At 34.0% G+C, this 60,948-nt stretch overlaps 2 protein-coding genes, 1 long non-coding RNA gene and 1 pseudogene across 12 annotated transcripts in view; 1 reads left to right on the forward strand and 3 right to left on the reverse strand.

Annotated features, from left to right (window-relative positions):
• The window catches only part of LOC147405026 (phox domain-containing protein), a 13,987-nt gene extending 9,743 nt beyond the window's left edge, over window positions 1-4,244 (reverse strand). Inside the window, exons 1-4 of the mRNA XM_086441151.1 lie at window positions 3,720-4,244; window positions 2,142-2,544; window positions 1,072-1,249; window positions 836-975 (exon numbers count right to left, since the gene is read on the reverse strand). Of these exons, the coding sequence (XP_086297277.1) occupies window positions 836-975; window positions 1,072-1,249; window positions 2,142-2,544; window positions 3,720-3,822 (824 nt within the window). The 5' untranslated portion in view covers window positions 3,823-4,244. The remainder of the gene's footprint in view (window positions 1-835; window positions 976-1,071; window positions 1,250-2,141; window positions 2,545-3,719) is intronic.
• A 15,233-nt stretch (window positions 4,245-19,477) lies between these two features.
• Window positions 19,478-21,904, forward strand: LOC147405027 (pollen-specific leucine-rich repeat extensin-like protein 4 pseudogene; annotated as a pseudogene).
• A 13,302-nt stretch (window positions 21,905-35,206) lies between these two features.
• LOC147405028 (lysine histidine transporter-like 8) lies at window positions 35,207-42,279 on the reverse strand. Its single transcript, XM_086441153.1, is given in 7 exon segments — window positions 35,207-35,821; window positions 36,380-36,511; window positions 37,682-38,109; window positions 39,135-39,215; window positions 39,218-39,267; window positions 41,863-42,181; window positions 42,184-42,279. Coding segments are annotated over 7 exon segments (1,566 nt in total). The 5' UTR covers window positions 42,251-42,279; the 3' UTR covers window positions 35,207-35,332.
• A 7,007-nt stretch (window positions 42,280-49,286) lies between these two features.
• LOC147405029 (uncharacterized) lies at window positions 49,287-58,858 on the reverse strand. 10 transcript variants are annotated; one of them, XR_015178046.1, is made up of 8 exons: window positions 56,872-58,858; window positions 55,239-55,399; window positions 55,116-55,153; window positions 52,922-52,994; window positions 52,716-52,837; window positions 50,476-50,626; window positions 49,717-49,785; window positions 49,287-49,556 (listed from the first exon to the last, which is right to left on the reverse strand). It is a non-coding gene; the product is annotated as an uncharacterized LOC147405029 (long non-coding RNA). The 10 variants fall into 10 exon arrangements; XR_015178052.1 differs by having other exon boundaries at window positions 52,922-55,399; window positions 56,872-57,785; window positions 58,606-58,858; XR_015178051.1 differs by having other exon boundaries at window positions 52,922-55,399; window positions 56,872-57,781; window positions 58,601-58,858.
• Between the last annotated feature and the right edge of the window lie 2,090 nt (window positions 58,859-60,948).

Genomic DNA, 60,948 nt, shown 5'->3' on the forward strand with positions numbered 1-60,948 from the left:
ACCACCTCTCAGTTGAGTTGTTTGTTTTGTAGCTTGGTGGCCCTGTTTCCTCGTATCTTTAGCGATCATCTTGACCACACTTTTTAAATAAAATTTGTGATCTTTATTGATGGAACATCAAAGTTTGAAGAGTAGATTTTAGTTTTCTGTTTTAGAGTTTTATTTTTATGTTTTTCGGGCTTTTTTCATGTTTTATTAGCCCATGGTCTTAGTATAATGTTTAGGGGTAGTTTGGTAAATTTAGTTTGTCTTTTATTTAAGTTTATAAGAGTTGAAAATTTATAAGAGAAAAATATACGAAAATTAGGTTATTTATTTGGTATTTTAGTTTATTAGGATTCTTAAATTTATTTTCTTTATATATAAGATTGAATTAGGATTTTTTTTAACGAAGAATTTGATGGATAAAGAATGAGTTTCTTTCATGAAGAAAAGTGAGTTCACCATTCTTAGTGTGATTATAAGGTTCTATCCTTCTACCGTTTCTCTTTTTCTTCTAATCTTTATTTTTATTATTTTCTCTAAACTTTCTTGAGTTATTGGATTCTTAATTCTTGAAACCTACATACCTCAACCCTTAATCATTTCCCCTTTCCTTTAACTTTTATCCAACCCCCCATATTGGTTCTTTTCCGCCCTCATCACCGAGCATCATTTATCCATCTATTAGGAGAAAAATGGCCCCTAGAAATGTAATCCTCTTTATTAGGAAAAATGTTCACATTCAAGATCAATCAATGGGGAAGCATACTAGTACACTGCAGCATATTACTAAAAACAATGATTGATGTGAAACAAAGTGTATGAAAATTCTGATGAACACCAAAGAGCTTACCCAGGACAGGCGAAATTCATGATAGGTTGCATAACCAAGCAAGTTAAAAGCTCTCGGCCAATGGATCGAACAAGAGGGCATTGAGCCTCTCGTGGTTTTAGCACTACAGCCAATACTCCTCCCATAAGCCGTTGAAGAACCTGAACAAATCACGAAAGGTATAATCATCGACAAAAACATTAACGCAAACCATCAAAAGCATAAAGAATCGTCAGAACACTACACTACACTCAGACCTTGTACTCACACTCGGGAGATAACAATGCAGGGTGAAGCTCCTTAGAAGCTATAAGATTGTGTTTCAGCCTCTCATCCCGTTCTTCAAAAGATAGTGTTCCCATAACTTCCACCCCGATGGCAGACTGATTTCTTCTGTATAGATCTAAGTGGTTCCCTATTAGGTCAACCATATCCCTATAACATGAATAACAATTTAGTTTTGATAGTACAAAAACATGGCTATCACTAACATGGTTTCAAATCGCATCCGAGACTGAGATGACTCAGGCCATGAACCAGACGGATAGACATAGCATCTCATTTGTGCCATATCTCGCAAGATATATGAGATGAAAATCTCGTCCAGTCAGTAAAACTCGACCGAGTCAACTGGGATTTTGTATATTTTATTTTTTAGTATTTAAATTCATATTATCTAATTACAATATGATTTTCGACCAAACATCTTCTTATCTAACTTACTTTATAAAACAATTATACTTATTTTCATATATATATATATATGGGGCGGTTCAGCAGCCCTAAAGTTTGCCAAGTTTTGTGCCAAACATTTTTCAAAATATGGGTTAAAAGCTTTGGAATGAGCTGATTTTTTGTGAGGATAGTCTCTATGATGAGGAGATCATCCTCACCAAATATCAGCCTATTCCAAAACTTCTAACCCCATCAAAAGTGATTTACAAAAATTAGACAGTCCATGGTTCTTCAACTTGTAAACTAGGGTTAGAAGTTTCAAAATGAGCTGATTTTTTGTGAAGATGATCTCTTCACCGTAGAGATCATCCTCACAAAAAATCAACCTATTCCAAAACTTCTAACCCCATCAAAAGTGATTTACAAAAAATGTTTGGCACAAAACTTGGCAAACTTTAGGGCTGCCGAACCGCTCTCATATATATATATATGTAAAATAATTGTAAATCAAGTTAAATGGTTTATCTCATTCGAGACGAGTTGACTCATCAGAGATGACTCGGTCTCGTCCATGAACGAAACGAGTTTTAAAACCATGATCACTAAACTTAAGAAAGCTAGTTGATGACTTACAAAAGTAATACATAAGCACCTTGTTAACAAGTCGACAAGGTTGATCTCCTTAACCCTTCCTGATATTTCACCAAGAACGTCATTAATTAATAAGCGCATCTGCTCAGGAGCCTCCCTGTCTGGAGTAATTACCGAATACCACAAATCTACCACAAAGTCTTGCAAAATTTTATTGATGAATTCATCAATCGCAGCCTCCACGACAGGAGACCCTATTTTTCTTTTCCATTTCGACGATGGTCGTGGATTTGAAAGACGTGGATCATCCAAAGACAATTGTTTCTTCTCCAAATGAGACAAATATGTTCGACGACGAACTGGATGAACCTTCCAACGAAACTCCACCTCGTGAGAGAGAATCCGAAACGCAGAAAGCAAAAGGATTGAGATGGGGATATTTGTCCACATAGACTTACTTGTATCTGCAATCAGAATGAAGTGATGTAGAACCAAAAATGGAATAAGTAAATAAAAATTCCAAATATCTTAAATTTGATCCTACATTTCTCTTATATTTTACATAAATTAACCAATGTTTCGGCATAAAAATCCTAATCATGAAATATTTTTTATCAATAACTTGAAACCAATTCATTTTCCATGCATTGTAAACAAATTCGACAATTTCTAGAACTGCCGAATGATTCCCATTACTAATTAAAAAGTCTAACAAAAATCCCATATTTTTCAAATTCCGTTTTGACGTTTTTCCAAAGTTGGGATTACTCCTTGTTTTCTTAAAGGAAGAGAATACTATGGAATCTATTCCCGTTCGCTGTTTGTTCGAGGATTTGGATGGAGAGAAATAGAAGAATATTCCAAGGAGAAGAGATCCCATTTTAGGACATGTCAATCTCTATTTAGGGGCTGTTTTTTCTTCGGAACAAACTTTTCTTTGAGTTCAAAGGTGCATTTTGAAGAGTCTGTATTTAGGTGGGAATCTTTGTCTTCTACCTGAGTTGCCCTTGTTTTTATACTTCCAGATAGCTCATCTTGACTACCTTTGTAAATATCGTTTTAATCAGTAAAATTTAACTTATCAAATATATATATATATATATATATATTCACCAATTCACTTTCCATGCATTGTAAACAAATTCAACAATTTCTTGAACCGTCCAACGATTCCCATTACTAATAATAATAATAAAATCTCACCAAAATCCTATATTCCTCTGGGATGAATTTCAGCTCCGTAACATAGTTGTCACTAGCAATAATGCCCAAAATAATCCAAATTTTCCATGAACATCAATCATGGTTACAAGTAAAACCAATTAAGTTTACCATGCATTCTAAACACATGCAATGATTTCTATAATCCATTAAATATCCTAACTGTGGTTTTCAAACATAAAACCGAATAATTTACCGAAAGTTCTTACAAGAATAAATAATCGTTGATTTCTTAGATCCACTAAATGATTCTCAATGCAATCCAACATCTTCTCTTTGCAGAATTTCGGCTTAATTAAATTCATACATTCTGAACAAATTCAACTATCTCTACGATCCAGATAATAATCGAATTCCCCCAAAACAAAAACAAAAAAAATCAATAATTTTCCAATTAAAATCGAATAAAGAAACTTACGCGACAAGAAGTAAGATATAGCGAAGATGCATATCGCCCAGCCCACCGTTCGAATCTTAGCTTCCTCGATCAGATCTTGCAAGGTCTCGATCGCCTTCTTCATGATCTCAAACCCTAGAACCTTTTTCTTTCGAATTTTCTTCAATTAAATATAAAAAAACGAGAATTCGATTGAAATCAAGATTTGATTGAGGCCAAGAACATAGAAAAGCCCTAGCAGATCAAAAGTTTTTCTTTAATTTTCTCCTCAAATTCTGGAAACAGTAGAGTTTCTCGTAAACGAAATTTGGAGGAAAAATTGGGCCAAAGCATCTGAGAAGACTTCGCTCATCTCAGCTTTCTCTCTCAGTCGGTCGACAGAGGATAAGAAAACACACGTGGGACTGTGGGAGAGGGAGAGAGAGAGAGAGATGAAGCTCGTCGTCTCGTTTCATGTGCGTGTTTCTGTAGAATTTAGAAGACTCAATGATGGCAAGACGCGCGACATTGAACTCGGTTGACGTGGCAACTGCATAGAATCATAAATCATTTTCCATGTGTGCCTTCGAGAAACAACTTTGTGGTCATAAGTTCAGCTTAACCACCATATATATATATTGGCTAAATGATCCTTAATAAAATTTAAGGTCTCATGTGCTAATGAAATACACTTTACTTTATTAATAAGAATAGTAATAATAATATTGAAAAATACTTTTCTTATTAAATTGGTAAAAAAACTTTTTGACCACATCATCTTATAGTATCCAAAAACAAGATCAAAAGAAAATCATTTTTCACCATTGAACTTATTTTATGATTGTGTGATTTTATTTTTTTGTAAAGATATTTTATTTTTTATGGTGGAAATTGAACTTATTTTTTTCATTAAATATTAGAATTTTATTTAATATGTTATATATGGGTTGGGTCAGGTATACCTATTTATAAATAGGTTGGGTTTGGGTTTAAGTTTTTGACACGACTATCAAATGGGTTGGGTTTGGATTTGGTAAATTTCCATAATACTCTTACCTTAACACGACACGAACACGACCCAATCCATTACCACTCCTACCCCCACAAACTATATATACCAGGTAAGCAGAGATAAATCTCTATGGGTGGCCAACAAGAAGACTTGAACTTATGACTTCTCCCTTTTTGAAGGGTTGTCTTGGCCATTGTGCCCAATGCTCGTTAGTTCATGAACAAAATGCCCTTATCTTCACCTTTCTCAACAACAACAACACACAAAAAAATCATCTTCCACCTTTCATATTTTTATGTTTCAAGTTAGTAATCTTCAACCTTAAGATTTCATTTACCTCAACTTCTAAAGGTCAAGACAAGATAATATATATAAGGTGGCGTTCAGAGGCCTTAAATAGAGCCAAACATTTTTTCAAAGTACGGGTTAGAAGTTTCAGAATGGTTTGATTTTTTGTGAGGATGATCTCTATGATGAGGAGATCATCCTCACCAAAAATCAGCTCATTCCAAAACTTCTAACCCCATCAAAAGTGGTTTACAAAATTCAGACGGTCTATAACTCTTCAACTTGTGAACTAGGGTTAGAAGTTTTGTAATGAGTTGATTTTTTATGAGGATGATCTCTTCACCATAGAAATCATCCTCACAAAACATCAGCCCATTCGAATGAGAGTCAAACATTTTTCAATATATGGGTTAGAAGTTTCGGAATGGGCTGATTTTTTGTGAGGATGGTGAGGAGATCAACCTTACAAAAATTAACCCATTCCAAAACTTATAACTCCAATTTAAAAGTTGTTCATTGTGGACCGTCAATTATTTGTAATTGTTTTTATGGGGTTAAAAGTTTTAGAATGGGTTGATTTTTTTTTATTTTTAGGATGATCTCCTCACTATGGAGATCATTCTTACTAAAAATCAGCTCATTCCAAAACTTCTAGCCCATTTATTTAAATATGTTTGGCTCTCTTTAAGGTCTCCAAACATTTCCCCATATATATGAGATGGGGTTATATGGACCAAAGGACCATCCATCTCTATGGACTAAATGCCAACGTGGCACTCAAAACCCCCATCAAGTGTTATGTGTATATATAGAACATGAAATTTTATGAACTTACAAAAAAATAAAATTGAAAAACATGATATTTTCACAGTTGGATTTAAATTTTAAATCTAGGAGTTCATTGGCCGTCCATTTTCAAACTCAAGATCTATCCTAAGAAAATGTTTTTTTTTTTTCAAACCAAAAAATCAAGAGAAGTTGGGTGTCATTTGAACCAACGTGATAGTCCATATAACTGAAATGTAGACCTTGGTCCATGCCCTACATGGTCCCTCAGTCCATGCAACCTTTTCCCTATATATATAGGGTCCTATTAAATGGCAAACGTGTTTTGTCCTGCATGGGTTAGAGATCATCCTCACAAAAAAATCAGCCTAATTTGAAACTTCTAACCCCATCAAAAGTGGTTTCAAAATCCAATTACCAGGACTTAAACATATCTTAAGAATGCCCTACCCAAGTTCGAAAGAGGCATCCACCCAAACCATTCACAAATAGGCTTAAACAAGTTCGCTCATCACATCCTCAATTGTCATTTGTGTGGGTTAGTGTTTTAAAGAGCCGTAAAAATAACAAGACTCATTTGAGAAGACTAAATTGGGCTAAATCAAAGGATTAGCCCAAATGCCGAAACGACACTGATGAAGGGAAAGGCTACAAGTAGGAACCTCCTTGTGTCCACTTAAAGAGAGATGCAAAAGGCAGCATGTCTGATGTATTAGCTTGCATGTTCTGGAGTATCTAACACTTACTGCCTCCAATCGTTGGTACAACAACTGTATCAACGTCCCCATGGTCCAGACAATTGGGATACTCCTCAAGATGCTAATACTTTATATGTTATACAAATAGTTTTAAATTCAGTAATAATATGAGTAATTCTAAGATTATTATTTAATTGTTTTGGTGAGAAAAATCACTATTTATTAATAATGCTTCCAGATTATATCAATAACTTATCTTTTTTAAATTTGTATTTTCAATTGAGCCAAACAGAAAATAATTTAATCGTTTTTTCCTTCTAATGTTACACAAGCACTAAGTGGTGTGACTTAAAATGTCTAGAAAGGACTACTTAGATTTTCAAAATTGGAGGGAATAAGGGAACAAAATTTTAACATCTCTTCACAACAGCAATGGCAAGCAAGGATGGTGCCTGAACTCAAATGAAACCTTGAGGGATGAGTCATTGGCTCCTGCTTGGGGAATGACATTGGGGGCAACCTGATTGTGGTCAACAATCTGCTCTATCTGTCGTAGCTCGGCCAGTCTATCCGGATCATTGGGAAAACTACTCCTGAATTCTTTTGCAATTCTTTGAGCATCTCTAAGAAGACGATAAAATATAAAATTGGTGAGAATAATGCCAATGTTGTCAAACTCCACACAACTATGCAAAAAATGGCTTGGTTTAATCCTGAACATTATGTCAAATGTTTATTACATTAAGAAACACTTTAAAATTTTGCTTCACTTAGCTAATTAAGTCACGAATCATGTAATAGTTTTCCAACTATAAACACAAACTTGAATATTGAAAAGCAAATAAATAAGTGGAGAAGAAGCGTTTAGCATAATAGCATGTATACCTTTTCCTCGGTATTAAAAGGGCTCGATCTTTTGAATGCATTGTTTTCGTTCCTCAAAGCAGCAAGCATCTCAAGGAGTTCAAATCAATTGAGTTCATACGGTGAAGGAAAAATACTCGTATCAATACACAATAGACATTATAATTATAAAGTTGTTCAAGATACGAACTTCTTTCTCCCACTAGTTTTTATTTCTTCAGTATTGCTACGTTTATCTCTATGTTGAATCTACACTATTGTTGCCGAAGTATTAGAGTGGTGTTGCTTTTTTTCCTTTTTTCTTTTTTAATAGTGGTTGTTACACTAAAAGTGTTGGTTTTTGTTACAACGTAATCTAATGGTGAACATGGATAAACAAGATGAGGGCAGTTGGGGGCAAACTAGGAAGTGCCATACATCATAGATAAAGTGGGGGTAGCTGGGGTCTACTACTTAAAAACCCCAAGTGGTGATGTACTTCAACGTCTACGGAACGTGTCAACTTTACAAAAGTATTATCAATGACATGTAACCACTTATCAAATTATGGAAATTATTTACCAAGTTTACTAGAACAAAATCCCATGTAAAACCCTGAGTTTTTTATTCGTATCTCGAGAAAAAATAAATAGTTGAATTTTAAAAAAATCCTGAAAGTGGGACTAAGGGTAAAACTGTAAGATTTTGTTTTGATCATTTTTAATGAAATCTAAGTTCAATATTGGATTCAAAATGATCGAAAAATATATTTTTCAAAAAAGTTACAAAATCCTCGATTATCGAGTCAGACCAAGTTAAAATAATAACTTTTTGCTAGAGTAAGAATTTTTAAAATTCAATCATATCATTGGATTCGAACGAAAAATTATTGAACATGGACTATTTATTTGTCATTTTTGGAGATCAAAAAGTCAAATTATCGTCAAAAATGAAAATGCGTCAATTTTAGGGTCCCATTGGGCCAAAAATGTAAATTTTGGTTAGAGATAGAATTTGTAGAAATTGATCATATCATTAGATTCGGAACAAAAAATTAGACGAAATAGAATATTCATTCGTTATTTTTGAAACCCGGATGGTCAAGTTATTGTCGAATGAAACAATAGACAAAATACCATATTGTTCCAAAATTTTATATAAATAAATTTTAAATTTTTTTTTTTACAATTCATCCAAAAACCAACCAACATTTTTTTTTAAAAATTTTGATTTTTCCCTCGACTTTCCAATTCAGATTCACCGCGAACGATCCGTCGTTGACTTTCGTCGCAGAAGGAAAAAGAGTCCGCAGCCTCGACATCTACAAAAAGGCTATGATAGCAATTCATAGTAACGTAAGAACGGTTTTAGCCTTATTCTAATAAGTACCTTGTTACGGATAAACATAAGCGAAAGGAGTGGACAGGGCAAAAACCGAAACGTAACAGAGATGAGACAGATTCTAGATCAGACCACTGACCCGATCGCACAACTAATGTCATTCATGGGACAGATGGTTGAGTCTCATGTCAAGTTTAGAAAGGAAATATGAATCATACAACCACCACCATCTCAAAGCCAAATGGAAGGAAGGCAATTAGTATCTAATAAAAGATAAACAATTACAAAACTAGCAAATTCATAAGAAAAATAACCATACACGAGGAGTGAAATTATAGACATACCAACTTAATGGATGGAAGACTTTTATAAAAAAACAACATATACTACTAAATCAATCGGAAGAAAGAGTTGTGATATATTACGAATGTGACAAATTGGGACATAAAGGAGAGTAATGTTCGGGTCGACGTCAACCAATTAAGGATGTGTGGCTCAAAAAGATGTAAACAAACCAATTCAGGGAACAATAAGGCCACTAGATTTCAATAAAACGGATAATGTACTCGTGCCACCACGAACAAACAAGACTAGTGATCAGAAACTAGAAATGGTACAAAACTTACCATAATTGTAAGGTGCATCACTAAATCTAAGAAATGAGGAAGTGATGGACTTCTTTGCAAAATGCTTATACTATTCCACCTCAGGGACCACTACCACAGGTCGTGTCTTTGAATAATAAGAGAATTTTCCAGCCCAAAGGATAGGTAAATCCAGGGATGTGATTGTAGAATTTCCAACGATTAAGTCCACTGAGATTTGAGGGTTTTTCCAATCCGATTGAGGTCAATGAGTGGGTTTTGAAGACCTAAGAGATTTTGAGTACCTTGTAGTACTTGAGAGATCAATTGGTGATGGTGACTACATTCCAATTGGACGGGGATGCTAGTCATTAGTAACGTTTTAAAATTAATGTAGTGGGAGATGGATCGTTTGAGTGGATAGACTTCGAGAAGATGTTTTTTGATAGATTTATATCTGAGACTGCTCGAGAAATCAAGCACTAGAAGTTTTTGAAATTAGTACAAGGTAATTTATCGATTACAGACTATGGTATAATGTTCATTATGTTATCACGATATGCGCCCGAGCTTATCCTGATAGATTTGTAAAAGGCCTATAGATTCTTTAGAGGACTATTACCCTACCTAAGGGCCAGGAGGTCGATGATTGAGACTACCAATTATAGAGATACGATGAGTCGAGCTTTAAGGGTAGAGCGATGGGAGATGGAGTTACAGACTTCTAGGGGATAAATTAGTTGACTTTAGACTTCTTTTCCTCCCAAATCAAATCTAGTCAAGAGATGGATGTATTCAAGGCTAATCTTCCCCGGATCAGTGTATCCACAATATAGAACTCCTCCACCACCGAGTTGTAAAGTTCTTTCATCACTGAGTTATAGAGCAGCTGGAGCTCTAATGATGCCAATAGGGCCAAAGGAATCAATAAGATAGGTTCAGAGCATGCAGGTTCCAGTTTATCAACTGCCTACTCCATAGAAACCTACGAAAACAAGATCGTTGACATGTTACGCGTGTGGTCAGGTAGGACATATTAGGAAAGAGTGTCCTCTATTACAATCACCAGCAAGAGTTGTGACCCAAGAGAAAGTACTTGTCTCCGATGAAGTTTTGAAAGGTACAATTTCCAATTATAATGTTAGAACGTGGAGTTTTATTTAATACTGGTTTCTCTAGATCATATAATTCTACTGAGATTTTGCGTTTAAAGAATATGCAAATAGTAGTGGTGTGTTTGCGATAAATCTATGCATTGAAGAGTAATATTCATGGCAATTATGAGTAAAACACAATAGACAGTATAATTGGTGAGAGAATAACGATAAATAATAGAAAATATGTGAAAGAATTGTTGTTGATAGATATTGGTAGGAAAGTGATATAATGTGAGTTGATTGTTGTCTAAAGGTTATACAAATTAATGAATTAATAGGAGTATAAGTTTAAATTGAAGTGATTAATAAATGAATGTATTGGGTTGACGCAATATACGTGACATAAGGTTATGAGTTATAAATGAGATTGACTTGAGACTAAGAATAGATGATAATCAAAAATAGGTGTTGTTTATTATACATGTCGTGCTAGTAAAACGGCAACAAAGCTTGATAAGGTATGATTTCAATTTCGAGAAAAAAAATTTTTATTAAGGGGGGAGAATGTAAAATCCCGAGTTTTTTATTCGTATATCGAGAAAAAATAAATAATTGAATTTTGAAAAAATCTTGAAAGCAAGACTTAGGGTAAAACTGTAGGATTTTGTTTTAGTCATTTTTAATGAAATCTGACCTCATCATTGGATTTAAAATAATCGAAAAATATATTTTAGCCTGTAACCAAGTTCAAATGTGAGTTCGAACAAAAAAGTTACAAAATCCTCGATTATCGAGTCGGACCAAATTAAAATAATGACTTTTTGTTAGAGTAATAATTTTTAAAATTTGATCATATCATTGGGTTCATAACAAAAAATTATTGAACATGGACTATTTATTTGTCATTTTTGGAGATCAAAAAGTTAAATTATCATCAAAAACAAAAACGACATCAATTTTAGGGTCCCGTTGAGCCAAAAATGTAAATTTTTGTTAGAGATAGAATTTATAGAAATTGACTACACTATTAGATTCAAAACGAAAAATTAGATGAAATAGAGTATTCATTCGTTACTTTTGGAGTTCGAACGGTCAAGTTATTGTCGAACAAAACAATAGACAAAATATAGAAATTGTCCCAAAATTTTATATAAATAAATTTTTTTTACTATTCATCTTCCAAATTCGTCCAAAAACCAACCAACATTTTTTTTAAAAAAATTTGATATTTCCCTCGACTTTCCAGCTTAGATTCGCCGCGAACGGTCTGTCGTTGACTTCCGTCGCAGAAGGGAAAAAGGTCTGCAACTTCGACATTTATAAAACTCATCCAAGTTCCTTCCATTTTCTCGTCTTTTTTACCCCGTATCATAAAAAATCAACCGTATATATATACCGGGATTTCGTAACTTCGACATCAGATTTCATCTGTTTCAGGGTCAAACCGTCCTCCGCCGTAGAAGGAAAAAAGAACGATGGCATCGAGATCTACGAAATCACTCGGTTAAATTCAAAAATCAACCACCTCATCTCAATTTCTACGCACGCATTTCGATCATCTCACACAGAAATTGTAAGGAACTCTCAATTTTTATTAGTAATTGTAAATTGTGAAAATTGCATTTAGGATTTTATTAAAAATTTATGATGTATTTCCAAAAATATAGAATTAAATTGATTATTTCAAATTCACGTCAGAACTTGCATATTTGATATGTTTTATTGTATTTTATAACAAATTATACGTGGGTAAGATATTTCATCAATTTATTTTCGTCAATTAGGTCTTATGCACCACTCGGACCCTATTTTGATATAAGTTTTGTAAATTTTAAATTCAAATGATAAAAATGAATTTCATAGTTGACAAAAAATGATTTAATATTCAGTTAACTCATATTGAGTTGATGAATATCAGAAAATGAATATTTTATTTTTGAAAAATTGAAAAACTACGAAAATTGGAAAAAGGAAAAAATTGGATGAAACGGTAAAATGTCAGAATCACACCGAAGGGTAATGTCTGCATTTTACATCCAAAAAGATGGGATGTCACACCCCGTGCACGTGCGAAACTGGGTCTGTGATTAGCTGGGATAGCGATGTAGTAGCAGTGCTATACATGGCAGGCTCCATTAGCTAACAAGTGACTACGAGTAAGAAATACGGCCAAGGAGTGATATCTGCACTTTACATTGTAATGTTGTATGTAGGTTGGTAAAGGGATATTTATGGATAATAATTGATTGCATGTTTATTTAAATTTTATTGGCGCAGAGGCTCCAAGTTATTTTATTTATTTTAAGCTGGGTGGCCACAATTACATGATAAAAAATTGGATATACATTTTCAACCTTGTATTGTTAATTTCTTTTTTGTTTTCAAATGAAAATAATATATATATATATATATATATATATAGGGTAACGTTCAAGGGCAAACTTTTTAGCAAACTTTTTGGCAAAACATTTTTGAAAACATGGGTTAGAGGTTTTGAAATGGGCTGATTTTTGGTGCGGATGATCTCTACGGTGAGTAGATCATCCTCACCAAAAATCAGCCAATTCCAAAACTTCTAACCCGTGTTTACCAGTTGAAAAATCGTGGACCGTCCATTTTTTGTAAACTATTTTTGATGGTGTTAGAAGTTTTGGAATGAGCTGATTTTTCGTGAGGATGATCTCCTCACCGTAGAGATCATCCTCACCAAAAATCAGCCCATTCCAAAACTTCTAACTCATGTTTTGAAAAATGTTTTACTAAAAAGGTTGCTAAAAAGTTTGTCATTGAACGCCCCCCATATATATATATATATATGTAGCTAATTTGTGAGCTGTTAAAGAGTCTGTGAATGTTTGAAGGGATAGTGCGTTATATCATTCGAAGTGGTGTACTATCCTAGGATGTACAGTAGGGACCACCAAACTCATACGTGGTATGAGACGCGTATAAGAGTGAAGTCACAACTGGAATCTAGGTTTATTCATCTATATCTTTACTAATGAACTTGTAATGTAAAGGTCGTCGTATACGAATGAATTGTATATTTGAGAATCACATGCATGTCTGATAGGTATAGACGAAGATGATTAGTCAGTGATTACCAACAATCTAAAAGAAACCCATTGCTTATGGTCACGTCAAACGGCCAGCCTGAGCCGGATAAATGGTCAACCAAGCGTGGTAAGTGCAGCGATCGGCCACAAAATCAGGAACTAAAGCTAGTAAGGAATTGTAACATCATGTCTCGACTGGGAGGGATCCAGTCGTGAATCCCAACTCTTTGATTCTACTACTCCACCATTGTGTATTATGTATCTGTTGCTTTATTTTAATATATAAAATGAAATGCATGTTTAATGTTTTCATTTGACCAATTAGATTTGTATAAAAAGAAAATGTTATAGTGAGTACTGTTGATCAATGTAATGTGTGTTAAAATGTTTAGTTGCTCATCCCTGACTATATGTACCAGTTAATCGTAGTTTCTTCTGTAAAATTTTTCATATTTTAAAATGATTCAGTATGTTTATTCATTCATGTTAGGAGAGATTATTTGTAGAAATTATTTGCTTTCCTACTGGGTAACCATTGTTACTCACCATTTCTTTCTCCATTTTTTTTAGTTTCAGATCCGGAGTTTGGCGAGGTAGGTGCAGAACACAAGTGAAGATTATCTAGTAGGTCAGATAGACAATCAGAGTTTATTACCTAATGAGTATTGGGGTTATACCCTCTAGTGGTGTTAGTTTGTCTATGTAGTATTATGAATTTTGTAATGAGCGTTATGACTTTTGTTAGAGTGAGGAGTTTTGTATAATCTTGTGTTTTATTTATCTTCCGTACTCTGATCTATCATACATTATTAGATGTATAGGCTTCCGCTTGTATTATATTTTGTAAGTATATATGCAGGATAATGTATGTCGTTTATTAGGTGTAGGTTGAATGCCTTATAATGCTAACATAAACAAAGGAAACCATGCCGAAATTTTGAGACGTCACCTTGTGTCTCGAGATCTGACATGGGATTTTGTATTAGCGTTTAGCGGGGCGCCACATCCCGATTCAAAAACGAGTTCTCGCTCACAAAGGTAACCCTTGCTTCCTTACCAAAGAGCTCACGCTCACCATGAAGTCCTTGCTTTCCAAAAAGCTCTGACTTCTCAATCAAAGAGCCATAACTCTAAAGTTGACGTGATGCCAAGTAACCGTAACTATAAACTCGAAGAATCACAGCTCTAAAGTCGACGTGATGCCAAGTCACCGCGACTATAAACTTAAAAAGGCCTTGCTCATCAAGAAGCTCCCGCTACCCCTTAAAGAACCCTTACTCATCAAGAAGCCCTCACTTTTCCATCAAAGAGCCCCAATTTGCAAGAAGCTCCTACTTTTCTTCAAAGATCTTATACTCTCCACGAAGCTCCCATTTCTCCATCAAAGAGCCCGCGCTCTCCAAAAAGATCTTACTTCTCCTCAAAGGACCATGCTCTCCAAGAAGCTCATGTTTTTCCTCAAAGAAACCTAAACTTCACCAACAAGAAATAAGTTCCTACTTCTCGATCAAAGGGCCCTCGCCCTCAAAAGGTACATACTTACGCAACACAAACAAGCTGCTAAAGTCTTCTTCACCTTCTTTCCTTCTTCCTCAATTCCTTGGGAGATTATGGAGTTCCTATCCTCATCTAGTCCAAGCTCGGACTGAACTCAAATCCTTTCCTCCTCACGAGTCTTGTGTACTTGCTCCTCAAGTCGTTTGCACATACTCTTATAACTCCTCTTTGTTTCTTCCTCTTTCTCTGCTTTAAGACAAGATAGTTGCCTCTCAAAAGGAACATTGTAAATTTTCTCATTCTTTAGCTCTTGAACAACAACTTGGTAGGAGTTGTGCAAGGATGCCCAAGTCTATTCAGAATGAATCTTCTAAAGGTGAAGTGTAACAAGTTCTCCTTCAGTCGCTGCCAAATGATTAGTAAGCGTGATCATATGCATAACGATTTTCAATATGATGTTTTTCTTTTTATTCTTGATTGTTCTGTAATGCCTTATTGAAAGTGCCTTTTATCCGTGGGTACGGGTCCGCTTTTAGTTTTCTGGGAGTTGCCACCTAATTTTATGGTTTAAGAATCGTAACATTGACTCTAAATGGATATGCAGTACTGAATCATGAAAAAGAAATTATAGGTCCGAGGATCACGTTACGGGATTGGAAGGTATTAGGCACCAATCCCGTCCGACGAACGCCGATCTCTACTTTCCTAAAAAGTTTTACATTGCAAAAAAAAAATGACCTAAAAGTTAAAATAAAAAATACCTTCTTTACTCAGGTAATTGCAACGGTTGATTCCCTCAGAACTGGAGGAGAGCGTTCCTCGTGTAAGTCTTCCCACTTTTGTCTCTGTCACTAAATCCGCTTCCGATATTCGAGATAAGGTATTCTTCTCAAATATCTAAATATTTTTTGACTTTTCGAGGTATTTTAAAGAATTTATAAGTGTTTTTCAGGTAAAAATGGGGTTTGGGTGTTAGGTAAGAATTTGGGCTTCAGAATCATAGTTTTGAAAAATCTTGGGAGAGTTTTTTACCTCTCTTTCTTAAAAATTTTCTTGACCTACGAATTTAGGTGGTGGACACTCCTTTTTATAGAGTTTTTTGGGAGATTATGGTTTGATTAAGTCTCTTTAAGATAAGGTTAAGTTGTTTAATGAGGGTTTTGAATCTACGTAGAATGAGAATTTTTTTTTAATTTTTGGGAATTCCCTAATGGAGGTTTCTTTATTAAATTATATTTTTAATTCTTTGGGACCCTCGATGGAGGGTTCTTATAAAATATCATGTGGGTCCCACTTAAATAAAATAGCCACCATTTAAAATTTGGCCCATGACTTGATTAATTGATTTAATTTATTAAGATTTCACTTTAGGTTAATTAATGTTTTAATTTATTAGTTTCAAAATTTTGAATTTTCGGATTGAAAAATTATCGTTTTGCCCTCAAAGAAGACTTTTGCATTGAGATGTTGTTTTTCGATGTTTTGGGATATTTTGAAATTAGTTTTTTGTAAGGAATTCAATAAGAGTATCAGCTTGTGTCACTTATGGGTTTTCGACGCGAAATGATCGTGAACCCTATGAAGGCGTTTTCGTACTTTTGTTAAATTTTGTGAAAATTGACGAAATAATTTATTTGATTTTAATTTATTGTTTTATGTGTTCAAAAGGATTTTCCTAAGCGTAATATAGGCTTTAGGGATGTTTTGATGTTATGGTATTTTGATAATTTAATCAATTTTTGAGTGATTTTTCTCGTAAAGCTTATTTTTACCTGAAAATGATGATTTTTTGTTTTGACTCATATTTTATAGCATAGTGTGGTTTCTAAAGTTTTTTTTTTGTTTGAAATATCTCATCTAGACTTTGGAAACACATTTAGTAGCAAATAAAAACATTGGAATATTCATCCATCATTGGAAACCATTGTAATCGGGTTGACGAGTTGATTAATTGGGTAAATACAAAAATGGGGTGTTTACACTTATTTTTCTTTTGCCTGTACTCATACTTTCTTTCTTGGCATTTTCTTATATCTCTTTGTTTTATCAATCATTTTGTGTCTTAGATTGTTGACTGAATTAAGGATTTACTAACACCCCACATTTCTCTTTGGAAAAATACTACCATTCGAATGGTATTAACTACTTATCTTTGTCTTTCTTTTTGGGATGATTTAAGATTTGAACTGACACCATTTTGAATGGTTGCATTTCATCCACTATGAGACGTTAAGTTGCCTAAGTTGTCTCATATAAGTAATATGTTTTAATCTTTTTGGTTTCCTTCTATATATGTGGTTGGAAAGTAGATTTTTTAATTTTTTATATGATTTTAATTTTTTATAAAAGTTTTTTGAACATTGATCATTTGAAAATAAGCTATGTGTTTGGATTGGATCGGATTCGGTTCATATTTATTAATCCATTTGGATCAAATCGGAAGGGGTACATAATAAAAAAAATTCAAATTGGTATTGGAGTGGTATTGATCCGGTACCAAACTTATTTGTTGCCAATCCTACTAAGGAGTAAGGTTGTCGATTGATGGGCCTAGATCAAATCGAGGTCAATCTAGGATCAATTCAATAAGAATTGGATAAAACCTTGTCCAATCAATTTTTTTATCAAATCTCGATATTACGATCCAAACTTGATCCGATGTCATATCAAATTTGAGTTGATATGACAAATATAAATAAACCTCATATATTTAAAAGAAATATACAACATAATTTAAATACTCTCACAATTTATAGAATAGTAGTGATACCAAATCGGGATATGGTTGATCCAAATCCAGTCTAATAGGTTATCAAATTGAATCATTATCGAAATCAAAATTTTCAATCCACAACTATATGAAATATTATACAACCGTGTCATGCAAGACTGCCACGTGTACAGAAATACAATGATGTTAGGCAATCTTGTTCTGTTAACAATGTTTAACCCATAAAAAAGGATCTGCTATTGCCACACCCACTTTTGCTAATGTCATCCCAAGAAGTATGCTAATCTTTGGTGATTTACATAGGAATTGGGGTGGCAGTTGCAACAATTGGTGTGGAAGTAGAATCTCAAAAGAAAGAAAAAAAAATTAATTCAAAAGGACACGCACATGGTGGAATGGACCATGTTACCAAAACAAAAGAATATGTGGGTTCAATCTTGATGTGGCTTTTTATTGAAAATGCACCAATAATCAGCATGATTGATATTTTTAATTATTGAATCATCAAATGTGATTGATGAAATTTATTTACGAGTGTCGAGATTCAAATCCAACTCGGACCAACCCAAACCAAAGCCGAACCTGAGTGTATTCACAGATGGGCGGGCCTGATCTTGGACTTTCGAAGTCCACGACACCCGAAGCAAGAACTTTCAACTTTTTTTTTCTCTAAAAGTCCAAAAACAATCTTCTTTAAGCGCTTCAACCTCTATTGATAAATTGTATTTAATCTAATAATCTTACCATTTATCTATCATTTTCAAGGCAGATTAATCCCTTCTAAGAAACCTAACTTTGTTTTAAAAAAATCCTATCTTTTTATTATTGGATTTAAAATTTAAAGCCAAAAAAATATTTCTCTTTTGATACACACCCCCATAAAAAATCGTAGAACATTTGCCTCGGGATACATAATTTTTTTAAAATGATTATACGTATCTCGAGAGAAATAATCTATGGTTCTGTGATGGGGGGTGTATGTTAGAGGAAGGGGTTAGAAAATCATTACACTTGTCTTTTAGATCTTTTTTTTTTTTTTTTTTCAACTTAATCTTAACTAGAGAGAGAGAGAGAGAGAGAGAGAGAGAGACATGATCATGAAAGAAAACTTTGGTGATTAATTTGATCTAGTGGATGGTAAATGTTTTGAGATTATCAGCTCTTGATTGATTTGATCTTGACTTAACCATATGTATACCATCCTTGATATTTCAACTCAAAATTCCATCATTTTTCATCTCTAAAAACAAAATTCCTATTTTATTTTTTGACTTAAAGGTTTGTGGATAAAATCTTAAAGTTGAAAATAACTGACTTTTAAAGACAAAAATCAAGGGTTGAAGATGACAATTTTTAAGAGGAAAAAATAAAATAAAATAAAATCAAGGTTGTTTTTAACTACAAGTTGAATACAAGGGTATTCATGCCATTTTTCATTAGTTTATCATTGAAGACTATGTTCAAGGGACATATTACCACTCTTTAATTTAAAGACAGGGTTTTTTCAGATATTCGCCAAAATATAGAGGGGTAAATCTAAATCACCCAAAAAATTGACTCTTCTGCCGTTATTAAATAGTGTTAATTCGTAAAAACCGTTGTAGAAAGAAGACTTGGTCTCATATTATTGTTATTTTACCTCTAAAGCCAACAGAGATTCCCATAATTATCCCTAAATTTAGAGTGATCTCTAAATCTGGCAAAACAACATTTTATGGACCAAAATAGCCTCTCATTCCTCCCAAAACAACAGACCCCAAAACAGAAAAACCCTAAAAAAAGGGAAATAAATTAATCTCGTTGTCCAAATTTCAAACATCCCCACATCTCTCTTCTATAACAACCCCTTCTCATTCAAGCCTTTCTCATGGCAGCCTTGGGCCACTGCAGCCCATCCAAAATGCAGGCCTCAGGTTGCTTCTTTGTTCTTTCTATCATCCTCTTCTCCTCTTCCTTCATCTCTTTCTCCTCGGCTCTCACCGATGCCGAGGCCTCTTTTATTGCTCATCGCCAACTATTGACGTTCCCTAAGAATGGTGATCTACCCGATGACATAGAATATGAGATCGATGTCAAGATAACTTTTGCCAATTCAAGGCTTAAACGATCCTATGTTGCCCTTCAAGCTTTGAAGAAAGCCATTTATTCCGACCCATATAACATAACTGGGAATTGGGTCGGAGCCGATGTTTGTTCCTATAACGGTGTCTTTTGTGCCTCCGCACTCGATGATCATAGTTTGAGTGTCGTCGCTGGTGTCGATATTAACCAAGCTGATATTGCGGGTCATCTCCCACTTGAGATAGGCTTGATGACCGATCTCTCCCTTTTCCACATCAATTCAAATAGGTTTTGTGGGATTGTCCCGAAAAGTTTCTCGAGGCTATCGCTTTTACATGAGCTCGACCTTAGTAATAATCGCTTTGTGGGCCCTTTCCCAGATGTAGTCCTAAAGTTGCCCGCCTTGAAGTATCTCGATCTTAGGTTTAATGATTTCGAAGGGCATTTACCTCGAGAACTCTTTGATAAGGATCTCGATGCATTGTTCTTGAACGATAATCGATTCGAGTCCAATATCCCCGAGAATCTTGGGAACTCGCCTGTATCGGTTGCGGTTTTTGCCAATAATAAATTCAGTGGGTGCATTCCAAGCAGCATTGGCAAGATGGGAAATACATTGAATGAGATTGTTTTCTTGAATAATAACTTATCTGGTTGTTTACCTCAAGAAATTGGGTTGCTTGGCAATTTGACCATATTTAATTCTGAGTCAAACTCGTTGACTGGGCTCTTGACCAAGAATTTTTTTGGTTTGAAACAGCTAGAGCAGTTGGATCTTGCACATAATAGACTCACTGGGTTTGTTCCTGAGGGCATTTGTAAGTTGCCCAAGTTGACAAATTTCACATTCTCTTATAATTTCTTTAAGGGTGAGGCACTAGAGTGTGTGCCACGAGTTAACTCGGATATAGTTTTGGATGATAAGAGTAATTGCTTGCCGGATCGCCCGAGTCAAAAGAGTCCAGAGATATGTGCCCCAGTGGTGAGTCGACCCGTTGATTGTGGTAGGTCCAAGTGTGGATCCCCGCCGACTAGGCCAAGTCGGGTTCAACCGTCGCGGCCACGGCCGCCAACCATAACACCACGACCCCGGACTCCAAAGATATCTCCAGCGCCTGGACCAAAGGCGCCATCGCCTGATACCTATTCCCCGATTGATAAGCATCACCCACCACCTCCTCCTATTTCATCACCCCCACCTCCACCGCCACATGTTCCCTCTCCTCCCCCACCAATTCACTCTCCACCACCACCAGTGCACTCTCCTCCCCCACCACTTGTTTTATCTCCACCACCACCAGTGCACTCTCCTCCCCCACCAATTCACTCTCCACCACCACCAGTGCACTCTCCTCCCCCACCACTTGTTTTATCTCCACCACCACCAGTGCACTCTCCTCCCCCACCAGTGCACTCTCTTCCTCCACCCCCACCAGTGCACTCTCCTCCCCCACCACCTGTTATATCTCCACCACCACCAGTGCATTCTCCTCCCCCTCCAATTAACTCTCCACCACCACCAGTGCACTCTCCTCCTCCACCACCAATTTTCTCTCCACCCCCACCGGACCACTCTCCACCACCACCATTGCACTCTCCTCCCCCACCACCTGTTATATCTCCACCACCACCAGTGCACTCTCCTCCCCCACCAGTCTACTCTCCACCACCACCAGTGCATTCTCCTCCCCCACCAATTAACTCTCCACCACCACCAGTGCACTCTCCTCCTCCACCGCCAATTTTCTCTCCACCCTCACCAGTGCACTCTCCTCCTCCACCACCAATTTTCTCTCCACCCCCACCAGTGCACTCTCCTCCCCCCCTAGTCCACTCTCCACCACCACCAGTGCACTCTCCTCCCCCACCAGTCTACTCTCCACCACCACCAGTGCATTCTCCTCCCCCACCAATTAACTCTCCACCACCACCGGTGCACTCTCCTCCACCACCAACTCCATTGCCTGATATCATCCTTCCACCACACTTCGGAGCCCGATACTCATCACCTCCTCCACCAATGTTCCCTGGCTACTAAGTAGTTTTCTTTTAAACCACTTTTCTTTTTTTCTTTTTCTTTACTCAATTTTACAAAGATACCCACTTTTCCTAGTTGTTTCTCCTAACACAAATCCTCTCACTATGTAGAAGACTTCTTCCTCTCTTTATTAAGGATTTCACCTATGTAAAGCACACAAAAAGGGCTCTATTGTTATGTTCTCCTTCTCTTCAATTTCTCCCTTTATTTTATTTTATGTTTTGGTATGTAAACTTTGAGGTTGAAGGGGCTGCTTTCCCCTATATTAAGAAGAAAAATAGAATTTCATTGTCACACAAACAAAAATGAGGACATATGCTAATATATAAGAAAAAAAGAAAAGAAAAAAAAATTAATATTGGAAGGAAGAAAAAATTTGATGGAGCTAAATTTTTTTGGTCAAGAAATCAACATATTGATTTCTCTTTCCTCTAATGTGAGAATTACATATAGCAAATTTATGTCTTAAGAATTATTAATTTATTGAATATAACAAGTCTATCTTCAAGGATGATATTTGCAATATTGGCCTCCCATGGTCCTTGGGATTTTTAGTAGTAATCTTGATGAATGACACTGCATGGTGCAACAAATTATATTTAATTTGGGCTGAACATGTGTGGTACCTTAAAATTTGATTAGACTTGATAAGTAAGATATTCAACCCAATCGTAATGTCAAAAGAATTCGAGACGATTTAATCATTTTAGAGAAATTCGTAAACCTTTGCAGTGAAGTCCCCAATCGAAATGCTATCCAATCTCAAGTCCGAAAGTAACCAAGTTTTCAGGCCCAAGTAAGACCCAAATCCAGTACCATTGAAGCCCATATACATATCAGAAGCAAGGCAAGCATCATCCATATTTAGGTCCCTTCAAGCCTTGTTATCATTCATTATTATGGATTTATGGACCAAGAGTTATTGTATCCTCGTTTTAAGATGCTGCCACTCCTTATCTTTGCCCTAAAAAGATTTAGAACCATTAGTAATAGAAGAAAAGAGACATGAAGTAGAGAGCCAAGTCATCTCGAGGGCTAGCAAACTCAAACTCATCATTCATGCACTAAATTTGTATTTATATTTTTTTATTAGAATTTATTGAAATTAAATATAGAAGAGAAATTAAATACAATAATTCAAAAATACATGAAAATGTTCTATAGGTTAGAGTGGATAATAGCTTCCCTTCACGAAATTTCTCGTGTTGATAGAATTCATTCCTATAATATTCCTAATATTAGCTTATATTTTGAACTGTGAAAAGCTCACTTGGGTTGGACAGTTTGGGCCATTGTACTTCTAATACGCCCCCATCAAAATACACACACACACACACAAAATATATATATCCATTTACAAGTAAGTGGGTTAGTGGTTAGGTAATCATCGGATGCTTAAGTTTGGTTTTGAACTCAGGTTGCGGTATCACCACTCATGGAATTTTACCAACTTAGCAAGCTGATCACACCTTCACTTGAAGTATAATCTGAATAGGGTATCTTGAGAGAATCTTTTGGCCTAAAACACTATCGAACGATATAAGTTAATTCTTGGTATGTCGCAACTTTTTCTTTTTTGCAATAAATAAAGTGATAATCAAGTTCAACATACTTACAAAGAGCATAAAAGACCGAATTACAACTCATATAGATCACACTAATTATCATATAGAAAGCTAGCTGAATTTTAAATAAATAAAAAAAACTCCAAATAATGAAGAAAGGAAATCAAAGTGCTCTTAGTGGTAGCTATAGCAAGAATCACTAAGATATAGATTTATAACATTAATTCATTAAAAAAAAAAAAAAAAAACCGACTAACCTGATCAGGTTATACTTCACCCACTTGATTGCACCTGCGTGTTTTGACTCAAGATCGTAGCATCAAAATCTCATTTGTCTAAAATTGTGGAGTAAATAGAATTCTAAATGTGGTATTTTGTTAGTGATCCTTTAAGGACTTGGTTTGTCACGAGTCTCGTGTTTTCATGAATCGATGATATATTCCATCCCATGCACACCAACCAAAATCCCGAAAGTCGGTCCAGTGTGCAAGAGATGGAATAAACCATGAACCCATGGTGACCCAAACCAGTATTAAAATCTCTACCATAAGAGAAACCATGGGAGACTAAGGAGACAATCATTAACAACTTGCAACAATGCTTGTTTTCTGGGTTTGGAAAGGGTCACATAGAGAGAATTTATAGGCGTGATAGGGGGTAGGCTTGACTTAGGAAACTAAAGTTTTGTATTAAAGGTGTGAAAGGTTCTCAATGGGAATTTAATGTTATATATATATACATATGTTCTCTCTTTTTGTTGAAATTATATATAACTATTGTTGTTGTGAGGTGAGATCAGATGTCGTTGGTAGGTAAACTTAAATTAAAGGAAAATGCTGGAATGACATAGGGTATTTACTGCGATTCTCACAAGTCTGATGTGGGATGTGTACATAACCATAGATGTATTTCCTCGTGATATGAGTAAAAACATCTACGATTATGTATACATCTCCACGTCAGAATTGTGAGAATCACAGTAAATCCTATGTCACCCCAGGACAACTATAAATTAAATGTCTTGATCATGGTATTCCTTTGTGTTTTAGTGACTTGACTTTAAAAGAACCCCACACGAGCGGTACAAAGTGGGATGACAGAGGAAATGCTAGATGACGTGGATGTCACTAATTAAAAATCACCCAATGAGATGTGGAGGGGATGAAAATTATGGAAGACTTAATAATATTCCCACACCATCCTTTCTATACAAATTTTATTTTCACACCAACTTTTACTTACAACACACCAATCCTTTTAAAATTGATCAATCACAATCCATAAAGATGTCTCGTTCCTATAACAACAAGCAGTGTCTACATGACACATTTTTATTAGAATTTAAGACTTTGTAGTCAAGGAGAGTGCCTCAAGCGCACCGAAGACGCCTTAATACATGTGAGGTGAGCAATATAAATGAGGCGCACCAAGGCACATGTTTTGATGGCACCTCAATCAAGGCGCAAGGCACACCAAGCACGCGCCTCATTTAGAACTTAAATAAAATGCATTTTGTTCCAATAAGACACCAATTTCATATTAGATTCACATCTTTACATAAAAAAGATTTATTTTGAAAGTATAATTTTTATCATTAAAAATGTTGAATTTTATATTTTGTTGTTTTTATTGGCCTAAACTTGTTAGGGGTGTAGGGCTGGTCTAAGGTAGAGCCTACCTTTATAAGGCCAAATTAGGGCTAAATCAATCTCGGTTTGGATCAGCCCACCCGAGTCATGGTTCAAAATATTGAAATATATCAGCCAATATGTATCAGTATCAGCCAACATTGACCCCCCAAGCACTGAATGTTTAGATAATGTATCGATCGATTCAATATTGGTTTTTTTCCTTGACAGAAACATTCCTCTAATACGAAATTTTAAACCTTGATCCTATTTGTTGTTGTATCATAGTAGCAACAACACATGTTGGTGGCAAACTTCTACTATCTTTTCTTTCCTTATTCCTGATTTTCTTCCTCTCTAATTTTTTTGCTATTGTTGATCATTTTTCTTCTTCTTGAAGTGTTGAATACTTTAACGTTTTATAAAAATCATATTTATACATATTATAATTATAATTATAATATCTAGAATTCATCTTTCACTATTTAATTTATTAATTTTAATAATTTTATAATTATAATTTTGTTGTGCCCTGCTTCACTTAGGTGGACGCCTTGCACTGCACCTCAAGCACCAAGAGCCCTTTGTGGCTTTTACCCTTAGCAACTTGATGCTATATATTTACATATAAATATTTTTATTTATATATATATTTATATATTTATATATTAGATGTTTCTTCCTAAATATATTTATAAAATTAAGGAAAAAATTATAATATAAAAATTAATAGATTTAGAGGTTATGTGCAAATTTATTCACAAGTTAATTTTTTTTTATTATATATATATTTTTTAAGATATAAAATAAAATTTATGTGTTGATCAAAATAAAATTATACTTGCTCAATAAGCCCAACTCGTCCAAAACTACCGAACTTGGGCTAACCCCAATTCAACCCGATTTTAGAAACTCAACCTTGGGTTGAGCTTGGGTTAATGAGCTCTAACCCGATCATCAAGTTGGGTTGAGCCTAGGTTGACCCTCCAACCTGTCCAAGTTGCAATCCTACCACTAACTATAGTTTGCCCCCACTACAAGAAAATATTGGCTCCGCCCCTATAACCTGTCTTACCATTTCTTTCTAAATCACTCTCATAAGTAGTCCCATTGGAGCTTGAAAAACTTTTTTCATCTATATAAAAAGTAAAAAAAATCCAGCACATAAAATTTATCCACACCCAAGCACTTAAAATTTCATTGTTTAGCGTGTTATAAAGATATTCCTCTCAAAAAAGATATCAATATGGAAACTTAAAATTTCTCTTTTTAGGGACATTCTATTTCTACACCAACTTTTACTAAGAGCACCCCAATTCATGTGATATGTCAAGAAATAATTTAGTACACATCTTGGAGTGCTCTTAGTAGAAATTAGTGTGGCAATAGAAACTCTCCTTTTTTATTCTTTGTTATCTTATAGAGTGAGTCTTTGAGCTACCTATCCCAAACATTCTCTAGGGTCTCTGAAAGAGTTTTTTTTTTTTTTTTAAATTAATATCTTTAGCAGAAAGATGCATTTCTGTGGGTGATGAAAAGTAGACTTTTTTTATTGGAAAGGCCCATCAACTTTTCAACCTCCATGCCTAATCTCAATCTCTTTTTCATCTTTTATAAAAGTAAAAGTTGGTTTTATATCTGATCTGATGTGCTCACATTATTCTTATGGTTTGTGTGTCTCACTATTCTTCCTAAAATTTTAATGAACAGAGATCTCACAACTCACTGCACAAAGTTGTTCTCTTTGTTTGAAAGGAATCTTAGCTGAATGGGAATATGTGCCTCCTAATGATGCTTTAATCACTGATGTGAAGTAAGAAGGTTATGTTGATATTCCTCCTTGATGAGGCTGGACGAGTATAGTCATTTTGGTAAATTTAACTTAACTGATTAAGGGTATCTTGGGTAATATTTAATTGTTGGGATTTTGGGTCATTTTTTTTTCACTTTTTGGGTTGTGCAAAAGTTATTGAATCAGAAATATTTTCTGTATGTTTAACCAAATGGTCATATATAACCAATTCTGTAATTATCTATTATTATCAAAATGGTTATATATTGTACCATCACATTTGCTATTTACTTATTTATGCTTTTTTAGATTTTTTTTTTGTTTGATGAAGGGGGCATCTAGACTTACGTCTAACTAGGGGGGGAGGATGAGCCAGAGCCTGAATCAAAGCATATAGGATTGTCTCTCCAGAGAACATGCAACACATGCACATCACACGCACCAAGTGAGGGAATGCCCTCGCGGGTGGCCCCGAGGAAATATTGCTCATATTGAATATTGAACACACAACCTAAGGACTCTCATTATTGGATTCGAAATTGCCATTGGGCCACCCCCTCGAGGTCTTCTTCAAAACTTACCTTCAACTCAAAAGCATAAAGCTAATTTGATCAAATTGTCCATAAATCAACGATTGTGCATCAGATAATGATTTTTGTAAAAAATTGGATATATAGCCGCTTTTGTAAATATTAAAATATATAGCCGCTTTTGTAATTATATAGCCACTTCAGTAAAAGACATGGCTATTTTAGTAATTTTCTCTTTGGGGGGGGTGTTTAGTAAGAAAATATACACAATCTCATTTAGTAGTGGGCCATAGGAGTTACAAAACTCTCTATGGGACTCAATGACAATCGAGGGACTCAATGACAATCGAGACCCATACGTTCTTGTGTTGAACCTATGAAGCTGTAGGCTCACTTCAAACTTTCAATATATGAATAAATGAGGTATTCATCCCTTCGAAGGGATCGATGCAATGTGCCTGTATCGATCCAACAAGTGTAGAACACTTCATAAATCTTGACATACTAGAACTTTCTTACTATTCACAAGGCTCGACATTAATTTACCAAAGCCCTCTAGACTCCTCCAAAGTATCCCCCAACGATTTTGTTTTTCTCTCCCAAGGAATGATAAATGAATTTCATAAAAATAAAAAAACATATTTTGTAGGTGTTTAATTGCACCTAGGAAAATGTCTAACAAATTTTGATTTTTGGGGGTGGGGTCATCATGATTTAATGGGAAAATTATTTTTTCAAAAAATGACTTTTCTTTGAAAATATGCGATGATCCCTTGAATCTCCAATGTGATGGATTGATGGGTATCCAATAAGAGAGAAAAAAAGGATTTAGATTCGTCGCCAACTTTAAAAAAGAAAAATGATACTAGGTATTTTTATTATTTGTATTCATGGTTTATTTCAGTTTAATAACTTGTTATATGCTATTTTGAGTTGTTCATTTAAATAGGCTGTAATTTATTTGTTTTTAATCATTAAAAAGTTTAGTTGAAAGAGATGGTTTGTGATTTTTGGGGTTCTACACAGGCGGGTTGAGCTTGGTTGGCGATCAACCCACGCATAACCCTAACTTAATAAACACCAACCCGCACCCTTACCCAACCCAAGCCGGTTCTTCGAATTAATTTATTCCTCATTAATATTAGGTAATTTAGTATTGATAAAGGTTCATATAAAGATAATTAACATGTGAAAGAATTTAAAATTTACAATTATTTACCCTAAAAATGTGTTTCAAAATTTTATATACATAATATTATAAGAAATTTTAAATAAGAAGAATAGAAAGATTAACTAAAATAATTATTTCTTATGGTTAATAGTAATTTTCAATAAAAGAAAACATTTAAAGTTTTAATATAATCATTGTATGACAATATAGAATTATACAATAATAATGAACCAATTATTTATTTAATAAACATAATCACATGTTATTTTTTATTTTTTTAATATTGATAAACAAAAACATATATATTGAAATATTTTTAAATTATAATCATATTAAGTTCGGGTTCAGTTAAATCAAGTTTGCCGAAACCTATGCCTGAACCCAATCCGATTTGAATCGGGCATTTTTTTTTCGGTTGTCCGAACCTGAGGCCAAACCCAAGCTGACTATGCCCAAACCTGACCCTTCGGGTTCAACCCGACGGATTTCGATTTTGCCAACCCAAGTTGTTTTGTAAAATTCATAGTTTAATTTTCATATAATATTTCATTTATTGTTGATGATAAGTTTTGAACTCAAGACCTCTTGAGTGTTTTCTTGTAAAAAGTAGTACTTTCCTTTTTTGGTGAAATATAAAAGAACTCTTTTCTTTTTCCTTTTTTGTTTTACTTTACTTTATTGGTTTTGAAAGTTGTAAAAACATCTCTTTATGATCCCTCTCTCTTTAATGCTTGAGTGTGAGAGAGATAGAGACTGGGCCTCGCGCGCACATAGGGGCCCGAGGCACTGTGGGACTACAACCCATTGAGTTTGGGGCCAACCCGTCGGAAAACCTTAGTGCGCGCGTAGGGGGGGTGCAGATTTCTGAATTTAAGCCTCACGTGGGTGCGCGTGATAGGCCCGTTTTTGTTAAACTTTTATTTTTATCTCAACCGTTGCTACCGTTTGATTTCCAAGATATTGTTATTGATACAATTAATAATGATACTAACTGAAATTAATAATGATACTATTATTGCAGTTCTCTCCGAAGCCAATCTTGTGGAAAATCCTAAGGAGTGGGCAGTAGACACTGGTGTTACGAGGCATGTGTGTGAGAACAGGGAGATGTTTACTTCCTACAATTTTATGGGAGACGAAGTGGTCTATTTAGGAGACTCAAGAACATCTCAAGTTGCTGAAAAAGGCAAAGTGACCCTTAAGCTAACTTCTGGGAAGACACTAGTACTCACAGATGGTCAATTTCTTTATGGCATATTAGATAAGGTCACACCAGTTTAAGGAAATTAAAGAATTTAAGTATTTTACCTAATTTAGAAATAAGGAGTTAGATAAATACGAAATTTGTGTAGAATCAAAATTTACACATAAGCCACACTATAACATATCAAGAACATCTTCAGAACTTCTCAGTCTTATTCATACTGATCTTGGAGATTTTAGAAATCTTGAGTCAAGAGGAAGTAAAAGATATTACATTACTTTTATAGATGATTTTTTTAGATTTACAAGAGTATATCTTTTACGAAATAAAAATGAAACAGAAGATATGTTTCTAAAATATAAAAATGAAGTAGAAAATCAATTAAATAGGAAGATTAAAATATTAAAATCTGATAGAGAGGGAGAATATGATTCTAATCTCCTTAGTCAATTTTGTGAACAAAATGACATTATACATGAAGTCACGCCTTCATACTCACCTGAGTTAAATGGAATAGCGGAAAGAAAGAACATATCTTTAAAAGAGATGTTAAATGCGTTACTTATAAACTCTGGAATGCCTGGTAATATGTGGGGAGATACTATTTTGACTGCATGTCACATTACTAATAGGATTTTCCATAGGAAATTACGAAAAACTCCTTATGAGCTTTGGAAAGGTTATGCACCCAACTTAAATTACCTTAAAGTGTGGGGGTGTTTATATAAGGTAGGACTCCTATAAGCCAAAAAGAGAAAGATAGGACCTAAAACAATTGATTGTGCATTTTAGGAAATTCGAAATATAGTACTTCATATAGATTTTTAACCTTAAGATCTAATGAAGATGGTATTGATAGCAATGTCATCATTGAAGCTAAAGATGTTGAATTTTTTGAGGATATTTTTGTTATGAAGGTTAAATCTTCTTTAAGTTCTAATGACAAAGGAAAAATTGTTATAGAAAGAGAAATGTCAATTCTTAAATCTTTGCCTAAAGAGATAGATCTTAGTGAGATAGTAAAAGAAATAGAACCTAGGAGTAAAAGAATTAGAAAAGAAACCAATCTAGGAGATGATTTCTATACTTATTTGGTAGATGATGATCCGTTATCTTATCAAGAAGTAGTGACATCTCCTAATGCTATTTTTTGGAGAGAAGCCATTAACAGTGAATTAGAGTCAATCATGTTAAACCATACTTTGGAATTAGTGAAGTTACCTAAAGTCACCAAACCTATTGGATGCAAATGGGTATTTAAAAAGAAATTAAGATTAGATGGATCAATAGATAAATTTAAAGCAAGATTGGTAGCCAAAGAATTTAGACAAAAGGAAGGGGATAGATTACTTTGATACGTAATCTCCAGTTACTAGGATTGCAACTGTTAGAGTTTTAATAGCCTTAGCTTCTATTTACAAATTAGTAGTTCACAAAATGAATGTCAAAACTGTATTTTTAAATGGCAATTTAGAAAAAGAAATTTATATGGAACAACCTGAAGGGTGTATGGTTCCTGGTCAAGAGAATAAAGTGTGTAGGTTAGTAAAGTCCTTATATGGGCTAAAACAAACACCTAAACAATGGCATGAGAAATTTGATTCTATGCTTAAGTCTAATGGATATATTTTTAATAATTATGATAGGTGTGTGTATAGTAAATTTAGTGGTAAAATTGGTGTAATCATTTGTTTGTATGTAGATGATATGTTGATTTTGGGAACAAATCTAAAAATAGTTGAGGAAACTAAATATTTCCTAAAATCCAAATTTGAGATGAAGGATTTAGGAGAATTTGATATCATGTTAGGGATTAAAATAGTTAAAAAAGATGAAGGATTTGTATTGTCTCAAAGCCATTATGTAGAGAAAGTTTTAAAGAAGTTTTGACACTTTGAGAGTGTACCTGTCTTAACTCCCTTAGATCCAAACATGAAGTTAAAAAGGAATAGAGGTGATAGTGTGTCACAAAAAGAATATGCTAAGATCATAGGAAGTTTGATGTATTTAATGAATTGTACTCACCCAGATATAGCTTTTACTGTGGGGGTGTTAAGTAGGTTCACTAGTAATCCTAGTAGAGACCATTTGACAGCATTAATAAGGGTTCTCAGATATTTGAGAGAAACCATAGACATGGGCTTACATTTTAGTGAAAGTCCAAATGCGTTAGAAGGGTATAGTGATGCAAACTGGATATCAGAATCTGATGAATCTAAGTCTACTAGTGGTTATATTTTTATGCTAGGTGGAGGGATTGTCTCTTGGAAATCATTTAAGCATATATGTATGGCTAAATCTACAATGGAATCATAGTTCATTGCATTAGAGTTAGCGGGAACTGAGGCTGAATGGCTAAGAAACTTATTGATAGGTATTCCTTTATGGGAAAAACTAATGCCATCAGTATTTATCCACTGTGATAGTCAAGCTGCTATAGTCAAGGCTAAAAATCATATATATAATGGTAAAAGTAGACACATTCGTCTTAGACATAATGTGGTCAGGCAATTATTAATGAATGGAGTGATTGCTATTGACTTTGTAAGGTCAGAAAGCAATTTAGCAGATCCGTTAACAAAACCATTAACTAGAAGGTTAGTGAGTAAATCATCGAGGGGAATGGGACTAATGCCTATATAAATAATTAGTCTGTGATGGAAACCCAATCTATATGACTGGAGATCCCAAGAAATAGATTCAATGGGTAACAACAAGTCACTGAACTAATTGATGAAGCACTAGTGAAAAAGAGTTGACAAACTTTTGGTCCATTTCCTATGATGTTAAGTAGTGCTTATCTATAACGAGTTAAGGATGAACAAAAGTTCTTAATATAATCCATAGTCTTATTGGGTAGTGTGTAATAGTCATAAACACACTTGATGAATTTACCTATGTGAATGTAGAAGTGGGCCCGCTTTTTATGAATAATATGGGCAATTATTCTAAAGCATTCATGAAATACCAAGATTCGACACATGACCGAAAAGTGTCAAACCATAAGAACTCGATCGATCCTAGAAAAAAAGATACGTATGATATGATAGTTAAACTTACATTAAAAGGAAAAGGGTTAAGTAACCTAGTTACACCAGGTCCCTGTGAGTTCTGTCTATCTATACTAAGTATCGATTAAGTCCAAGAGACATCGATATTAGGTATCCGGTATTTCAATTTGTACGAGCAGCAATTCCTTATCTTCTTACTATGAATTTGTGGGGGATTTTTGTAAAATTCATAGTTTAATTTTCATATAATATTTTATTTATTGTTGAGGATAAGTTTTGAACTCCAGACCTCTTGAGTGTTTACTTGTAAAAAGTAGTACTTTCCTTTTTTGGCGAAACATAAAAGAACTCTTTTCTTTTTTATTTTTTATTTTACTTTACTTTATTGGTTTTGAAAGTTGTAAAAACATCTCTTCTTTCTTTAATCCTACATCGGGTAAATGCGAGGAAAGTTCTCAACTTATTTATGATCCCTCTCTCTTTAATGCTTGAGTGTGAGAGAGATAAAGACTGGGCCTCACGCACACATGGGGGCCCAAGGCACTGTGGGACTACAACCCATTGAGTTTGGGGCCAACCCGTCGGAAAATCTTAGTGCGCGTGTGCGCATACGTTGCGCGCGCAGGGGGTGTGCAGATTTCGAAATTTAAGCCTCACGTGGGAAAAAGCATCTACGGTAATGCACGCATTATCAGGTCATTGTGTCACCCCCAACTCTAAATTTCAATGGTGAGTCTATAACTCAAAGAGTTAAACAAGTTGTACAAAAAACGTGTATTACAAACTTTCTGATCTTTCTTCTTCTCCAATAAAAATCTTGTTGCTTGTAAAAAGTTCAATCTAATCGAGTTCGCCGTAAATCTGCTACTTCCAAGTGCACGGTTAGCAGACAGTGACTGTTGAATCTTGAAAACCAAGCGTCTGGAACCGATTGCATTAAGGATTCAATCCTAAGGAGGCGAAATTGGTTTTAACAACAGCGACTTCTCCATGCGTCAGTCACCGACAAATTCTTTCAATTTTCTCGAATTATTTACATTATAATATTGCTTATAATTCATTGTTTCAACAAATCAGGATCATAATTATTCCAACAAGTTGCAGTCCTAATCTATATACTCCACTCGCTCATTTCTCTTTTATTTTCTCTTATTGTATGTTATTTTTGTGTTGTTTATTTAATAAGGCTGTAATTTTTTTTTTTGTGTGTGTGGTTATAATCATTAAAAATTAAGGTTAAGAGAGGTGGTTTTAATGGAGAGAGAGAGAGAGGTGTCCATTTCATGTCTATGGACTCCACTCACTCATTTCTCTTTTTTTTTATCTTTATTTATTAATTCTTATAGCTTTAGAAAGATTTTCTTTCCATCTCTCTTGATCTTTCTTAAAGTCGTTTTCTTCTACGTTTGACTCTTAAGAGTTAGATATTTAGTGTCCTTATTCAGTGTTTGATATAATCATAACTAATTTGCTTAATTAGAAGGCAAAGTTGGTATGATAAATAATTATATGGAGATTAAAGTCCATGGCCCATCTATCAAAATAAATTTAGATCACCTAGTCCAATGGGGCCCATGACTGTACGGCATGGTCAAGTGTAGGACTGGCAATGATTTCAAATATATCCGATGTCTGAACCAGACCGAATCGATCCAAAAAAAGATAAAAAATTGGAATTTTAAATTGAAATCTTAGTTTCAATACAATTTTGAATCAGATTCGGATGTACCCCAACTGCTTTGAAAAAAATTCAATCCGAACAAATTTTAATATTTTTTATCGTTCTTGATTTCATATAAATACATATAGATAACACGTTTTAGTCTTTTGGTTTTCCTCTATATATGTAGTTGAAAAATGGATTTTTTTTTATTTATTAATTTGAGTATTGATTATTTGAAAATAAGGCATGTGTTTGGATCAGATCAGTTTCAGATAAAGGATGAAATGAAATAGATCGGATTTGATTCACATATTCATTAATCCGATCAGATCGGACACATGTTTAGAAAAATTCGAACCAATAATGGAGTGGTATTGATCTGGTACCGAATTGATCCATTGCCAGCCCTAGTCAAGTGGGCAAATGCGAAGAACATATTGGTCAAGACTATTTTAAATTTGAAATCCATCCTTCCTAGGTAAGAGTCATATTATTTGTTTTCTTCATGGATTTCAAGTCCTCACTCTCAAATAGTGGATCCCAATAGGCCCAAATAATAGTCCAATGCCCAAATAACCCATAATAGTTAAGTATTTAATTACTTTAATCAAAACCCTACAAATATGAAGAACTACTTACCTTTCAAATTTTCAATATTTTGATAATTGTGATTCTACGTGGAAATTGATTTCCGGCCATTTGATATGAGATTTTTGTGAAATTTATGGGAAATAATAGTTCGCTTCCACTCTGATATAAGTATGAATGGATGAAAATAAATACGTTCAAAGGAAATAGAAAAATTTGTATAAAAGGTTTTGAATCACGAAAGAGTGGTATTTGTATAACTTATAACAACCTTCATGTATCATTCGAAGCATTTTATAAGATCTAGAAAAAAAATTAAACACATTTGAATACTACATGATTCAATAAAATCTGAAACAACTAATATATCAAACCATCCTTTAATACAAATATCTGAATGAATGTGAACCCCACACACAAAATTCTATAGGACATGTAGAGGTCCTCATCATGGATAATCTTACTTCAACTTTAGTTAGGTGGTTTAAAGAATTGAAGCTTTAAGCCATTAGTCACCATACTCCAAACACCTCCAATGGAAAAAACCAAACTAAAAGCAATACCCAACCACCCCAAAATCCAATTGAAATACCAATTAAAACTATATTTTTGGGGCCTTTTTATGAGAACCCACATGAAGCAAGGGTAAGCAAAGGTAACTGGAAGAGTGAGGCCTCCCATAAGGCCTGCGAGGCTCGAGAGGAAAGGGAGTGCTACACCAACAAAGAAGGAGAAGAAACAACAGAAGACTCGGAAACCAGAACGAACCCAAATTGAACAAGGGCGGTTGGTACGACTTGTGTAACCAGCTTCAAAGCTATCAAAGACGGGCATCGAGTATATTTGAAAGGTACTAAGGCAGTTGAACACAACTAAGAGAAAAGTCGTGGCGAGAAGTGCTCGTGAAATGTCATGTTTGTGAAATCCATACAAGGCGTTTAAAATCCCTCCCGGAGGCATCTACAACAAGAAGCATTAGGAAAATGAGATTCATATTCACGAACGTCAACGTAATTAATTATAAAACTAAACATTTATATAATAAATCAGAATCCTATTTGGGACATGTGCACCCATATGCATGTACGTATCTGTAATCGTGAACCCCTAAATAAATCACGAAAGAAAATAAAAAATAAAAGAAAATGCATAGAACACAAGAAGATTTGTAGTGGTTCGGTTGTGCCTATGTCTACTGAAAAGATGAGAGTAATTCACTAATTCCTACAAGAGAATTAAAGTCTGGATTTCTCCTAGTACTTCGAAGACTTCAATAAGACGTTAACAACCTCAAAAACCATGTTTTCTTTCATTATAAATAACTATACAATAATCTCTATTTATATATTTTATTTTTCACAAAAATGATGGGTTTTATTATCTTTTTCCAACGATATTTCAATAAATATTACAAAGACCATGTGAGAAATTATGGGTTGAATTGCAAAGGCAATAAAATTTTGCAATTAAAGTGAAAAACTGAATACAAATAAAGATTGTGATGATAAGTGTACTTACAAGGTTTCCATAAGCCCAAAATCCTCCAAGGGCAACAGGGAACAAACACATGGAAATGAAGATATATGCAACCTTGGCTCCTCTCCACATGGGTACATGAGCGGGGTGTTTAAACGTTGACGGCATTGTTGCCTGAAGAACCAAATTATAAATTCTTTAGAATTCCACACGATCGAAAGCGAAAATGCCCAAAGATTACCCACCAAAAGAAAATGTAAGAGAATCGATTTTAAATCAAATAAGAATAATAAATTGAAGAGCTGCACAAAAAGAAAATTATTCAGAAAGATGGTATTTTCAAAAAGGAACTATCTTATGAGCCCATAGCCTATCCATCACAGTCCTTGTCCTACATAGGGCTGCAACTCGGGTGGGTTGGGCCGGGTTAGAAATCAACCCACACCCAACTCAAACTTGGCAAACATCAACTCGTGCCCACACCCAACCTGCCCTTGGGCATGAAATGCTCAACGCAAGTCAGGTTAGTGTGGTCGATTCATTCCTCATTAATACTAGATAATTTAGTAATGATGATGACTTATATAAAGATAAGTAGTATGTAAATATATATAAATTTGTAATTATTTGTCCTAAAAATATATTTCTAATCATACATAAAATTATAAGCAAATGTAAAGAAGATGATGATGATTTACTAAAATTTGAAATTGAATTGTGAAGGACAAAAAAACAAATATATTTTAAAACATCTTTAAATTATAATCATATTATGTTCGAGTTCAGGCAACCCGATCCTGTGCCTGAACCCAAGCAGATTTGATCCGGTCAAAAATGTTCTTGCCCACATCCTAGCTAACTACACCCAAACTTAACCGAAGGTCAGGTTCAACCCATCAGATTCGGGTTTGGCCCGCCCAAGTTGCAGCCGTAGTCCTACATTAGCTTTATATCTAGAAGCAAGGTCTTATAAAAACCTTATATCCTACTTGGTTGATTTGGGACACCCCAAAAGAGATGGAACATTAGAGTGAGAAAAAACATGCTCAAGCAGGCAAGTTTGGACTAGATTATTTCATTTAAAATAAGATTATGTAGTTCCTCTCTCTTCATGGATCTCATGAACACACCAAAGACTGGAGGGACCAAAAAGGTTTCCCAAAATGGGCTCCAACACCCCATCAAAAGTGTATCCTAACAGGCCTACGTGATCACGAAACCAGAAAAAAAATAACAAGAAATAAACTAACATCATATAACTTAAACCATAAATGCATGTGTGCCCCATTGAAGAGAAACAATATTATCTCAAGATCACTAGCTACTATAAGCTCATATTTATACCTGAATCTCCAAAGCGAGATTATGTCCTCTGAACGCGAAAGCTATGATTCCAAGTGCATTCATAACCGAAAAGAACGAAGAAGAGAATGAAGGGAATGAGAGGGGATCGTAAGAAATGTTTGGTGGCCTTGTTTGGCTAACCGAAAGGACCCACACCATTGTACAGTAAATGATGGCTGTTATGGCTCCAACAAGAGAGAGACCCGCGATTGAATTAAGGTTGGGGAGTTGAGCTAGAACGATACATAAGGAAGTGAAAACTAGATACCATTCAACGGTCGATAGTGGATTCGATGAACATGAAGGCCCGCAGACTATTTGAAAGAAGAGTTTCATCGTCTCGCCTCCTATGAGAATCAAGGCTGTTCCGGTCCCTGCTGAAAGGTAAACTGTAGGGAAGAGTGCAAGCCACACACCTAATCTTTCACCTAAACAACAAAAGAAAATTAAGTAAAATTATGGACAATGTGATAAACCATGTTGAGATTTGTACTTCAAACTATAAACATCTTTCATTGGGCACAACTTATGAGGATTGGGTTATAGCTTCCCGGTCATAAAAGCACTTTTGGAAGTCGAAGAATTTTCTGTAGTACCCGATTTTTCCTTACGGATTATGTGAGAATCCAAAAGGAACTAACATGGTTTTAAAGCTCGGTTTCAAGTCTCATCTCGTCCATGCCAAATACCGAGTTGTATTGGACGAGTTTTCCAATACATTTGAGACATCACGTTCAACAATGAGAAAAATGAACGTGGGGTGGGATTTTAGATCGCGTCTGATACATTGACTTGTCCATCTATCTCGTCTATGCCTAATAATGAGATGACTCAGGTGATACATCTCGATCTCGGACGAGTTTTGAAACCATGGGAACTAAAGTAGGCAAAAAAATTGTGGTGACAAATGTCCCAATTGGTTGAACTTATTTATTAGAAATGTCCATCTTGATTTCTCTTTTTCTCTCTCCACACATATCTCTAGAGGAAACTATGATCAATCAAACACAATGCAGTATCCCAAAGTTGCATTTTACCAAACATTGGATTGCTTCTAGAAGCACTTTCAAAAAATCGGCTATCTAATCGGTGAACTTTTCAAAACTTCGCTATTAATTAATATAAAAAATACCAATTTCCCAAAAAATCAGTGACTTTTACACTATCCCCTCCACTCGATTTTTTTGGTCTATCACTCAGCCCAAAAATTTTCGGACACTTTCCTAAATTTATCAATATTGACCCCCTGAATAATTTCTGAATCCGAAGTTGGTTACCATGTTTGAGACCCAGCAGTGAAATGTTCCAAAAGCGCGCATTATCCCAAAGATCGGAGGTTAGCTAATGTTAATAGTAAATAAATACTAAATACAATATTTATAAGTTAGATTTTTATCTACTAGAAGAATTATACATCAATGAAAAAGTGGGTGATGGAATGATAAACTCTCACCGAATGCTGCTTGTGAAAGTTCTACATATCTGTTGTATCTTTTACCAGGAACTGCTTCATGTAGCTGGACTAGAATCCACAAGTATAAAGTTGCCAAAAGTAGGCTATGGTCAAGGATATTACCCCCCAACTCCTGCAATTAACCCAAAACAATATATAAAATACTATAAGAAGGCATGCAAGATATCCATTGACCACGTTTTGATATTTCTCATTTAAATTAATTAATTTTATGATTTATCTATATATATATATATATATATATATATATATATATATATATACTTTATATGAAATAATACTTTATGATTAGCATCAATTAATCTAGTTCATAATATAAAAGGTTCATATTTTATGGTGTGACTATGTATATACTATTATAATGAGAGAAAGGTGAATATTGTTGATTGAATTTTACGTTAATTAATATTTTAAAATTATAAAAATACATTTAAAGTAATATGTGAGTATTATTGATGAAAATATATATTAAATAAATTTTTATATTATAAAAGTACTCTTTGATATATCTTTTGCATTTTAAATAATCTATTAATAATAACGTAAAATAAAATAAAATTTATGTCTTTTAAAATTCTTCGACAAGTAACAAGATATACAACAACATAAGCCTGTAATTTGGAGGTGTCTTCATTTTGAGGATTAGCATGTGTTCCTGAATGAAAATTATTCTTTCCTTCTAATTTTTAAAATGTACATTAGGGTTGAGAAAATTTTCTTAGAGATTTCTTAGATATATATATAGGGTAGCGTTCAATGGCTAATTTTTTTGTCATTAAATTTTTCAAAATATGAGTTAGAAGTTTTGGAATGGACTGATTTTGGTGAGGATGATCTCTACGGTGAGGAGATCATCATCACCAAAAATCAGCCCATTCCAAAACTTCTAACCCCATCAAAAATAGTTTACAAAAAATGGACGGTCCACGATTTTTCAACTTATAAACATGGGTTAGAAGTTTTGGAATGGGCTGATTTTTGGTGAGGATGATCTCCTCACCGTAGAGATCATCCTCACCAAAAATCAGTCCATTCCAAAACTTCTAACTCATATTTTGAAAAAATTTAATGACAAAAAAATTAGCCATTGAACGCTACCATATATATATAGATCATCATCACCAAAAATCAGCCCATTCCAAAATTCTAACCCATGTTTTAAAAAATATTTTGCCAAAAAATTAGTCATTGAACGCTACCTATATATATATATATATATATATCCCCCAATCTTAATGTTACTTTTGATGCTCTAATTCAAATTCCATTATAGATTTAAAAAGGGCCATCTTGGTCGAGTCAAAGATTCGATTTTGACTAAGTTAAGTCAAGTCAAATCAAATCACGTTTCCCCGTATTTTTCATATGAGGAATGTAGTACTAAAACCTGTGTTTTTCCCAGCCTTAAACGAGTGTTTGAGATGGGGGGGTACCCAAGAGATTTCAAACGAATGTGTGTAAAGGAAAGGGTAAATTACACTTTCACCCCTATAATTGAGCTTTATTCTAGGTCGACCCCCTAATCTTTTGACAATTGCACTTACCTCCCCTATAAACAGGCTCACCTACTCCCTTCATCTCCTAGTTTGACTAAACAGCTTAAAAAAAAATAGTATTTTACATTTTATAAAGATTATTTTACCGTTCGTGAAAGGGGAGGCAAGTGCAATTATCAAAAGATTAGGAAGTCAACATGAAATTATGTCAAATTACAAGGGGTTAAAATGTAATTTACACAAAAAGAAATATGTGGTTTTCCTCTTATCTCAGCCGTATATTTGAGGAGAGTCTCAAATCTCGTTTGAGGTTAGAGAGTTGCTATTAGCACCACAATTTTTACTTATTACACTTCAATTTGTGAAATTAATTATCTATCACACCCCATTTAAAGATTAAAATACATTATTCAAACATTACAAAGGTTTGATTTAAATTATTATCTCAACCTTACAAAATATTTTACTACTCTTTCAAACAATTCCAAAAGTTGTTTATGATTATGATCAGGCTCATATAAAATCCTCAATCCAAAAATAGAAATCTAGCAAAAATAATTGAGATAGGAAGTAGGGTCCATTTACTTATTTTGTTTACTAATTGGGGTGTAATAAGTAAAAGTAAAATTTCTAAAGGAAACCCCCCACCCCTTACTCATGGCTGTCTGGCAGAAAACCCCAAATTGACCATCCCCCTTCTAGTTAAACCATTGACATTTAAAGTCAATAAACAAGGGGTGAATCTCTAAATTCTTTAAATTGAGGGGATTAATATAAAATAAACCTTATTCTTTAGGATTTTAGTAAAAAACATTTATTAGGTCGTGCAAAATGCAAGATTAGGTTTACTGTTGATCGAAAGTTCGATATCTCTTTTAATTGATCAATTAAAAGAGAAATTTTGATTTTCATTTAAAATCCCCCCATCAAAAAATTTAAATTATAAAATCAAATTTTCACCATTAATTTCATGGAGGGTATTAATAAAATTTCCTTTAATTTAATTTAATTTAAACCCCTTAGACTTAATTTCAATAGTCAAGGGGTGAAACTCTAAAATATATTCTTTAACATTATGTGGGGGGGACTTAGTTAAAATATACCTTATTCTCAAAGGATATCATTGCAGAAAAAAATAATAATTTAATTCAAAAAAAAAACACAAAGAGAAAAAAGATTAGGTAAGATAGGGAGGAGTTTAATTAACTTACCAACCAAGAAAAGAGAAGGCAACAGGCAAGAGAAGAGCTTGAAAACCAACACCAGCATTCAAGTTATGAAAAGCTGCATAGTGTGCGTTTCCATTACGAGATTCAGTAATAGGAAGCCACGCGTCCTGTGGATTGAGCTTAGTGAGATGGCCCACCTCTTCAAGATACCCTTTCATGTTGATTAGAGCTCTCTTCATAGGTGTTCCTATAGGACTTAGAAACCTTGGAGATATTAATGAAGTTGGTGTCCATGTCGAAGATGATTTTGTCTCCTTTGAAGTTGGTCTATGAGGTGATCTTTGACCTGTTGGTGTTAGTATTCTGGTGTTGATGACACTCTTGGTGTTGCTGGTATCGAAACTAACTCCATTTCTGGTCTCTCCTCCATTAACAAACCTCTCTCTCTCTCTCTCTCTGTTTCTCAGAGTGTGAGAGTGAAGTGGAGGTGTGGAGATTTTATATATAAATAAATGGGTGTGATTTGGAGTTTTAGATATGGTACCCTTTAGGTTTGGTGAGTATTTGAGATGCCTCCCTGTATTTTAAAATTGATGATGGTTTCCCTTGATCGGTATCTTGTTTAATAGATTTATTTGAAATGACCAAAATGTCCTTGCCTTCAACCTGTAATCATGGTCTAATATAATAAATAAATTTACTAAACTCATGGACGAGAGATCTTAATTAATATGACTATGATAATACACATTAATAAGAAAATACGAGTAAAATGGGTATTTCACCAAACTAATATAATATCATATTTACAAAAAAAAAAAAAATTAAAAGAGCTGTTATTGGTACCCCAACTTCTACTTATTAGACTCCAATTTCTTATAATTAAAGATTAAAACACACTCTTCAAACATTGCAAAAGGTTGGACTCAAATTATAATCTCAAGATTATAACACTTGTTCAAACAATTTCAGTATAATCATGAATAGGCTCATACAAAATCTTAAACCTAAAAGATAGTAATCTAGAAGAAAAAAAAAATGTATAAGAACTTTCATTGGCACTCAATTTTTACTTATTTTCAACCAAACACTTATTTTCTTCATTTTCAATTGGAGAGTAATAAGTAAAAGTTGGGATGTCAATATCCACTCTCAAATTTTAATAGCTTTTAACTGTTTAAAAATAATAATTTATGAGAGCTATTATTTCCACACCAACTTTTGGTAACTCCACATCAATTGTGTGCTATTCGTTGATAATTTACATAGGAATTGGCGTGGCAATAGTAGCTCTCATTTTTTTTATAGGTTGAATTAGATGTTGAAAAGTAAGGTGAAAATTTTTACCATCTGAAGATTACTTATTTGGGAAGAAAATTTAAAAGACAAAGGCATTTTGGTCATTTAAAAAATATTTGAATGAAGACCAAGGTCAAGGGAGGTATATCATCAATTGGAAATATGACTTTAAAACTTGTTTTGAGGTCTCATATCGTCCACGAACAAAATTGAGTCGTCTCATTCAACAATGAATGCCCTCCGCCTTATTTGAGAAATACATTAGATTTGAGGTGACTTATCAATCGATCTCATTAGTGGACGATATCGAGATAAATCTAATTGTGGGAAACATTTGGGGGTAACTCAAATATTATGTACCCCGAGAGTTGGGTAATGCTATCCAACTATACCTCAACTTTTGCCACGTGGTACGCTCTCTTGGGCCCACTAACGCTGAATATTGTCCATCTTTTAGTCGACCAAAAAAAATGAGAGTAAGTTTTTGATGTAGATGTATTTTTCCTATAGTGTATATGAGACTTAATCCTAAACACCATTTATTACTGGAACAATGGGTCCACATCATTCCCTACTTTGCTATGTACAGATGGCATCATTTTATTGGATATCCATCAAGTAAAATAAAGACGTAACCACATCAAATTTTCTAAAAATCCAATCTCATTGAGTGGGTCCAATTTGTAGCACACTTTGTTGAATGGGGGCTAACATCAAACCTTTTGTATCACATGAGACATCAAATTCATGATCTCCATGTTTTCTAATAAGTGGGCCCATAGCATTTAATATTTAATATTAAAAAAATAAAGTCCAAAAACATAAATTAAAGGATTTCTGAGATATGTTTTATAGACAGCTTTTTCTTTTTTCTTTCTTTATGTTTCCTAAGCACGCCAACCCATGCCATCATAGTCCCTGAAAGAATTATGACCCATCTTGGAAAGAAAATCCTATTCAAAATGTTGATGATCATCATAGAATTTGTGGACCCCTTAAAAGATACTTTTGTATTTTTTTGCATTTTGGGTAAAATGGTTGTACCACTTTTTAGAAATTTACTGTTTTTAGAGCTGTCAATGGATCGGATCAAACCCAAAATCCACTCCCTTCTGATCCGATTAAATTTTTAATTTGGATCGAGGTTTTCGATTTGGTCATTTTGATTTTGGATCCAAATATATTATATGAGTCATGATATTTTGACTTACTCACATGGCATACTCAATCGAAAGCCCTAACATGACAAGTTCAAAAATCATAGATCTGCTCTCTTCTGTTCTTCTCAAGATACAGACCGCACTTTTTTATGGGGAACCAAAGTTTTGTGTCCCGATGAGAGTAGATCTACGGTTTTTGAGCCTATCATGTCAGGGGTGTCAATTGAGCATGCCACGTGGGTAAGTCAGATTATCGTGTTGATACTTAATACTATGATCCGGATTCACAACCCATTTTCATCTACTAATTGTTGATTACTAATCTCACGTAAGCCTAGAAAAAGAAGAATGAAGTTTGCTTATATTTTGTATATAAAAATCAGATTTAATCTTTGCTTGGAATTGATCCAATTGTTATTGGATCTTTTTTGATCTTATTATTGAGACCCAATAATAAAACTCTATTGAACAAGGATCTTTATTATTAATAATAATAATAATTTTTGAATAAAAAATACAAATCATTAGAATTCTTTGGGTAGTCTTAATATGCCCCCCTTAAACTTATAGTTCTCTTGAAAACTAATAGAAAATAACTTAAATACCCTCTTTTCAATTTCTTTATGAAAATCTTTGAATGTTTTCTATCAAAAATCCATTGTCTTCAATCTATTGGATAAATATTTTTACTCTCATTTTCAATATTAAGATGTGCAATTAGGTTCTTTTTTTTTAATAAGATCAATTTTCAAAATTAGTGTTAGCCAAACGAGATTTTAGATTATGAAAATGTGTTTCAATAATTTGATTCTGATAATCCATAATCAAAATCGATAATCGGGTTCTACAACTCGAGCCAAACACCCCCTAAGATTTTCATAACTAATTCAAATATTGTATGAATTTGATTTTAACAATTTAGAAGCAAATTTTTTAGAAGGACCAACTTCCAATCTGTTAGATCAAGGTTTAGGAGAGAGCAAATCCCTAGGTCTAAAATTGGCCGACTCGACTAGAATTTCGAAAGAATCAAGCCCATCAAATGATTCACGAGTGAACTCAACTGAACTAAATAAATATGTATTAATTTTATTAAATATTTAAATTATTTTTAATAATTTATTTATTCTACAAAAAAAATTTTAATATAAAATTTTCAAGTTTACTCAACAATTTGATTCAAAAAAGTTGTGAGTAAGGTTGTCGATGAGCTGCATTTTGACCAGCCTGACCTATTGTGGGCCAGGTTTGGGTAGTTATTGGGCCAGACCAGAAAATGCCTACTTCATGTGTAGGACTGGGTTCAGGATTTCGAGCCAGGCCAGTCGAGTGGCTTGTTTCAGCCCATATATATTTATATAAGGAAAATTTAGACTCAATTAGCCTTGGGCCAAACCCAATTTGAAGACTTGGCCCAGCCCATTTAAAGCCTTAGTTATAACTTGTAAGGCCGAAATGAATTCAGCCCATTATTAAAAAGATAATAATGTTATATAAGACTAATAATAACTGTAAACAACTACTAAACTTATTTGAACAATTGTTATAGTTCGTGATTAATATTTAATTTGTGTGTAATAAGTAAACTAAATCTGTAAAGAGTCTGTAGGCGTGCAAGGATGTCTGGCACGTGTCCTTTGTTTATTCTAATTTTTTATTTTTGGGTTAAAGTTTTTTATAATATTCACATCGCACTATCATTTTCCAATAAAGAAAGCAAAGAAGGCTCGTTTTTCAAATACCGACAAATTGAATGGTAGTGTCACGTGCAAATCATTACCGTTGCACGCAGTCTTCTCCTTTTTGATTCCATCAACTTTGACTCTCTATGGAGTGTGGGGCTGTAATTTTTCCAAGGCAAGGAATAACTGTTGACTAACTCAACCCAACACCACTTAGACGTGTTGGGCTGTCGATGAATATTAATCCGATCAAATACAAGAATATTCGAATTAAAAAAATATTCGATTTTTAAAAATTCAACGAACACTCGAAATTAATATTTGAATTCAGATTCAAGTATCTTATCAGATATTCGAAAGTAAGGGACCAAAAATCTAGGGATCAAAAAGTTGTTTTAAAGGATTGTAGATCCTTTCTCCTGAGATCTGAGGGGAATTCTAGAAAAGACTAAAAATTATTCTTAATTACTTCACTTGACGTGCTAGTACATTGTTTATTGACTGAGTCATTTTTTATTCGAATAACATATATTATGATATTTTTGAAACACCCCTTTAAATTTGGTGATATTAAGTTCACCCCCTTGCAAAATGCAAGATTGGGTTTACCCCTCTTTAACCAAATGTTTCCTACAAGACAAATGAGATCCATAGAATTTTTTTTCCACTTCTTAATCTCAACAAGTCACCAAAACACACTATGAGGTCTTTCTACTTCATGATTATATGGGTTAAATCCACTTTGACACATAATCACCTGCAATTTAAGGTGGAAAGGGGGTAAGTAGCAGGGAAGTTTTCTAGTAGAAGTAAAGGTTTCAATTTATTAGTCATCGCATGAAGGAGTAACCATTCTGAACAATAGAAATAATGCAAATTTTATTAATAAAATAGAATAAAAAATATTAAACAACGTAAGTAAATAATTAAATAGAATGTTCATCTACCAATTTGTCAATCTGGTAAAATATTTAATATACTTGTAAAATCATAAACCAATCGTCACATGAGATATGTATATTAAAAGTAGTGTAAACAATCAGAACATTGAGGAACACGTCGGTATAACCGTCTCGGCTATAGTAATCGTTATTCCAATACTTAACTTGTGTGGAATCCCACCAATTTTTTCTTGATTTTATTGTCGGTCTAGCATACCACATTGGGGTGATCATTTATCTGACTCAGGTTAGCTGTGACCAAGGTTCAAATGCATGAACCAACTTTGTTGGACAGTCATTTGACAACTATAAACTTTAGTAATCACTAATAAGTCCAGGAGACACTCCCATGTCCTATCCTATCATGCAATACAATGTGAACATCGGTCATCTTTACACTATACAATATGCACCGATATACAAACAAAGTTATGTGTTAAAAATGGAAGAAATATACCAAATATCAAGAAAGATGTTGTTCTCTTAAGTGTCTCATACCACAACAGAGATCAATCACTTCTAGTGTTGTTCTAAGTAACACATCGTATCTTAAACAAGAGTGGTTACTTTTCTAGGCGTTCACTAGTCTTTTAATTGATCACATAAATATGTATTTATCTACGTAGTTATTTATGTATATATTTTTTCTATCATTTAAAATACAAAAGATGTATCTACGATGAACCTCCATTTTTATTCAATATGTCCCTCAATCTATCCATCCGTCTATTTCGACTTGCGTGGCATAGTCCGCAACGATTTTCATTCTTTCAATGGAGTCACTCAACACATACACTACAATCAAATATTGGAGAAATCTTTGATTTCTTTATCTATCAATCAATTAAAAAAACACTCATTTTGATTATCTTTAAACATCAATGCAAGTATTAAATTATAACAATTTAATAATATTTGTACATCATTCTTAAATTAGTTATAGAAAATTGAAAAAAAAGGTAATAATTTTCTTAAGAAAATTACAAACATTTGTAAAAACATTTGAAAGTTGGGACTCAATTACTGCTCCTTACTTTGAAATTTTGACATTGCTTCAAGTAAAATACATGAAATTTTATTATAATATTTGTTTAATAATCATAACTTACATTTTTTAATACATCTTTATCATGAACAATTCATATGCATGATTTTGGACACAAATTATATTCGAATCTATATAATCAAGGGAAGTTTATTATATAAAAAATCACACCTATTTCCATTTGTTACCAGACAATTATCGATTAATGGGTATTCCCAAAATATTGTAATATGTTTCTCATAAGATGAAAATGCCCTTAAAAGTAAGAGTCAGAAAATCTGACTTGACAATGACATTAGCATATGGTAGGTTGGGAGACAGAAGAAAGATGACAAAAGATTACTTTACAAGCTTTCCCCATCTTCTTCTTCTTCATTTGTACTAGTTTTTAGAAAAGCATCTTCCTTATCGTCATTTTCTTCTTCCAATTTCTTTTTCTTCTTCATCCATGTGATCGAGGTTCGGAGCATCTTCTTCTTCCTTTTTTATTTTTCTTATTTCTTCTTCTCTACTCCATTTTTATCGTTGTATAAGGACGTATTAACGAGTTAAGTAAAGGGTAAAGACATTTTGATTCCTTTTCATCCACCAAATGAAATAAATGAAAATTTCCTTTGAGTCCCTATTTTTTCATTATTCTTTCCTTAATACAATCTGTAAGCTTTCTTTCCTCTCCTTTATTTTCTATTTTCATGTAAAATTTGTTATCACTTTGGGAAAGATTGATTACATCATTATATTAAATAATTACATAGAGAGTCTTGATATTTCTATCATCATATGATTTTTTTAACATAACAAATATTAGTAAATTTCGTCCTAATAACCAATTTGTGAAAGATCTATGTACACATAGTGCGGACATACTTGTATTTAAGTGCTAACAAAGCTACCACATAGTGTTGACAAATAATTATTGTAGGTACATAATTTCTGATGCCCACGAATTACCTTTTTTTTTAATTTTTGAATTCTTCGGAATCACTACCATTCATTGAATTCAAAGCACTATGTGAAAAAGTGCCTTATTTGACGGTTGAGGGCCATCAAATTTTGCAAAATTTGACAGACCATCCCGTCAAATTTGCCAGTCAAAATTTTCAATGTAAATTTTTTTTTTACGACTCAAAGACGTCAAACTAACTAAAAAATGCAATTGCCCAAAGTTGTAGAATTTGTCTAGGGAAATTTTGACAGTTGTAAGCCATCAAATCTGGGCAACTTTCAACTTGAATTGTATCTAATAAAAATTAAAATTTTTTTGTTGTAGTTTAGTAAAGCCCGCAAACAAATATACGACATCCAGTTGTACACCAAGTCATCCAACAATCAACATCCAGTCATTCAAACTATTGTCACACAATCCATAAAAACTATATTTCACTAAATAAAATCTAAAATATAATTGCAAATCCAGTTTGTTAGATAATTCACATCCAAGCCATGCTGATTACAATGAGTTCTTGATTTACAAACAACCGATCTTGCCATCATCATCATCGAAGCCTTATCCGAAAGATTTTTGGGTCAGCTAATTAGATCTTGTTCCTCTGTGATTTCCATCCATAGTCACATGTTACAATCCGATCTTGTAATAAACCTAAATGAACTAAAACAAAAGCATTTATCAAAGACAAAATATTATAACAAGTATCATCTTTACGAAAGCATATGTCATAACTCAATAACTAAAATTCAAGAAAAAAGTGCTAAGGAACTGAAAATCTAACTCTCAACATCACAGAAAAAATTTCAAAGGTAGTACTTACAAAAGGCAACTTCTGAAAGTTGCATCTCTTAACAAGCCAGGAAGACAACATTTTAATGATCCACAAGTCCTGCGTTGTGTAAACAAAGATCATGCATGATGCCTATATATATATAAACAAAATAGTATAAATCTAAAAATTGCACCATTATCTTAGAATTCAGTTCGTGTTTACACACTCTTTAAAGCCCCACCAATCCATTGCTCAGATTCTCAATCAGTGAACCCATCCATAAAAGACTATATACAAACATGAAAAATATCAAACCCACTGACCATGCTCAAATGCAACTAGTATAAGTCATCTATCACATTACTTGTTTGTGTTAAGACATAAAATATAATCATGCAATCAAAGAATGCCAAGAGCATTCACAATCATTGTTTTTATCTTCTTTTGAAAGAGAAATTGCAATAGCTTGATATATATCTTCATACTCAAACAATGCATCATGTATTCAAGTTCCTTTGCAAAATAAAGTTAGAAAAGCACTAACATGAAAAAAGCAACTTAACATTTAAAAATCACAAACCCATCATCTAACCAAGGCTATGATATGTTCATAGGAGATAAAGAATATAACCTAAAACAGGAACCCATCCCTATCAAACTCAATAGCACCTCGTATTCATCAATTAACTCTAAAACTATAAACTACGTACTGCTTTCCAACTAAATGTGAGGGAACAAAGTACCCTGATCAAGTAAGTTGAGCATGAGATAAAAGAGAATCCCAACAAGATGCAATAACTGAATTACCGTAAAACTAGAAGGTTCATCCAAAACTCTATCATTTCCAAGCTTCCCATGATTTTGCCCTTTCTGGAATTTATGGCTAGAACCTTTAAAATTTTTGCTCAACCAACCCATAATGTGGAAGCCATCTGCTCATGGTCTGACAAATTTTTTCCTGCACATACATTATCCATTTAAGAAAGAGAAACATCAAATACAAAAGCAAAGGTGTCGCATTCATGGGAACCCAAAAGTGTGAAATGAGAACACAAACTGAGGAAGTGGATAGTGGATGTGTGTTTAGTAAGAGCCCAAAGTTCAAAGTGGATTGATGTACCCAATTGAGAAAGGGTTACCAAGAACTAGGTTATACAATGTTTGTGAATGGGTTTAAAGAATTCGGTTAGTAAGGACGAGATTCCTAAAATATCTTGCTCAAGCTTGCATCTCCCTTGAGTCAGACTTTTATACAATTTTTTTTGAAAGGTCAGTAGAGTTAAGGCAGACCTAGACTAGCATAAGAAGGGGTTCAAGGGATTTGAACCTAAGACCTTGGGAACAACCTCCACTAGATCTTACCACTAAGCTATATGAGAAATGAATAACTAATCCTAAAGAGATCTTGTAAAGAGGTTTAGTGGTTGTATAGAATATTATAGATTTTGTTGATCCCTTTCAACAAGTAATCATCCTTATCTGAACTGTTCCTGTATTGGTTGCATTAGTTTTTGCCTGGGTCTAAAATGAGGATGACAATGGTATGCAACTATTTTAGTGGCGAGAGTGACACATTCACACTTTGCTATGTTGTGTGCAATAACAGTTTCACACCATTTATTTTGACAACGACGCCTTATCCTAAAGATTCGGGTTGGCTAAACCAATCCTGATATTCTATTTCACTCTGTCTAGAGCCAAAGTCTTCTAGTTATTTTGACATAATGCTTTCAAAACATGTTTTTCAAGAACAATAACAATAACAATAACAATAACAATAACAATAATAGTAATAGTAAATAAATAAACTGATGAAGAAAACGTCTCTTGAATTTAAACTGTTTTAAAATATTTAGAAATTGTTTACTTGAAAGTCATCTCAATTGATTTTTCTTGTAGTTTACTAACTATTAGGATTGCTCTTGCATTTCTACAAATGCTTCTATCCTAATTATATTATCTATTTTTTTTATTATTATTGATGGGTTTGTTTGATTTGTGCTGGAATAATTAGACTTTGTTAAAATTTTCTATGTTCAATTAGATTGATTTGATGGACGATAAAACTAACATCTATGAGCCTAAAAAGATCTTACCACTAAGCTATTATGAAGCTTTGTTTGCTTTGCAAAACCTCCACTTTCAGTTTTAAGTTAGATAAAAACACCTTAAATTTTCTCTAGCCATAGTTCTTTTAACAAGGAACACACATATCAGATGTGATCATTACCCTACCACCGAAGCAAATAAAGGCAATAACAACAAATGTTCACTGGCAATTCATTACACTTATGTAATGAAAAAAAAAATGAGACTAAAAACAAGTCAACAAAAAGGCTTTCAATATATGTGAAAGGCAAAAATAAATGCAAGTAAAAAAAAAACTCAAAATCAACCAAAAAGGAGGACTTGTCTGATTGCTGTCATAGTTACTAATGAAAATCCTATAACTACTCATTTACCTTGTGTCATAGTATTTGGTGCTTTTGCATTATAAATTTCCTAATAAGAAAAAAATTCAGATTGACATCTCAACAATCTAATGCAGCTGCACAACCACAAGAGTGAATAAAATGATACATTGGCAAATTGAAACATTATATTGCTAGTTTCCATTAGTTGGTTCATAAGGTAAGGTGCATATTCCAACACAATCACAAACCTCCCAGTGATTCCTATGCTGTGAGCCACACAAAGTCTTCAAATGCTCTCATTGAACTATATTGAATGCATTGTTAGCATTGCATGTTTGAGAAAAAAGAAAAACAATGAGACGAGCCTTAAGATTTAAGTTATAATTATTTTTTTTTTAAAGTAACAAAGAACCCAACACAAGAAATAAAGAGAGCAACATAAAAGTCATTTTAACATATAATAATTCTAGAACCCAAGATTTTGTTTTTAATTGATAGAGAAGCTAAACCAGAGAACTTTCAAATTGCTTACTATTTCTTTGCTGAATAATGGACATAAATGAATAAATTAGGGTGTTTCCTAAAGCCTTAAAAAATACCGTGGTTTTTAAAAATAAACTTTAGAATCATTACCTCAATGAAAGGAAGAACAAGGTGCATTTAATAAGCCTCCTTGTTGGATAGTGGCAGATCAGTTCTCCACAATTTCCTTGTACCTCACATGCTCCACCACTCAGCTTGTGTTTTCCATTTATCTATCAAAAGAAAATCCTCCCAATAAATAAAGGAACCAATATGGGGTAACTTAACTGATATTTTTTTTATGAAAGAATATACACCTTTGAGATATTCATTTGATAACCTAGATTTCATTATCCACTCCTTACTTGGAATCGTCGACTTCAAAGGCATCTACAAGTTGACGATGTAGTTTTATTGAACTTTCAACAAATCGGGAAAAAAATTGTATCTTGACATAATCTCTTAAAGTGACAAGCTATATAAATTTGTAATTGGATGGGATTTGAATAATAATGAGTCCCAAATAGACCTAATCTGATCTAGACATGAGTAAGCAAAGACAGATAACAAAGGCGTATACCATACGCATACATCATACATGGATATATATATATATATATATAGCTAACATGGGAAGACAGATAACAACGTTGCTTTAGAGAGAAGCAAAGAATAAAGGTGAAGGGGGTTGGTAGTGGCCTAGTTGGTGGTGGACCCACTTGAGAGCAATGTTCAATTTCGTGGATGGTCAGGATCATACCATCCCAAATAACATTATCAAGACATGGTGGCACACATGCAGTATGAGAACCTAACAATTATGAGAGATTGATGATGAGAACTGATATAATAGTGGAAAATATTTTAAAATCTCATCCTGAGTTGAGGCAATCTTTCTATATATATATATATATATATATTCTGAAACATTCCTGAAATATTCAAACGTTGTTTAAGGTCAATATTTTATTATGTGGATGAAACATTTTAAAATGGTACAAAACTTTATAAAGTATGGTAATAAATGTACCCCAACCCAACACTAACACTGGATGCAGAGTAGGAAATGGTTTAATACAGTTTACAAATTGGTTCAGTCAATCACTCGTTTGAGCAGATGATCATCATAACTGTCTTCTGGTGCATTAGCCCTCATCCTAACCAATTAATTAAAGCCTAATGAAATTGACTTCTCCACCATTGGATGCATCAGCATTCTTGACTGGAACCCACATGTCTCCTCCTTAGGTTCCACCTAAAACTCAAAACTCAAACAAGCGAATACATCTTGTAGATACAATCTGCTCATAGTAAAAGTTGTACAGGTTTAATATACTTTTACCTCAGACAAACTATATAAATTTGTAATTGGATGGGATTTGAATAATAATGAGTCCCAAATAGACCTAATCTGATCTTGCCTTGTCAAAAGGAGGATGATTCACAATACACCAAATGCAAATTATTTCCACGTTGCAGCGATAAAGATGCAGATGTCAAGAGCTTGACACATATAGAAAGTGTCAGAATTGACTAACCCTAAAAAAATAGGATTTGTAGACTCAAAGTCTCAAACAACACTAAACAATGTGAAAAGTAAGAAATGTTTATGCAATAAAAAAGATAAATGAAAAACGTAATAGCATATCTTACAATTTGTATCATATATCCATAGACAAAATATATATATGTATAATTTATATATCTGCTTAAAAAAAAAATCAATTGGAATAGGTAGAATGGAAGTCATACTCTATGATAAATGTTAGTTACTATCTTGCATGGAAAGAAAAACAGAAATTCGAAAAGGGTGCACAAAAGTCAGTTTAAGTGTCAAAATTTGACACGAATACTTCACCCATTTAAAAGATCTTCCAAAAGAAGTCACGGTATCAACTGGACATTAATATCTAACTGTCTCCTACTCTCTTCTTAATTTTTAACTTTGAGATCTCTAACTAGAAGCTACACATTTAAAATAGAAACCTAAAACACAGCTCTAATTTGTGTTTGGTTTCACATAAATTAAACAATGCCTCTACTCTAGTAATAGTTGGCTACACATCTCATGACATAATACTTACTAAAGATACCCACGGGTACCGCACGAGTGGTAGTGCTTGGAATGTAAACTTCATCAAGATAAGGTCATTGAAAGTGGGGAATCTTATTGGACTTAGGTTGAATGGAGAAGCTCAATGCTTGTATTTCTCTAAACTAAACTAAGTATATCTAGGAGTCAATATTGAAAAAGAGCTATCATATATAGTTTCTCTAATTATTAGTTTGGTCTTTCAATAAGATATAATTAATGTTGCTTTAGTTCCATCAGCACTAAACTAATGACCATCCTGCATATTGCAGTCTCATCCAATCAGATTTCTTTTTTTAACATAATCTACAAGTTTTTGGAAGAAAATTGATTCGTATAAGTAAAATCATGGAAAAAATATTATATCATCAATTATGAAAGTAGAAATTTAATCTAATCCTGAGAATTGAGGAGAAAACCTTTGTTTGATTTTGGTATTAAACCCAGAGGAGATAAACTGCAACAAAAAAGTAGGAAATTAACCTTTAAATTGGGAAATGAAGTGTGAGATTCATGTGTGCACATGTGAGAAAGAGACTTACAGGTCTAAAATCGGGAGAAGAAGGTTAGAGAAATAGCTTGTTGGGGGCTCCACCAATGACCTTAGAGACACGGAGCAGAGCGAGTTCTGTGTTTAGATCCTTCAACTAGCTTAACAGATCTGGCTTTGAGTTAGCTTTGAGATCATGAACCTTGATCCTCACTGTTCAAATTCACAGAAAAATCAAAATCATATCCAAGTAAATAAGGTTTAAAACCAATTTAGAGATTGAAGAGTTCGTGGAATCATAAACCCTAGATCTCTTCTTCAATAACCTCAACGACGTTATGGATCCACCAACCTGAGAAATCAAGAGATCACTTTGAGGCTCCAGTTAACCCTAGATTTTATCTTCATAATGACTTTTTCTTCACTCCATTTTCAGTGTTGAGAGATTAGAGACAGAGAAAGCGATTAGATAGAGAGGGAAATGAGATCGAGGGAGACATAGAGATCTTATAGTTTCTCACAATCGAGAGAGAGAGAGACTTAGCAAGCTTTTTCAGTTATTTGCAACACTATTTGAACCGACCAACTTTATTGGATCCTGTATGATGAGATTTTTCAGTTTTCGAAGTTATCTTGATAGTCTAGTAAGTAAGATTTTTCTTTCTTAGCAAGACAACAAATTGTTACATGATGTTATGACATGATTGCATTTCATTTTTATCAGTTGAGAAAGATTAGTAAATCAAGTGCACGTGCAAACATGTTTGTATTACAAGCAACAAAACCCTGAGACAATAGTATAAATGAAATGAAAAACAACATAAATCATCATAGTTTTTAAGGATTTTTTAGGAGAGACCAGGGGCCCTTGTTCCATGTTTCCAAAATTTCAGCTAGCTTTTTAACAGTTTATAGGTATGCAAAAATGAACCATCTTCAACCAATAAAGATCACAGGCATTTGTAAGGTCCTTCAAGGTGTTGAGTGTATATTTTCCTTCACTCGAGTGTGTCATACCCCAGTTAAGACCCGTGACCCTCTTATATTCATAGTACCCTACTTCTCCAACAGAGTGGTCTTTTGGAGTCGTTGGTTGGTTAATAATGGTATCAAAGCGCTAGGTTCGTATAGGTCACAAGTTGGATTCTTTCCACCATATGGGTGAGTGGGAGTGTTGAGTGTATATTTTCCTCCACTCTCGGGTGTTTCATACCCCAGTTAAGCCTTGTGACCCTCTTATATTCATAATTCCCCCTCACCCCCCTCTCCAACAGATCAGTCTTTTGGAGTAGTTGGTAAGTTAATATGGTATCAGTGCACTAGGTTCGTATAGGTCACATGTTAAATTCTTTCCACCCTTTTGGGTGAGGGGGATTGTTAAGTGTATATTTTCCTCCACTCTCAAGTGTGTCATACCCCAGTTAAGCCCCCTAACCCTCTTATATTCATAGTTCTCCCCCTCTCGAACAGATCGGTCTTTTGGAGTAGTTGGTTGGTTAATACAAGGTACCTATCAAGCTATGAAAGACAAAAAACACCTCTAGTTCCACTACTTTGCTAAGACATGCAAGCAGATTCCTTGGTGAAGCGAACACATCCATCCCTCTTTTGGGTGTCATGCAGGAAAGGGGAAGGAAGTAAATTGCAAGACATTTTAAACAAAAGCTTTAGACCAGTGAGCATACCTTACTATAACCCCGAATCACGTTTCTGGCCTTGTAAATCTCATACTCCAAGGATTGTCCCCATGGGAAGTCAACCCAAGATCTCAAAGTATTGAGATCTGTCAGATCATGAGTTGGCAATTGTGAAGCACGACTTACGTGGTCCATTAAGTACGGCTGGACAGACTCGAGCCGTACAGACATCACAGACCCATTGTGGGTCCCCCATTCGGAACTTCACCGGCAACAAACTCCTCCCTTTAGAGCACTCACTACAAAATATCCCACCACAAAACCGGTAGCGATGCCTGTAGCACATAACGGGGTGGAAACGCATGCTACAATACATACAAGCTGAAGCAGAACTGTCAGGCAACCATTTTGGTGGTTCTGCTTTGATAATTTCTTTTGTATTACCAAAATTTGTCTCAGTGAGAGTTTGAGCCATCTCCTTCCATGCCTACTCAAGAAGATGGCTTGATAACCATGAAATTCCACATTCATTGATATTGCCCGAAGCAAGAGCGCTCACTTTTCCTCGGGCCACAAGTAATATCTTGAGTACTACATCCCACATAGTTAGCCCGTTATCTTCTTCAACAAATTCATTCCACCCCATGTCCTCATTAGGGAAGTAGTCGCCATTTATGCAGAAGCCTCTACTCCATTCGTTGTGCTTACTTTCCGACATTGGCGGAACGGAAACAAGTATCCAAACCCCAATTTCTTCCAAAAGTGGTGAGTCATAGTAGAAGTATCTACCTTATTTTGAATGGCCGACATCTAAACTTCTCTGTCGATGACTCTCCTTTGCAATATTTTGAGGTGCCTCAACGTTAATTCCTGGGGGCTGGGTCTTTTCTTGGCTTCGGAAGCAAACAGCTGCTATGGATGTGTTGTCTTCGGTATGCTTCTCAACTACCATGGATGCCTAACTATCAAAATATCCAATCAATCAACATTTCAATACCCAAGTTTCAAACCATAATTATAATTCCCATATCAAAACATAACACAAATAAATGAACAAAAAACTTGAATTGTTAAACTGAAGCAACAACACCCCCACCCCCAAAACAAAAATAACAAAAAAACACTCAAGAGGCAGTTTGTGGAGGAGGGTGGTTCAGGCTAAACATGGGGATAAGAGGTTTGGTTGGTATAGTGATGAGGCTAGAGGTTCGTATGAGTGTTATCTGTGAAAAGGTATTTTGAAAGGAATTGATAGGGGGATTAGATTCAGAGTAGGGGTGGGGGACAAGGTTAGATTTTGGGAGAATGTTTGGTGCGGTGATTCATCTCTGGCAGCTCAATTTTCATCCTTGTACACATGTTCGTTAAAAAAGAACAGCTCTGTGAAGCATTGTCTAATTCGAAACGGAAGCACATATTCTTGGGATTTGGGCTTTAAGAGGAATTTCAATGACTGGGAGTTATCTAAAGTAACATCTCTCCTAGATCTCCTAAGTTCGATCCAGCTCAGATTATCATTTTGTGCCCCAAAAAAAGGGTGAATCAAACAAACCCTTAACTTTCTTCATTCAAAACAAACTCAAGAGAAGTAATTTCATAAACGAAGATTCAAACAAGCTCTATGGCCCCAAATAAGAATTCCCCTAAACCAGTACATCCCAATCAATCAATCGATCAAAGCAATTCAGGTCAATTCCACCAAAACAGAATCAAATATTCCAGAAAAGGAAAAAAAAACACAAATTAGAGATCTTTGGGAATAATGGAGAACGATTACCGGACCAGAAACATAATTTTGGGTTCAGTGGTGCGTTCTTGTTCTTGGTCTAGAGAGAGAAGAGAAACCCTAGATTCCAAAGTCTCTAATTCTTCTTTTGTTTCCCCCATTAATGACACGGAAGGTAAATCGTATATTCTACGTATTAAAGATAACTGAGTCAGATCGGATTGGCTAGTTCAAACCAGAATCGTAGACAACAATCCGATCCCAAAAATCGGTTCTTTGAAGTTTAAACCAGAGAACCGTTAAACACTTAGCGGGCACGCCAGAAAGGAAAAGGTGAGAATTTTTATCGCCCAACAACTCTTTTATATAAGGGTGCTATAGGCATCCCAATTATTACTTGAGAGAACCCACACCGTAGAAAAATAGTTTTGGCTTACGTAGGTTAAAAGTTTCGGTTTTCTCCTCTAATTGCAAAATAATAGAGATGATTTTTATTTCACTATTCATCTTGTACAAATACCAATTGTGTCCCCATCATTTTACATAAATACCATTTTTGAATTCCCTTTTTCAATAAAAATATGTTTTAAATATAATTTTTGTCTATTATTTATTTTCAATTATTATTCAACCTTTTAAATTATTTTATTAAATATTTATAAAAATATTTTAAAAATCTGATTTAATCAATTATTCGAACAAAATCAACAAAAAAGTGTAATTGAAAATAAGTTTGATCATGAATATTCATTTTCTTTTGTAATTTTTTTAAAATTAATTTAAATGTATATATTTATATTTTCTACTAAACATATGATGATCAGACCAAATTGAAGTAGGGTCGATTCAATCAATAGAAATCTAAACAAAAAAAAATTAATTTTTAATTATTTTCATTGGTGGATTTTTTTTTTTTTAATATTTAAATTTGGGTGTAACAAGTAAAGTTGGGTTGCCAATAGCAAACTTTATATATTTAACTTGGGGTGTAATAAGTAAAGTTGGATTGCCAATAGCAATGTTATTATTTTTTATTATGTGAATAGTGAATTAGAGACATGAATAGGGATTTAGAAGTTGGAATTCGTTCGGAGTAGAGCATCTTGTCTATAATGAGAGAATATGCCAATAGAGAGACAAAAAGTAGAGATTTGCCTTGGAGTTTCTTTAAGACTTTTTGAAAATGGTTGATTCTCTATTTGACTTCTAACATTTTTCAAATGTGAATGTTACACTTTCTTTACTTTTAAAAAGCTTTCTCCTTCTTTGTTAAAATGATTTTAAAAAAATTTACTTCTATGATTTTTTAAATTGGTTTATTTCTCCTTTCTAAGTAAAATGTTAGTTTCACCATTTTTTTTTCAAAAGCTCGCTTACTTCCCTTTTGAAAACATACAATTTTCAAAATTGGTAAGGTTCCCCTTTGAAGTTCAAACAATCTTTCAGAAGTGTTTTGAATCAACATTTCTTTACATTTAAAAAGAATTCTTATTTTCCAATTGAAAGCATTTGAGTTACTCCTGCTCAGACTTTTAGAAATGTTAGATTTACCCATTTGGGTCTAATGTTCTTTTAGAAGAGTCGGTGTTACCTTTTTCTTATTTTTCCAAAACCTTATTTTTTTCCCTTATAAAAACATTCAATTGTCTCATTCTAAGATTTCTACCTAAGAAAAGTTCTCCTTTGGAGTCACAACATATTTCAAAAGTTTCAATGTTACACATGATTTGCATTTTTTTTAAAGCATTTGAGTTTTTCATTATGAGGTTTGTGAAATGGTAAATTTTTTCCTTTGTAAACTTTCAATGTTTTCTTAAGAAATTGTTGGGATTTTATTTCGAAGTCAATGTTGTGTTAGATTGGCCCCTGATAAGGGGCGGAGCCAGGGTTTTCTTGTAGTAGAGGCAAACTATGGTTAGTTGAATAGTTGAAGAACTTCTAGATGAATGGTTTTAGAGAGCAATTTAGAGGTTTTTGGTTAGAAGTTAAAGAAAAGGATATTTAGGTCATTTCCAATTAGAATATGAGAAGGTCCGGTAAATAGGCAATGTCATCAACAAAAAAATTGAAGGGGGGGGGGCAAAAATTGAGGAAATATTTTTTGCAATTTACTTTGAACAATATTTCCTTACTAGCTCCGCCCCTGCCCATGATGCTTTACTCGAGGAAATGTTTTCTGCAATTTACTTTGAACAAGATTATTTCCTCCCAGTTGAAGCCATTGCATTTGCACATCAGTTCTGTTGTGCTTTCTTTAGCTGGTTTGAGTTACAAAAGTTTTACCCCAAATGCCAAGGCAGGTTTATCCAATATCACATTTACATAAGTGCATCGGAAGGTGTTGGCTTGCCAACTTGGTAATGTTTATGAATATTAGTACCTCTTATTATTATTATTAT

The sequence above is a fragment of the Akebia trifoliata genome, chromosome 4, assembly GCF_017979445.1.
Source record: "Akebia trifoliata isolate Shusen 1 chromosome 4, ASM1797944v1, whole genome shotgun sequence".
In the NCBI taxonomy this organism is placed as follows: domain Eukaryota; kingdom Viridiplantae; phylum Streptophyta; class Magnoliopsida; order Ranunculales; family Lardizabalaceae; genus Akebia; species Akebia trifoliata.